A 72,089-nucleotide genomic window follows, 5' to 3' on the forward strand; every position below is an offset into this window, starting at 1 on the left:
CTTTTAAACACACAGATGTATATATATCCACACATTCACACATACCCATATACATACATTCACATGTATGTACATACAGATGCACAAATGTTTCATGGTCAGTGATTTTGTGTGGCCCATTTATGCCCATTATTATGTGTCTCTCCATCATAATTCTTGGATGACCTACCATTTGGATGCCTTAAAGATTATGGTATTTAATGATCATTCATCCTATAGAGACTAACCCATGGTTTCATTGGTCCAAGGATGTCTGAGGGAAAAGCACTCCCTTTCTCAATGCTTCTTGGTTACTTCTCTGGAACTTGAATTACCTTTTACATGGAGTGGTTCAATAATCATACAGAATTATACAGCCAGTGTAGGTTAGACACCGAACTAAAAGGTATCCTTGTCTTACAGCCTGGATCTCTATCTGCTCATACCCATGCTTCCTTTGAATGGAAGCACATGGGGATTAAAGAAAATGTTCATTGTTTTTGAAAGTGCTTTGTAATTTTGCCATTCTTTTACTAAATATGGAGAAATTTGGGGAAAATTTTCAGTAAATATCCTCTAGGCCAAGAGTTTGAAACTTGAGGTCATTGCAAACATTTGTATGAGGCAAGATGCTAAAAATGGAAGTTATTCTACACTCTTGTACTTTGCTTATAGGCTTTTATAATCTATACATTAGTCTCTAAATGAGATAACACTTTATTAAATTTCTTTCTCTTTCCTTAGTCAAAATACAGTGATGGAAGCTTCAAAGGGACTAATTGAAAATATATCAAAAGGGTGTTTCTTTGCTAAATTTTGGTCCATTCTTTCCAATGTATTCATCATAGAATCTAGAGAAATCAGTTAGATATGAATAAAAATATACACGCACTCTGGATAATTCCCAAAGGAAGAGATCTCTAGTTGTGGGCAATAGACAGAAAAAAGAAACAGGGTCACTTCTCAATGACAAAATTTTACAATTCTATGAAAAGGATTAAAAGTATAAGAATATCCATTCTCAGATTAAAATACATATAGACTCATACATATATTCATACATATGTGTATACATGTAAACTAACAAAGAATTTGGAAATCCAGCTGGCTTCATCCCAGGTTCTTCTATTGGGAATGTAAGAATAATGTGAACTATTTCCATACAAGATCAAGTTTGTTTGTGTTTTTTTTTTTTTGTCAATCAGTACATTCTTCCCATTAGTTTAATATCTTTCCTTTGAGAAGCTCAAATACTTCTGTATCATTTGATCTTTTCCCTCACTTCTGTATTGCAGCTAAGCCCAGCATCATTAGCTATTATTCACCGAGGGCAGGTAGTTAACAAAAGCAAATTTTATTAGGACTTCAGGTTGCAAAGACTCCCCAAAACTTTTTCAAGTACTCAGAGAATCTGCAAAACAAAGCAGTTTTGCCAGTAATAAAGATCTCTATTGACAGAGATGTCTTTCTTGCTATCTCCAAACAGATTGGGTAAAGAATTTGTTTTTAATGGTATTCCACCCGGCATTCTCATATGGCAGTTATTGATGGATAGAGCTTTCCTCTGGAGTGCAGTGGTCAAAGTAAATGACATTAACCCCGGGAACTCTGCGTGGAGGGACGGGGTCGGCCTCCAATTATTTCATCATGGTAAAAATGTTTGAATTGTTCCCCTCACTTTGACTTCAGGAAGTCTCCCTTCACTCTTCCTTGACCACAAGAACCTCTGCTCCCCTTCTCCTCTCCTCTGACTATATCCCACAGAGGTTTATGGAGGTAAAGTTTAGTTAGTAAAGTTGTTTTTCCTCTGGGCACTGTGGATCAGCTTATTTTGGGAAATCATGGCTTTTGTTGTTGTTGTTGTTAGCAACTATCTTTTAGTATAGCACATGCTTGTACCTTACTTCCTACTTCAGATGATTAAAACACAGTAACACATATGACTGCTTTAATAATGTATGTATGTACATAAGCGTACATTACATCTGTATTTGTACATCTGTATATGTATATTTAAACTTGCATTTTGTGCATAAATGTATATATAATTATTATATATGTTGTAATTATATATTTATGTAAAATATATAATTATACATACATGCATATAGACATTTTACTTTTAAAAAAGTAATATGATTTGAATTGCCTTGAAAATAAGGTTTGATTTAGAACAGAGAGCAGGAAAAAGAAGGAAACTGATGGTACAAAATGTCACGTTAAAAAGTGGCCTTCAGTGTTCAACAAATCTCTTATTGAGAAGGAAGGAAGGAAGAAGGAAGGAAGGAAGGAAGGAAGGAAGGAAGGAAGGAAGGAAGGAAGGAAGGAAGGAAGGAGAGAAGGAAGGAGGGAAGGAAGGAGGGAAGGAGGGAAGAGAGAAAGAGAGAGAGAAGAGAGAAAGAAAGAGATAAAGAAAGAAAGAAAAAGAGAAAGAATGAGAGAGAGAAAGAAAGAGATAAAGAAAGAAAGAAAAAGAGAAATAATGAGAGAGAGAGAAAGAAAGAAAGAAAGAAAGAAAGAAAGAAAGAAAGAAAGAAAGAAAGAAAGAAAGAAAGAAAGAAAGAAAGAAAGAAAGAAAGAAAGAAAGAAAGAAAGAAAAAGATTCACCCTGTTACTTCTCAATAAGAGATTTGCTCCCCTTTGCTCCCTTAGGAGTCTTAATTTTATCCTCCATGTCCTTACAATTCTCAGATACAATTTCACTTTTCCCCAGATTCCCACCATTGCCATCTCAGCATGTACCTCTTCCATTTGGATCAGAATTAAGTAACCAGACTTTCTAAAAGCCATTAGAGGCACCTTGATATTTTCCTAGCTGTAACAAGCATAATATCCTTGTCCCCTCTACCACTTCTACCCCTACTCCTATCCCTTAATTTTTTTTTCTGCTTAAGTAATAATAATCAGATCATTAACATGCTGCTCACTGCATTGCCATCCCAGCACTGCTCCTGGGGAAACATGACAATCTTAAGCCTTCACTGTGGCTTCATCCAGAATTTAGGATTTGGTGCTAAAAGCTCCCCATTACCTTCAAAACAAAATTAAAATGAATTTATTTGACATTTAGAAGTTGGGCCTTTCCAAGTCTGGACCCTACATTATCTTTCCTGGCTGATTACACTTTGACTTCCATTCCCATGCTCCCATGGTATGCTGGCCTCCAGACCGAACTGGCCCATTGAGCATTCATACAACTTTCATCTCCTTGACATTGTACAGGCTGCCGTCAATGCCCAAATGTTCTTATCCTCACGTAGGCCTCTTGGCAGCTGGACTTCCCTCAGGGCTCAGTTCAAGGGCCAACTCTTCCAAGGGGTCTTTCCTGATGTTCCATGACCTTGCCTAACCATCTTATATTGGCTTATATAGATTATATACATTTTATATTATAATACACATGCACACACACATATATGCATATATATATGCATATATACATATATATATATGTATATATTATACACATTATATACATTTACTTCCTGTGATCTCTTTTATCCTCATAATAGAATGTGTGTGGATAGGAGGTCAGGGAAGAAAAGCTCAAGTTGCTAAATAGAGGAGATAATAGAGATAATGAATAATTAATGTGTTAATAAAGTAGTAAACCTTGTGATCTAGATTTATAATGTGAACACTTTTCTCTGCTGGAATTAAAGAAAGCAAAAAAAAATCAAACCTTAAAAAGTTAAGTCTTGGGTCAGTTTGGATGGAAGGAAAAGAAAAGGAAACTTCTTTTATCACTGTAGCAAATTATCACATTTAACGATGTTCAGGAGGCATCATACACACATATCAGGCAGATAGGGAAGTAGAGAGGCAGTTTTTCAAAGGAGGAAGCAGCTACCAGGAGTGAGGTCTCTAGCAGCAGATAAGAAAGCCTTCATGAGAACTTGAGAACACGTTTTTATTTTTAGGTCACTTCATTTGGACTCCTTGGGACTCCATTTGGGGTTTTCTTGGCAACGATACTAACGTAGTTTGTCATTTGCTTCTCCAGATATTGAGGGAAATAGGGTTAAGTGACTTGCCCAGGTTGTCTGAGGCAATATTTGAATTTAGGTCTTCCTGACTCCAGGTCCAGTGCTTTTCTACTACTTTACCTAGTTTTCCCTAAAAGAATACTAGCTGAGGCAATCAAGTTGTTGGTCTATAAAGAAGAACAATTGTGTTCAGAGGTGAGTTTTGCCAGTATTCCACTAGGAGAGAGAAAAATCTGTTGTCTTTAGAGTGCCAAAGAAATTCCATGGTCACTATATCTATCTATAGGTATGGCTCATTATTAAAAAAATTATTATAACTTTTTATCTACAAGAAATATGCATAGGTAATTTTTCAGCATTGACAATTGTAAAACCTTTTGTTCCAACTTTTCCCCTCCTTCCCTCCACCTCTTCCCCCAGATGGCAGGTTGACCAATACATGTTAAATATGTTCAAGTATAAAGTTAAATACAATATATGTATATATGTCCAAACAGTTATTTTGCTGTACAAAAAGAATCGGAGTTTGAAACAGTGTACCATTAGCCTGTGAAGGAAATCAAAAATGCAGGCAGACAAAAATAGAGGGATTGGGAATTCTATATAGTGGTTCATAGTCATCTCCCAGAATTCTTTCACTGGGTGTATCTGATTCAGTTCATTACTGTTCTGTTGGAACTGATTTAGTTCATCTCATTGTTGAAGAGAGCCACGTCCATCAGATTGATCGTCATAGAGTATTGTTTTTGAAGTATACAATGATCTCCTGGTCCTGCTTATTTCACTCAGCATCAGTTCATATCAGTCTCTTCAGGCCTTTCTGAAATCCTTCTGCTGGTCATTTCATACAGAGCAATAATATTCCATAACATTCATATACCACAATTTATTCAGCCATTCTCCAATTGATGGGCATCCACTCAGTTTCCAGTTTCTGGCCACTACAAAGAGGGCTGCCACAAACATTTTGGCACATACAGGTCCCTTTCCCTTCTTTAAAATCTCTTTAGGATATAAGCCCAGTAGTAATGCTGCTGGATCAAAGGGTACACACAGTTTGATAACTTTTGTCTCATTATATTTGTTCTCCAAATCTGTACCCATTAATTCTAAAGATGTTAAATTTATGACTGGGAGAGAATGACTTAGATTTGTGGTAGTGTTGATAGGGAATATTTGAAGCTACTATTCTGTCTTAGCTAACACCTTTTTGAAGAATAAATTGTGCCCTAGTCAGAACTTGAAATTTATAGCTTTAGGAATAATTTCCCTGAAATTGGAAATAACAGCCCACTCTAATCTAAGTAGAGGTTGTGTTATAAAGTACTTAGCACAATGTCTTGTACATAGCAGACACTTAATCAATGCTTATTTCCTTTCCTTCCCTAGAGAAAGCTCCACCAGATTCCAACAATATTGAAGTCTCCTATTACTCTCACACTTCAATGCTAGATTTGTGATCTGTTTTCCAATTCCTCATAAGTTTTCTCTTTATGTCCAGGTAATATCTAATAGACTTCTATGGCAAAACTGTGTTTTCATCTCTCTTTTATCTAAATAGTTGCTACCATGTCAACTTTTTTTTTTTCAGATCCAGAGTTTCATCACAATCCAATATCTTCATAAAAATCCAAGCTTTTTCATCACCTTCTTTTTCAGAAGTGTGCCTTTATAATATCGATATATTTATTACTGGAGTCAATTTCTATGAATGAATCTAATCCCATGAAATCTCAGTAACATTTAGAAGGTCACATTTGTCTCCTACATAAGGTCCAACCATTGATTTTATTCTCATGAAAGACTGGTACCAATGTATTGTGGAACCTGATCAGTGATTTCCAGTGTTTTAGTGAATTACATATTGATTCTGTGCCTTGTCTGGGCATGAAGAGAATAAACACTTGTAAAGTACTTCCTATGTGCCAAGTTAAGAAATATTAACCAATTTGGTCCTCACAACAATTTTGGGTGATTGGTACTATTATTATCTCCATTTACAATTAAGGAAACTGAGGCATAAGGAGCTCAAGCCACTTGCTTGGGATCACACAGCGAGGAAGAGTCTGAGTCTCAGATCTCCTTGACTCCAGGGCCAACAAGTAGCCTCTAAGGATCAACTAAATCTTGTCTGATCTGCTCAGGATTGCACATTCCGTGTTAGAAATAAGATTTCCTAAGTTTTTTTGATTGCAAGAGAAGCTCTCTGTTCTCTATAGGGTACTGATTTTTTTTTATTTATTACAATCTCTTGTTCATTTTTATTTATCCTTACATTGCTAATTTGCATATAAACATTTTAGACCATAGCTTTTACTGCTGACTATTTTTGGTTATTGGGCCTTATGAATCAATAATCTTGTATATTCTTATCTTTCCTCTCTGGAGGACTAGGCTTTTGAAATCTATGTGGATGTCATTTTTCTTTCCCACAATTTCTGCTTTAAAGCCATCTTGATCAGATTTACAAAAGGACAACATATATTTACACCTTCTCTCATTATGCTTTTCAGTCTTGTCCAAAAGCCCATCATCCCTGTATTATAAATTTAAATTATAGAAATCATTTTAAAATGAGCTATTCATTCAACAACTTCCCTCCCACTACAGCAATAGAGTTCCTTTTTTGAAAACCCGACTACATTGGAGTAGCAGTGGTTCTATATTTTTCAATTTCTCATCCAAGATTTGTAATACTTAACATTCTTCCTAATACATTATTTCTCCTTCTGTGAATCACTAGGGTAGATAGTAATTATCCAATTTGATGTATTTCAAGAACTCTGTGTCACATGTTCTATACATGTCTTGGTATGATAGCAGACCTCTTTATTGTTCATGGTAGGTCAACATATGAATGCCTCATTCCCCCCTGAAAAGAGAGTAACCAATCATCAGTACTCTTTTCTGACCATTCTTCTGACCATTAATTCACAAGCTCTCTCCAAGCAGATTATATATCTATATCTATATCTATATCTATATCTATATCTATATCTATATCTATATCTATATCTATATCTATATCTATATCTATATCTATCTATTTATATCTATATCTATCCATCTGTTTATCTATATATCTATATATATATAGATATATATCCTCATTCCTTGAAATGCAAGAATATAGTTCCTTTTCATCTCTATTCTCTGTTGGAAAAATCTGTTACTTATTCCAAAGCCTTAAGTATTCTGTTGACTTTATTCTTTTCTTCCTTCTCTATGGCACATTCTTCCATTCTTCAACCTTCTGACCCTGATTAAGAGTTTCCTATGGATTTCCAGATTACTCTGCTTCTTGCTGTTCCATTTGAAGAACTTTTTGTGCTTTTATAAAGAAGAGTTCATTCTTTTTGATAACAAGAGAGCCAAGAACTCTCCCTTTCATTTTCATTTGTAGTTGAAAATTCTGTGCAGATGTGTATATCTATGGCTCCTATATATCAATGGCCAAAAAAAAAAATCACCTTTATAGATCACTCTAAAATCTCCTTTGCCTTACTTATTTAGGGGTAGTAAGATCTTCTTTCATACCCTTATTATAAAGCATCAACTTATAATATATAGTAAATATATTATAAAGCAATCAATTATTATCAACAATAAAAATTATTATAAAACTCATGTTTGTCTCACTTCTTTATGGCACTGAGTATTAATAAGGAAAATAAATTTATTTGTGGCAATCTTAGATTGCTTTGACTGGAATAATGCCTTTGGTTAGAGATTTAGAGACTGTTCCCCAAGTCACAATGCCAGTGGAAGTTGCTTCAGCTGTTGTCCGCAGAAGAGTCTCAAACAGAAATCCATCTACTGATACTCCACAGCTCTTTTTGTTTCTTTCTTTTTCTGTTTATCAGACTTCAGAAAACTCCCCTTCCCAATCTTGCTATTCCTCTTCTTTATCATGTGCTGGATTCCTTGACCCTTGAATAAGGTTTTTAAAAAACAATTTTAATAAGTTTTTTTTTTATCTTTTCTCATGGTCAGTAACTATTTGAATGAATGTTTTTTATAATAAACTAAATTGCCATCCCACAAAACTCATTGATGAAAAAGATAGAAAAATATCAGTTCTAAAAACTAACAAAACTTGACTCTGAATGACTTTTGCATATCTCCCCAAATAAAGTATCCTAATAAGGGCAATTAAACGTGTTTGTATATATTTTATTTTAATTGTATTCTACAATTGACCATTTAATGTTGGATATGATAAATTATATAATAAACTATATAATATACATATTATATATATTATATAAATCATATTATATATTATTATATATGTTTATATATAATATATGAATTATATAATAAATAAATGTAATATAAGGGATATATAGGGATATACAATAAAGTTCCAAATGATGAATTTTCCAAACAATTTGAATTCTGGCCACCTTGTTGAAATAAGTATAGGACTCATAAATATGACTACTCTGAAGCAGATGACCCCAAATTTTAACTACTTTTGGTACATTTCTCACAATTATTGAAAGAAAATTGAAATTTTAGAAGCATAGGCATACTAATACACTGTTGCTGGAGTTGAGATTTGCACCAACCTTTCTGGACAGAAATTTGTAATTATAATCCATTAAAAAGTCATTAATCTGTATACTCTCTGAACTGGCAAAACCAATACTACTCTCAAAAGTAAAAAGAGCAGAGGGAAAGGACCCATAAAAATATTTATAATCGCATTTTTTACTTGAATAAAGAATTGGCAAAAAAGAGGATATCTATTAACTGGGAGATGAGGACAAATTATGGTATATAAAAGTAATATAATATTATTGCTCCACAAGAAATGATGATGTTTATGCATTCAGAAAAATAGGGAAAGAGCATGAACTGATATCAAATAAAGTGAGCAGAACAAGGCGAACAATGTAAATATTTACTGCAACATTAGGAAAAACAATATTGAAAGACTTAAAAACCCTGATCTAAGTAATGACTAAATACAATTTCAGAGGGTTTATGTTAGAGAGAAAAGAGATAAAGAGAACAAAAAGAAAAGAGTGAAAAAAGTAAAGAAGGAAGAGAAAAGAAAGAGTATTAATAAAACATTTTAAAATAAACAAAGGAGATCGGAAGAAAGTTTAGAAAGGGATACAGACTAGTCAGGCAATCATCATGTTAAAGATCGCAATGTCCAAACTAGCTTTCTGGAGGTCTTCTGAGTGGGCCTTGGTCTCAGCAAGATAGTCACCATGAGGATGGTCAGGAATAGAGTTTAATGTTTTTATTGTCTCCTTCACAGTCTGTTCACTCTGACTCACTGTGTCCCCAGTTCTCTAAGCCCTTAAATACCCTATTACAATTACATCATTATAGTATACTGAATTTGTGTGAACTAGAGAACCATTACATAAACATTACATTACATAAACCATACTAAGTACTAAGTATATGTAAACTAGAGAACCAAAATCTCATCAATTCCATTGAGTTAACACCTTGTTGTAAGTATCCTTGTTTCAAGTATATTGCTCCAGATTTCTGGCCCTCTACAAAAGATAACCAAATATGTGTTTTGTAAATAAACTGTATGCAATAATCATTTCATATCCAAATGTTTTCTAGTCTTCTTTATATATAGAAATGTTCATGCATGATGATTTTCTAGTCTATAATAATGATCATTACAATAACAAAAATTTATTTTAAATCAGTGGCTCTTTTTTTTTTAACCTATTCATCATCTTGATGAGTGAGTATAAAAGGTATTCACACAATCTAAAAGAGAATGAATTCCAAGTGATCGTGTTAGAATCAGTAAAATGCAAAAAAAATATATGTCTTTCAATTTGAAATAAACAAAACATTCTAAAAGAAATTTTCTCTAATAATTAATAATTTATGACAGTGTATTGCTGCCAAAAATTATATGATTTTTTTCTTGACTTAGAATTGGCTCATTTCAGCAACTGCAGAAATATGATAGCTAAAGTGAAAAGACATTGGGACATAAAACACTCTCTTTGTGCAATTCAATCACCCATATTAACAGAACTGAAAATGTGCCATAAAAGGAAACAAATTGGAGAAATTGTACCTTTTATTTTTATTCAATTCTGGAAGATGTTGGCTTAGAAAATGCACCATGGGCAATTTGTTTTCTGAAATGCCAAAGTAGCTCTCTGGCAGACTAAGATAATACATCTTCTCAGTATAATATTTTATTTGAATGCACCGAATCTCTGTTGCATTTAAACTTAGTAATGCTCCATGTTCCCACCTCAGCTGGTGGTATGTACTTTGAGATATATGACTGAAGAATCCAATTATACACCTCAGGGAAAGAGTATAATGAACAACACAAAAATTGGCTTTATTTAGAAATACAGTGCACACTATTTTTGCCTCTGAAAAACCGGCCCACAGTTGTGGATTAATGAGCCATATGCAAAACTTAGTGAATCATTTATTTGGGAAAAAAAATAGAGGGAGCACTTGGAAAAGGCATGTGAAAAATTCTCTCTGTCACATTTCCTTATTGCTTAACGCCTGCAGAAAAGTTGCTATACAAAGGGTGCTTTAGGGTTTGGTGAGATGGACAATAGGATCAGTGGAAAGTAATGAGCCAAAGAACTTGATAGGGTTTTGATAATGTTAGGTAGACTGTCAAGGATGCACTCAAGTTTATGGCATATTAAGAATCCCGCTGGAAAGAATATTAATTTGCCACAGTCAAATGAAGTAATATATAACATATGCATATATATGAATATATGACATACACAACATATGTATTATCATGTGCACATGCACATACATTATATATACAACCTACAATAACACATAACATTTGGAGATATTGATAGAGTTTAGAGATGTCAATTATTTTATAATCTCTTTTTATTTAATATTATTATTGTTTCATATTATTTGTTTAAACTTTGAGTTCCGGATTCTCTCTCCTCCTCCCACTGAAAAGGCCCATGTGAAATTATGCAAATCATTTAAATAATAATCATGTTGCAAAAAAAAAAAAATAGGCCCTTCCCTCCAAAAAAAAAAAACTCACAAGAAAAATAAAGTTTAAAAAGTATGCTTCATTTTGTACTCAGACACACTCTGGGTATGGATAGCATTTTTTCTTCATAAATCCTTCTGAGTAGTCCTAGATTATTAGATTGCTGAGAATAGCAAAGTCATATAATATAGAATCTTTTTTTAAGTTTAATTATTTTTTAATCTATCAGGAATACTATATGATAAGGTGTTAGGATTACTAAGTGAGAACTGAGGTTTTCTGGACAATTACAAGGTGAGAACTCAGGTTGACTTGATAGAGGGGGAAAGCTCATTGGCTGGGGTGGTTCTTCCCAGAAGCCCTTGCATTATCCCACGCCCATTCTCTGGGAGAATAAAAGAGAGGACTCTCAGAGAAAGAGGAAGACTCTGAATTGCATCAGGCTTGACGGGGCTCTCTGCAGGAAGGGAAGTCACTTCTTTGGACAAGAGTTAACAGCAACTGCCTGGAGACAACGGTTCGTTACAGGAAGAAGAATCTGTCGGAGAGATTTGAGTAGACACAGCAGATCTCTTCCCAGAGAGTGATCCGGCAGCTTCTGGAGACGACAGCTCGCTACAATTTGGCGCCCAACGTGGGGCAAGGACTTTTGCTTATCCTGACAAGAGGAGCTAGACCAGACCTTTGCAATTTGGCGCCCGAACAGGGACAGACACAGTCCTGATTCCAGTGGAAAAGCTTCCCATCCAGATCTCAGTCTCTCTGACCCAGAACCGTGAGTAACGAGGAAACTTTGTTAAAGATTAAGTGAGCGTGCTAATAGATAAATAAGGAACTTAACTTGTTAAGGGCTAAACCAGGAATCTCTTATAGTGAAATGGGGCAAACACCTTCTGTTCAAGGAAAATGTTTAGAGAGCATCATCAAGATTATGAAAAGCCAAGGATTGATTATAATTTTAGAGGAGATTACTGAACTTTTAGGAACTGTGAAGGTCATATGTCCTTCTTTTTCTCTGGAAAAAGAATTGGATCCAGATGAGTGGAAATTAGTAGGAGAGCAATTAGGTGAACACTACAATTGCCTTTGTGACATTTTGCCCTTTGGTTCCAGACCAAACTCAGTTTCCAAAGATACAATTCATACCTACAATTTAATCCAAATGGCTTTAAAAAATGTTATTCTAAAGGAAGAGATGAAGGAGCAAAATGGGGAGGTGTCAACTAAACTAGGTGAAAAGGATGAATCAGATAACAATGAAGTTAAGTACAATTCTGAGCAACAGGAGCACCTCCCATCTCCTCCCTCAATTAACCCTTCATGGGTGAAGCAAGAAGGAGGAGAGGAAGAGGCAGAAACACAAACAGAATTGCCTGTGAAGCAGCCTAAGCCTATGACAAGATTAGAAAAAGCATTGGTTAAAGCTAAGAGAGAAGGACAGGATATAAGTGATTTTATACATGCATATCCTGTGATTGAAGAGATTGACTCTGTAGGTCAAAAAAGGAGAAGATATGCACCTTTAGATTTGAATACAATTAAGGATTTGAAAAAAGGTTGTACCCTTTATGGGGCTACATCAGCTTATGTCAAAATGTTACTAGATGGTTTGTCTTATGAAGTCCTAACCCCGAATGATTGGAAATCCATAGCAAGGACATGTCTGGAACCTGGAGAAAATTTATTATGGCTTGCGGAATTTCATGAATTATGTAAAATTCAAGTCAGATGCAATTTGGAAATAGGAGTTAACACACAATTCACTTTTGAGCACTTAGCTGGTGAAGGTCAGTATGGAGAGAATTCGGAACAGATTCATTATACCATGACAATATATGAACAAATTGCTAAGGCTGCAATAAAAGCTTGGGGTGTCCTTCCTGGACAGAAAGATCGTGGAGAGGCTTTCACTAAAATACAGCAAGGTCCCAATGAACCTTTTGCAGATTTTGTGGGACGTTTGCAAACTGCTGTCAAAAGAACTATTGGAGAAAATTCAGCTACAGAAATAATGACCAGACATCTGGCTAAGGAAAATGCCAATGAAATTTGCAAAAGAATTATATGGGGATTAGACAAAGATGCTCCTTTAGAGGAGATCATAAGACGCTGTGCTACAGTGGGAACAAATGCTTTTTACACCCAGACGATGATGAACGTGGAAAGACAGGGTCCCTCCTGGCAAGGGACTTCTAGAGAAACTCGGCGATGTTTTCAATGTGGAAAAATTGGGCATCTAAGAGCTCAGTGTAGGTATGGAGATACAGTGAGAAGACAGGGTGAAAGAAGACCTAAAACCCCATGTCCAAAATGCAACAGAGGACTCCATTGGGCATCAGAGTGTAGAATAATTCAGGGAAATAGGATGAGGGGCCCAGGTCCAGGGCCCCAGGCAAAAAAGACTTGGGGCATGATGGCAGCTGATGTTACACCCAAAGAACCTTTAGAAGGCCAGGACTCTGATTTGATCAACCAGCAGAAAAGCAATCACATGGCAGAAAGGGATTACCTGATAAGTGAGCCAAAAGGCAATCAGATTGCAAAAATGGATTACACTTGGGGAGAATACAGGCCTTTTAAACCAACAGGGCTGTGCCCAGTGCAAACAATTCCAATGTAATTGCCAGATGATGAGAAGAGATTTAGAAAGTGGTAAATAGAAGGTAATTAGATAGGTTAACTGCCTGGGAGAGAGGGTTTGCTTGTATTTCTTCAGCAGGAGAAGGAATCAGATGGGTGCCAACAAGTCATATTCGCCTTGTCCATCAGAGAGAGACAGAAAAAGAGAAAGACCTCAAAATAAAGGAGAAGATCTAAGAAACATCTGACACTGAAAGAGCATGGATAATAAGAAGACTGTTAAAGAACTTTAAAAACCAGCAGGAATCATTGGACTTCCTCACACAAGATGAGACTAATGGACAATGGACTTATGGACATTTATAAATTTTCAATTTATGATTATGTTATATACTTCTAGCATGTGTTATGTTACTATGTTACTATGTGCTTATGTAATTTATGTAATTATCTGTAATACTTCCCATATTGATGGATTTATGTTTCAAGGTCATGACTGTCCTATGTTCTAAATCAAAAGAAAGGGGGAGATGTTAGGATTACTAAGTGAGAACTGAGGTTTTCTGGACAATTACAAGGTGAGAACTCAGGTTGACTTGATAGAGGGGGAAAGCTCATTGGCTGGGGTGGTTCTTCCCAGAAGCCCTTGCATTATCCCACGCCCATTCTCTGGGAGAATAAAAGAGAGGACTCTCAGAGAAAGAGGAAGACTCTGAATTGCATCAGGCTTGACGGGGCTCTCTGCAGGAAGGGAAGTCACTTCTTTGGACAAGAGTTAACAGCAACTGCCTGGAGACAACGGTTCGTTACAGGAAGAAGAATCTGTCGGAGAGATTTGAGTAGACACAGCAGATCTCTTCCCAGAGAGTGATCCGGCAGCTTCTGGAGACGACAGCTCGCTACAATTTGGCGCCCAACGTGGGGCAAGGACTTTTGCTTATCCTGACAAGAGGAGCTAGACCAGACCTTTGCAATAAGGTTTATATGTACTCTCAGTTTCTTCTCTTCTTCTTCTTCTTTTCTCCTCCTCCTCCTCCTCCTCCTCCTCCTCCTCCTCCTCCTCCTCCTCCTCCTCCTCCTCCTCTCCTTTTCTCCTCCTCCTCCTCCTCCTCCTCCTCCTCCTCCTCCTCCTCCTCCTCCTCCTCCTCCTCCTCCTCCTCCTCCTCTTCTTCTTCTTCTTCTTCTTCTTCTTCTTCTTCTTCTTCTTCTTCTTCTTCTTCTTCTTCTTCTTCTTCTTCTTCTTCTTCTTCTTCCTGTATTTTTGTCTCTCTTTGACTCTTTCTGTCTCTGTATCTGTGTCTCTGTCTCTCTTTGTCTCCCTCTTTCTCTCTGTCTTTGACTCTGTCTCTGTCTTCCAGAATTGAATAAAAACAAAAGGTACAATTTCTACAATATAATTCCCCTCTTAGCTTTCCTGCCTCTGGCTTATCTTGTCTTGATATGCAATCTTACTATCACCAGCAGTCTTTCTAATGATTCAGCTACTCCCAATGTCTCTCACCAATCTTTTCCTGATCCCAATATGCTAATCAACTCTGGATAATTCCCATCATGTAATTTTCCCACTAAATCCTATATTGTTGAGTAAAGCAGTAAATAGAGCACCAGACCTGGAATCAGAAAGACCTGAATTTAAATTTTGTCTCAGACACGTGCTAATTATGCAACTCTAGGCATGTCCGCTCATCCTCTTTGCCTCAGTTTCCTCATCTGTAAAATGATCTGGAGAAGGAAATGGTAAAACACTAGCATCTTTGCCAAGAAGCCTCCAAAATGGTTCCTCAGAGTCAGATATGACTGACAAAATGACTAAGTAAGCAATTTCATCCACTCTTTATTGTTATGTTATTTCAAATGTATCATCTCTACTGCTTGAAAGTTCTACTAAATTATCCTTGATTCCTAATCTCAACTTTTAAAGCCGTTTTTGTAATTTTTCAAACTTTTTCTTCTTTCTTCAAGACTTTATACTTCCTGGACCAGCCATATAACTTGATTGAGACATAGCTGATCCATGAGTCCATGGATCTTTTGGCATGCATCTAATGTCAAATGATGTCTAAAGAAAAGTATATTCATGGGGTCTTGTAATAGATACTAAAAAGGATATAGACAAATTTGGAATAAGATGCACAGGGTTGATTGGGTTTCTATAATGGAAGTTGTGCTGAAATTGGACTTAAATCTTGGGTCTGATATACTTCAAATGTTGCCTGTTGACACTTGGCAAGTCGATTATGACATCCCCATTCTTCAGTTTTGTGATCTGTAAAATGAGGGATTAGGTGACCTATGTCATCGCTTCTAGCCCCAGATAGCTAATGATCACTAGGTCATTTATATTTCAAGTATCTTTGACTTAACAAAGTGAACTGTTTTTCAACAGTTATAGAATTCAAATCCTCTCTCAGTTAATGGTCACTTAAATGTGTATTTGACCAGGAAAACATTAAAAAACAAAACAAAAACAAAAACAAAAACAAAAACAAAAAAAAAAACATGTCCAGAGAGTTGAAGTGATAATGGAATCTCTAGCACTTTTGACTCTCCAAAAAGTGTTCTTAGTAATTCAGCACATTGTAAGTGGGTGGTAAACAAGAGAAAAGGCTCCCAGGTCAACCCTACTCTTTTCTTCTTCTATTTATTAGTTATATTATCTCTAAGGAGCCATTCAGAATCCTTAAAAGAAGCTTCCTACACTTCTCATACTACTTAAGAATGCTTGACTTACCCTAACTTGACTTTGGTGGAGGTTTCAAAGACATTTGGATTCTTTTTAAATTCATAAAATGGAAAACAATTACAAAGAAAACAAATTATAGTGAAAATGAAGATGTGGTTTTCCCCCTCATTTAAATTCATGGACACCTTGAAATCTCTCCTCAGACCTTTGGAGGCCCATGGACCTCCAGTTAAGAACATCTATCTTAGCAGATTAACATACTGTGGGACAGAAGACTCCTGGGAGTTTTCAGAAATTTATATATGACCAAAACCCTTTTAAAAATATATGTTCTGTATAAGTAACATTCAGGGAGTTTCTTTCAGCAGAGACTTTTGTTCTAATGTTTGTGAACTTTGTTGTAATGAATCATAGGAACATAAACTCACAGATTCAGAGGTGGAAGGGACCTCAAAAGTCCTATACATGTACCCATGATCACACAATTTTTTTATATTTTATTAATTTTATAATTATACATTTTGACAGTATACATGCATGTATATATGAGTAATTTTTAAAATAACATTATCCCTTGTATTCATTTTTCCAGATTTTCCCCTCCCTCCCTCTACTCCCTCCCCTAGTTGACAGGCAATCCCATACATTTTACATGTGTTACAGTATAACCTAGATACAATATATGTGTGTAAATCCAATTACACAATATAATAAGCAACAGGCAGGATTTGAAAACCATTTCTCTAACTCCAGCATCCTTGCTTTTTCTACTCATGCCAAAGGCCTAATACATATGGGCTTGAGGTTTTGAAGATAAAGTAACAGTCTTTTTAATGAAAATCTCCAGGTTACCATGGGGGGAGCATCAGAAAACAGAACCTGCTACTAATTTTGCTATGAATGGAAACAAAAGGAAATGTGAGAGATCCAGAAGACTAGTGCTCCAAAGCTGTTTCTCTAAAACAAACCTGTTTGGAAAGAATATTTCTCTTCCATTCAAACAAACAAACAAACAAAAAAACACAACGCAAATAAAAGCAAGTGTATGGAACATGCAACAGTTACCATAAGGGTAACTACAATCATTACAATAACCACAACCCACTTCAGAAGTCATTTTGAAAGACTTTCTATGATCTACTACTAGATGTAAGACTTTTGTGAGTTAATATACTCATTCACAAAGAATAACGTTATTATTTTGTCCATGAAGATTTGGACAAGAGTTTTATTTATTTACCTATCATTTCTTTTTTTAAATTTTTTTATTAATTTTTATAATTATAACATTTTCTTTGACAATACATATTCATAGGTAATTTTTTTTACAACATTATCCATTGTACTCCCTTCTGTTCCAAATTTTTCCCCTCCTTCCCTCCACCCCTTCCCCTAGATGGCAGGCATTCCCATACATATTAAATATTTTTACCTATCATTTCTTTTCAGATTTCTGAAAATTTTCTACACCCTATTCCAGAAATGACAATCAAAAGAAATTCTTGCTTCAGAGGCATAAGCTTATGATTAACCTCTAGCTTAGCTAATAAAATGCTGAATATAGAGTCAACAAGCATTTATTAAGTATTTACTATATGTGAGGCTTGGTGTAAAATACTGACCGTTCATGTAACTACTCATTATAACCTTTGAATCTTAATTTTCTCATCTATAAAATGGAGATGATAATATATGATAATGATGATAATATAGAAAATAATATATATTGTAACCATAAAATTCTCTTAATATCAGTTGTTAGGTTTGATAAGCTAATATAGTGATAATACATCCATATTTTCATGAATATTGTGACCTGATTATTTTAACAAACCCTGTCCTAATCTATTATACTTCCAATCTCCCTTACTCTATTCTACTTCCAGATATGTTTTATATTTGAAATTCCTGCTTTTCTTTTAGATTTATGATGTTTTATACCTGTGCATTGTCAAAATATCATTTGAAAAAGAAAGATGCACTAAAGAAAAAGAAAAAAAGATGCACTAAGAAGATAGTAAGTATGAGAGATGGACAACCAAAAGATCAAGCTAACTTAAGCTAGACTCTTACTCAGCATTAGTTAAAGATGTACTTCCTATCATGGATTAGGAAAGACATGGGTGAAAGCAAAGAAAGCTTATGATCTGTAGAGTTGGAGGAGATACATTGACAAGATTCCAGCTCCATGGGATTATTAATATATGAAATTTTAGGGAAATAATTCATTTCCCCCCCAGTTTTATAGCATGGTAATCCTGGATTTTGACACAAGAAGACCATTAGAGGTTACCTAGTCCATTCCTATTATGTCCTTAGATGAGAAAATTGTTTTTTATGTACTGGCTGCACCAGTAGCAGGTTGGCTCAGATTTCTTTCATCACTCCAGCATGCTTTCTGTTACATCAACATTCATGAAGTTTTATATATGTATGTATATATATATATATATATATATATATAAAATTTTTGGGATGAGGAATAAGATAATTATTAGATTAAGTATTGATGATTATAAAGCAAGTTGCAAAAATTTTTGTCACTCTTCAATCATTTTGGTCATGTCTGATTCTTCATAATCCCATTTGGGATTTTCTTGGCAGAAATACCTGAGCGCTTTGCCACTTTCTTCTTCAGTTCATTTTACAAATAAAAAAAAAACTGAAGCAAATAAGTATAAGTGACTTATTCAGTATCACAAAGCTAATAAGTATCTGGGTTCAGATTTGAACTCAGGAAGATGAGACTTCCTGATTATACACCTTAGCTCTCTGTCCACTGTACTATCTAGCTGTTCTACAAGTTCCTAAATTTCATGCTAGAACAGGATGGCTTTGGCTTTGGTTTATTCGATTTCACTGCCTAGATGGGATTTAAAAAGTTAATACTTACCTGACCAGGAAATTATTATTTTTGCATCTATATTATTTCACTCTTGTCTGTTCTCTGGAGTTGTTAGTATTAATGAGTAATTCAAAAACCTTGGTGAATGCTCAAAATAATCCTATTTATTGAAAGTAAGAGAAATCATGCGTAACAACAGTTAACCACTTTGACCTAGCTTTCAGCATCTCTTTCTTGGGGAATTTTTCTCCTTTATAGAATTTCCATCTTCTCTGTTCACAGTGTCAGTCATGTGAGAGCAATCAATTCCCATAATCCTTCCTTCATACTCTGTTTTAACCATAAATTAGGAATGAAAGATATAGGGGAAAGATTTTAAGAAACAATCTTAAATATAAAAATAATATTTTTAGTAAAGAAAGGGAAGATATCAAAAAATCATTCAACAAAAAAAGAAAATGAAACTATAGGGATGATAGGATGATGACCACTCCAATCCATAGCATAGTGAGAACTGATTAAAGGGATGGGTAAATTAATATGAAAACATAAGTTAGGGTAAGAGTAATCTTTATGTATTTGAAAGAGTGCCATAAGGAAGAGCAATTCAATTTATTCATTTTGACTAAGGGCAAAACGAAGAGTAAATGGATAGCATTTTCATTGAGGACAATTGAGCCTTAAAGTAAAGTAGAAATTTCTTAAAAATTGTAGAGAATGGGTGACCTTGGGAAACAGTGGGGATATTGCCATTCTTTGAGGTAAAACTGGATGGGCAACTGGAAGACATGTGGTTGAAGCAATTTCTTTTTGAATATAGCTTGGAATGCATAGATGATAAGATTTCTGCCCACTTAGAATCTGTAACTATGTGATTGTTTTTAAAAAATAATTCTCATAAGACTTTGAGGAAGGAAGGAAGGAAGCAAGGAAGGAAGGAAGGAAGGAAGGAAGGAAGGAAGGAAGGAAGGAAGGAAGGAAGGAAGGAAGGAAGGAAGGAAGGAAAGAAGAAAGAAAGAAAGAAAGAAAGAAAGAAAGAAAGAAAGAAAGAAAGAAAGAAAGAAAGAAAGAAAGAAAGAAAGAAAGAAAGAAAGAAAGAAAGAAAGAAAGAAAGAAAGAAAGAAAGAAAGAAAGAAAGAAAGAAAGAAAGAAAGAAAGAAAGAAAGAAAGAAAGAAAGAAAGAAAGAAAGAAAGAAAAAGAGAGAGAGAAAGAAAGGGAGGAAAGGAGAAAGGGAGGGAGGGAGAAAGGGAAGGAGGGAGGGAGGCAAGAAGGAAAGAAAAAAGAAAAGAAGGAAGAATGAAAGAAAGAAAGAATGATGAAGAAAGAGAGAGAAAGATAGAGTATTCCATGTGACTTCCAAACTGCTGGTTTATTTTACAAACTGCCAATTATTGCCTTCTTTCCGTGATTCCTCAGTTTTACAATGAAAATACCTGCTGGGTGTTACATGTGTAGTCTAACATTTACTTTGTGACTTGTGGTGAAATGCTTTGCAATTTTCTGTCCTATAAAATCCAATAAAGGATCTGCCTACACAAGTCTTTCTTGCAATATTGACTGCATTTGTTATAGCCCTAACTCTCCCACTCATCTGATGACACAGTCACTGAACAAGGTTCTATCTGCAGATGTCCCTATTCAGATGTTTTAATTTATGTAGAGTTTGCTCTAAATAAAACCTCCAATCTGAATGCCCTGAATGACTGAGGGAGTAGTGGAGAAAAGAGCCTTTATTCTGGAGAGGCTAGTTCTCACCTATGTCCCCTCAATTAGTCAGGCTCATAGGGAATACTCCAATTCATGAATATAGATTTGTCCTTGAAGATAATGGCATAGCAACCCTTGCTGTTTCAAGTAAATATGATGCATCTATGAAGGGTTCATATTTTTCATCTCTCAACTCAACTGCTTAGAATGCAGCCTCAGGGCAGCAGATGGTAAGTGGGTGAACAAGACTCAAATTACAATTCCATAATTATTTCACCAAACTAAGTCTTAGACATGAGTTTTTGTAATAGTTCTCAACTTGTTCAGTCATAGAGTATTCTAACCTTGGGATATGATAAAATGTGGAAATCCCAATGAAAAAGGTGTCCCTAATATACCTAATCTGCTTTGTTCAAACAACCAAAACCAAACTCCAAGGCAGATTTCCAGAGTTAATTGCTAATTCATCCTTTTTTTTTAATTTTAGAATTGAAATTTTTGCAAGAGTCAATCACTAGAAAGTTTGTTTGAAGGTTTCAGGGTCAGACCACAAGACATGTCTTATTTATTCCAAATGAAACTTCCACCAGGTGGTACCTGATCAAGGTTGGACAAATTATAGGGTTTCATGTTCTTCTGGAATGGAGTCCTTTTCAGAATAATGTTTTTAAATGAAACACAAAGGAAACTAATTATACCAACATACCATCATCTAAATATTTTGAAAAATCAATTTTATGGCCATCCACTTAAGGAACCCTGGTTTTAAGGATTTAGAGAATTTTAAATGTTGGATTTTGATTAGAATTTAGATAGTACAAGAATAAGAACCAAAATGGATGAAGAGGAAAAACATTTCAAAAAATGTGGGAGTAACTTACAAAAATGATGTTGAGCTTGAGGAAGAACGGGCAGTTAAATGTAACTGGGAATTTGGAAAATGAATGAAATTAATAAAAATAATATAAAGCATCAGTGCTGTGCTCAGCACTGCTTTAGGGGCTGGGAAGACAAAGATAAAATAAAAAAGTATTTACTTTCAAAGAACTAATTCGGTCACTTGGTTGGCGTCATTCCATAATATTGATCTATGTTTAAAAAACAAACATTCTTTGCTGGAAGACTCCTAGAGGAACCTGCAGCAAAGCCAGCACCACCATCAACAATCTAAGTATCTCACTTTGCTTGTCCTCCAGTGTCTCTTTACCACTTTCTTTGCTTTTTTCCAACCTGAAACTTAGAAAATATGCTTTAATAATTTATTATACGATGCTAGTAGGTCATAACTGAATGGTTATCTTGGTTAGAATCCCTAGTTATAATATATTAACTTTGGTGTAAAAAAAAAAAAACTGGATTTAAATTTTTATATTGGTGGAATCACTTTATCTCTCTGGGTCAGTTTCCCGTTGGATAAAATAAAGGGTTTGCATAGAATACTTGCGAAAAACAAATTCTAAATGTATAATTCTTTGTTATCCAACATATTTCTATTTATTTTCTTTACCTATTTTACTAATCATATGTGATTACAGATGAGAAAAAAAACTTTCAAGATAATGTAAATGAATAGAAGAATTGCTGAAATGTAAGAAATATAAAAATGTAAAGAAAATTCATTTTTATCATTTTCAAGTTCATCCCAATTCTAGAGTCAAGCCAACCAATTATTATTTAGATATCATTTCAAAGATAAGCAAGAAAGATGTATAATTAGCATCTCAAAGCATCTTTGTAGGCAGATTGCATGTCCTTCACACTTCAGTGGAAGGTTTTGGGAGTCATTTTAACAGATGTTGGTATTATATCATTAGGTGGAGCATCGATCCTTCAAACTTCCCTTAGCAACTAGCTACATCAGCAGTAAAGATAGAACATTTGGTATTCTCATGCTTCTTCTGCCTAAGGCATATGGAAGTGTGAAAAAAAGAAAAAAAAAAGAAAATCCCTCATCATACTATCTCTTTTGATCATAATTCACTGGCTACCTTCTTTTCTTCTTTTTCCCCCATTTTTTTCTTTCCACAAGTTCTCCATCCATAAATTACTTTTTTTAAAATTTTTATTTCTCCCACCCTATTTTCTTTCCAGTATATTACACAAAATGGGGAAGACTTATTGAAAAGAGGGGGAGATTTTTTTTCTCTTAAAATTACCTTTGTTTTTGAAGAACTACCTTATTTTTTGTTGGAATTTTAACTATTTCTGTACCCATCCTCCATGTATCAATCAGTTGACACATCTTGTGGTTTCTATCATCACAATATTTCTTGAATTCCTTCACCTGTCTCCACAAGGCTGGAGATTACTTCAGTCATTCAATCCTTCTACTTTTGCCTATTTCAATTAGTCCTCCTGATTTTTCTCTTTCTCTACAGTCTCTTGCCTCTTCAATCAATATCTTACACAACTGATATGATATTCATGCAACACAGATTTGACCATGTTACTCATTTGCTCAAGAAGCTTCAGACTTTCCTATTATATGTTGGATAAAATACAATCTCTTCTATTTGACATTTAAAGCCCTTAACAGTTGGTCTTCACAAGTTGTTGCCAACTTATCTTTTCAAACTGATTTTATTTTCTCTACCTCATCTATTTCACTTTATTGAGAAAATGGGGTAAAGGCAGTTCCCCCATCCATGATATTCTATTTTCTACCTCCATGTGTTTGCAATACTGGGTACTGATAGTAAAAAATAATTATAAAATAAAAGGTAAAGTTAATGATAAAGAATATACAAAACTTTACAGTAAAGTTAACATAGATGTGTAATACCTTGTCTTTTGGTCAGAAACACCGAGGGTTTTCCCAGTGCTTCACGTAGTCTTTATCACAAGCAGTTTTCTTTATAACTTTTTAAAATGAATTTATCAAAAGATGCTTGGACAATGACTTTTCATTTTTTCTTATTTATCTGACCGTAACCTCAACTAACCTTTCAGGGTTCCTTATACAGACATGAATTTGTATAATGCAAATTTACATAAAGCAGGAATTTTTGATATAATAGAAAGAACATTGGATCTGGAGTTAGAGGTCTTGGGTTTGAATGATTGTGGCATTATGTGAATACATTGAATAAAGTATTTCAGTTTTATGAATCTGAATTTGTGATATGTAAAATGGAGAAGCTGGGCTTTGTAATGGCTGTGGTTCTTTGGGGCCCTAGGTCTATACTACCATGCCTTTCTACAGCTCAAACACTCTGTCCACGGAAATATGTCAGCATTTGCACAAGTATATTTGTGGCAGCTGAAGAACTATTACTTGGAAATGCAGATCTTTGGATATCTGTGCAAAGGTGTGTGGGGGAGGGCAAAATGAAAATATTATGTGTATGGAATAGTGAACACCCTTCTTTGGCTGAAACATGGAGTCTATGCTGGGGAATAATGTCTGCATACTGCAAATTGTGAAGGCATTAGATTATCATGTAGAAAAATTTTACAGAGTGGATTTGGAGTCAAGAAAACCAGAGTTATAATCCCATTAAAATACATTTATTAGCTTTGTGACCCTCACTGAACCTCAGGATACTTCCTTTTCCTTATCTATAAAGTGTATCTGACAGACTTTTTTTGTGAGGGTCAAGACATTAAAGCTTTTAAGTGCATGAAAATTTTGGTCAAAAAGTTAGCTGATAATAACAATAGCAGTAGGAATAGGAGTAGGAGTAGCAGAGCAACAGTAACAGCAGCAGCAATAGCAGCAATAGTAGTAGTAGTAGTAGCAGTAACAGTAGCAGCAGTAGTATCAGTTGTAGCAACAGTAGCAGCAGCAGCAGCAGCAGTAGTAGCAGCAATAGTAATAATAGTAGTAGCAGCAGCAGCAGTAATACTAGGAGGAGGAGGAGGAGGAGGAGGAGGAGGAAGAAGAGAAAGAGGAGGAGGAGGAGGAGGAGGAGGAAGAGGAGGAAGAGGTAGAGGAAGAGGAAGAGGAGGAGGAGGAGGAGGAAGAGGAAGAGGAAGAGGAGGAAGAGGAGAAGGAGGAAGAGGAGGAAGAGGAGGAGGAAGAGGAGGAGGAGACAATGAAACAATGCTTACTTAATGATTAAAACTAGGTAAGAAATAAGGCAAAGAATGTCCTCCTTTACCCGGTGCAAAAAATTAATCTGGGAAGACCCTCAGTGTTTCTGACCAAAACAGACACAATTACTATTTATTCTCACTGAGTCAATCAGGGAACAAACAAAGCCCAAGTGGGACTTGGCCTGGGAACTGAGTTGAAGGCACATTCTTAGTCCATAAACCCCAAGGTATCTTACAAGGTTTCAGAGATTAAAATTTCACTCCTTTGGGCGGAGCGTCTAGTGCTAAAGGGTATGATAGCCTATGTGGACTGAGGAAAGGGAATGGCAAGAAGAAAACAAAAGAAAACAAAACTGATCTGTTCCAATTGCGTACTCAGTATAGTCCTAGCTCCAGAGGGAAAATAGGGAAGGAAAGAAATATAAGATTTGAGAGAGGGGATAACCAAAGAGGTAAACTCTCAGGCAGGATGGGAAATATATATAATCTAGTGTGTGTAAGAGGGGTGACCTTGTCCAGGAAAAATGGTTATCATTTCCTCTGAGATTGGCCCAGAATAGGGGTTGAGTGAGGTTATGCAGAGGGGAATCTGAGATGTAGAATTGGGGCTCAGATAGTGCTCAGTCTGCATGTCTTTTGTTAAAGTACTAACTTAGCTAAGTTTGAAGGTCAGAGATTGGTCACCAGGCAATGAAATGTTTGGCACTAGCAAGCCCTGACGGCTGTTAAGGCACAGGGAGCTCTGATCCACAAGTGTGGGGGAAATATTCATAGGGATGAAATCACAGATCCTGAAAGCATTTCAAATATAAGAATACAGAGAATGTGTTCTCTGATATGTGGACAGCTGCATCTCAGTGACCAGTATATTTTAATATCAGAACAATAGAAGTGTTTCAGTCAGAATTATCATTTCAAATCTCCTAGTAACTTCACGTGATTTGAATTCAGATTCTTTATAATATGATCAAAATTGCCTCAAATCTTCCACTATAATTGTGCCTTTCTAACATCTTATTTGAGATAAAAAAAAAAGAAATGATCTGATTTAGGTCTTTGTTTTTCTTGCATGTTCTATTTGCATGCTTTTAAACAATGGTGCAATCATTTGTTCCGAGCATGCTAATAGCACACCACACAGAGCACATGTGCGAGAGAGAGGTCATTTTGGAGGCTGCATAAATGAAACAAATATGTAATGACCTTTAATGGAGACACAAACAAAGCCATGAGCAAAGCACACTTTGAAAGGGATGGATTTGTGTTTTCCTTCACTTAATGAGGCAATGTTTATTTTTAACGCTATTTATTGTCTAAAAGCTATATCAAAAATCTGAGGAAAATAGTTCTTTATAATGGATTATGCCACGTGTCTTATTTTCCAAGAATCATGGAATTTTAGAGTAGGAAGAAGAGACTTAATCAGCCTGTATTTACCTGAAAGGAATCTATTTCTATCCTTTTTGAATAGAGCCTTTGCTTGATGACCACCAATGGAACAAACAATTATCTCCTAAGGCTTCTTGCTTTACTTTGAGACAAATCTAAATTTCGGAAACCTTTGATTTATCTGACCTCAAGTCTAAATTGACCTTTTTTGATTCTCCCTCCCCCCCCTCATTGTTCATAGTTATGCCCTTGGGAACAAAGCAGATCAAATCTAATCCATATTTCATATCATACTTCATTAAGTCCTTGAAGTCACCTATCATGCCCTTGTCCTCTCTTCTCCAAAGTAAATAGCATGAATCTCTTGGAACAAAACTAAGTTCTTATTCCTTTGCCTCTCTGATTATTTCTCCCATGTGTACATTCCAACTTAACGATGTTTCTCCTAAACAACAGTACCCAGAACTGAGTGCAGTAATACTTGGGTGTGATTTGATCAGGACAGAATGCATTCCTGGAAGCTCCATCACTTATGGGAGAAAGTTTGGCAGAGTGGATGGAGATATGGCTTTAGAGGCAAGAGGAAGTAGGGTTCAGTCCTGTTTCTGACTCTTCCTGATTATGTGACTCTAAGCAAGTCACATTACCTCTTATTACTGTCCAGCATGCCTCATAGATTATAATATTCCCATCTGTAACAATAGAGGCAGTTCCCTCATCTTGGAGATAACTGATGAAATCACAATTCCCAAGTCACTTCCTCCATCTCTCCTAAAAAAAAATCAAGAATACTTTAATTGAAAAACGTCCCCTCGAGGCAGCTAGGTGGCATAGTGGATAGAGCACCAGCCTTGAATACAGGAGGACCTGAGTTCAAATCTGGTCTCAGACACTTAACACTTCCTAGCTGTGTGACTCTGGGCAAGTCACTTAACCCCAGCCTCAGAGAAAAAAAAAAAGAAAAAAAAAAAAAAAAAGAAAAATGTCCCCTCAATGATCTATATCAAGCTTTCAGTATATGAAAATACCCAGTTCTTTTTTTTTCAAACTGCTGTCTTATCAGGGCTCCCTAGTTTTAACTGCCTGAAGATGAGTTTTGTTTTAATTCAAACACAAGATTTTACATTGATCTCTTCTTAATTGCATCTTATACCAATCAGTCTGTGCTTGGGTCCATTAAGATCTTTTCTGGATCCTGACTCTGTCACCCAGGATATTAGATGTCCCTCTTACCTTGTGGCTCTGTACATATAATAAGTATGGCCTCTCTGCCTTTACTGGATCACTGATAAAATCTATGTTAAATTGAACATGGGACATTTCAAGTGGAAATTTACTTATTTTATTTAACCTATTTTCCAGATTTTGGGGGATATCAAGCAAAATCAGGAATTCTTTCATGACAGACAATATTACTGAGTTTCAGTTAAAGCATGGGGTCATTCTTTTCTCCATGACACCACCTACGGGGACATTGGAACAGGTGGAGCTGACCAGGGTGAAGTTGCAAGGTGGATGATAATACATATTTTCATTGGTAAAGGAATATTCACTTATAACTTTGAACCATTCTAAAGCACCAAGGATTTTGGTGGTGAGAAATTTCTTTTTGGAATCTTCATAGCTACAGACAATAGGAGGGGGGAGGAAATGTTACAACACCTGAAGAGAAATTTGCTAGGTTGAGTCTCTATAGAAATTATTCTCTTGGATTATGACTATGAGGAAAGTTGGAATCACGGGAATCAGAAGGCATTACTATTTCCCAAGTTTTTGAGCACAATATTCTGGACTGACTCCACTGCAAAGTGTGAAGAAATTGATGATTGGAGTATTGGGGATGATTTGACTTGCTTGACCAGTGTCATCTTTCCACATGGTGTTTTGATGCTCTCACTAGATTGGATCATAATTGCTATATTTCCCAGGGCCTTAATAAATAGACTTTGCTCTTTCTAATGTCCTATAATGTTGGCTAGTTCCTTTCCTTAAATTATTTATAATTTGGCTTCGGGGACTCCTCAAGTTAGTAGTATGGCTTCCTGGATACAAAAAGTCTCCAAGTACTCCAGCTCTTTCGCTGAAACTTCTGATCATGAACTAAGAGTATGTGTGCTCAACCAAATTACCTTACTGTTTTCATTGAATATCACTGTTAAATGCCCTTTCCCACTGTGTCTAAGTAAACCTCTTTTCTGCTAAAAGTTGAGAGACCTATTATTATCTTATTTAATTCCAGTACTAAATAATCAGATGCTCAAATCCAGCTCATTCCATCAAAATGTGAATTTTGATGGAATATACTATGATGTCCCAAAAGAAAGTAAACTCTTTGAGGGCAGGGACATGCAAGAACATAATATAGAACATTCACATAGTTAATGCTAATATATATTTGTTGAAAGATAGGTTATCTATGGCAAGAAAATATGAGGTATAAATTTTATAAATTTTTTCTTTGGTTAGACATATTCTCTCCTGAGAAGAAGAGTTATTGAGTTAGATACTGTGTTGGGTTGGGTTTTTCCTGTGTCTAATTCAAGCATTTTTTTGACAGTACCATGTCTGGAAATGTAACTTTATAGAGAAAAGGCTGTCCTTGAGGCATGTGTTTAGTTCACTACCTTGTAAATAGACTCTATTCATATATTTTGGAGAATCCATATTCAGTCTCCATTAGTACCCAGGTTCTTCCCAGCTTTTGGCCACTCACTCTTATAAACTCTTAGACAATGATTGAGAACAGAAGAGAGAATGGAATTTACATAGGTCGGTTTTATTATAAAGAAAACAAAGTTCTAGAAAAGAAAAGGATTTTTAAAATGGAATCTTTATATATATATATATATATATATATATATATATATATATATATATATATATATATATGTGTGTGTGTGTGTGTGTGTGTGTGTGTGTGTGTGTGTGTGTATGTACATATATATACATATATATATATATATGTAATTTATTTATATATAATTGGTAGAAATATATGACTTTTAGGTTTAATTGTGCAGAGATTCCAAAGAAGTTTTGGGAATTTTCTTTGCATTTCAATTATTTATGCAGTCCTTGTTCTCCATTAGAGAATTGGCTGTTATCATAAGCTGCCACTTTGTAGTTACTGCAATTATATCTTGGCAACCCAACTGCCTTCTGAAAGCATATTCTCCTGATTGTGATCGAGACACTTTATTGATGTCAGATGAACTCTGATACAAAAAGATGGATGTCTTCCTTGCACAGCCCGATGTACTGGATGTGAAAAGTCAGACAATTGCTTATTGACTTTGGGGAAACTGTCATGCTTTACAAGGAATCAAGATCTGATTGATTGATGATCAACATCTCCTCTTTAGGTCCCTTCTGCTTTTTGGATTCCCCAATGGTTTAGTTATATGCTATCGTCTCAAAGGAGAAACAGGGGTCTCCTTTTGGAAAATTTTGGTAAACTGGACATGGTAAATAAAGAACAGAAAAAGCTTGATGTCGTTCTGTATTACTGTTGTTTGAAAATTGATCTTTAAAAGCTTACTCCAATAAAGCAGATTCTCAAGTGGGAGATATTTGCTATGGTATTAATCATGAGGGTGGGATTCATTCCTAATTTCCTTCCTGGTTGGGATAAAGGGAAAAAAATGAGACATGTAGGTATTTCAATACTTTGCACTAAGATAAGGACTTTAGTAGAAAAAAATACAAATTATAAATGAATAAATGAATGATGGATGAAAAAAGTTACTATGCACCAAACACGGGGGCTTTAAATGGAAATTATACTTTATGGAAATATCTACCTCAGATACTAACTTACCAAATTCTCCTGCCTCTCCCAGTGGCTGGGCCTCAAGATGAATATTGTTCCCATAATTCCATCCACATTCTATCATTAATAGGAGTAGAACAAAGATTCATTTATAATTGTTTGTTTTTCAAGTACAATATCTTTATTTTATGCTTCATTGGATTCTTAGCCCATTGAGTCTTTGGCTAAAAAGCACAAGTACAACTAAACTGGATTAGATTCAATTTTATTATATCTTTGAATTATGAATAATTTTTGTGTAGATTTTATGGGGAAATTTCATTTACAAGAAAAATATTATGTATTCTAGACCAACAAAGTTCTGTGCTGGCCTTAGTTTTTGTGCCTTCTTAAAGCTTCATAACTTTCTTTTAAGATTTCCAGTAAGCAATCTTTGAATGCACTCTTTCCTCATCACCAGCATTCAGAACTCTTATCTTTCTTCAAGGCTCAACTCAGATGACAATCCTTTATGGAATCAGATCAGGAGCAAGAAGGGACCTTAGAAACCATCTAGTGCCAGCCTCTAATTTTACAGATTAAAAAGAGAGAGAGAGAGAGAGAGAGAGAGAGAGAGAGAGAGAGAGAGAGAGAGAGAGAGAGAGAGAGAGAGAGAGAGAGAGAGATTTGGTGGAAGAGACTAAGTGATTTATGCAAGGTCACTAGATAGCAGTAATCAGAGTGGGATTTGAATCCAAGTCCCATGTCTTCAAAAGCAGCTTTTTTTTTTTTGTTGTTGTTGTTGATTGGTTTGTTTTATACTATATCTTGCTTATGTAGTACCTACTATATATTTAGATATTGAACCAGAAGTTGGTGATATAAGGACAGAAGTGAAGTAGTGCTTGCCCTCCAGGAGCTTATAATCTATAAGAGGAAAGTATACATTTAAAAATATTCTCCATTTAACTTTCTCTCCTATCCACTCCATCTCATATTACTTCTTTCTTATCCCATATATTCCTAGAGCACTTTCTGAATTTTTATTGTTTCCTCCATTTGTCTATGTAGTAATGATGATTATAATTGACATTTATTTACAACTTAATATTTTATATCATTCTATTTTCATAACAATATTGTGAAGTGGGTATTACTGGAATTGTTGTTTCTATGAAATTAAGACTGGAAAAGATAAGAATATTACTCATTATCATGTAACTATATTGTATAGTTACTAGCACAGTGCCTTGTATGTATAAGGTGTTTGTTGAATTAAATTAACTTAGATTGCAACTCTTTATGGTTCGTTTTTATTTTTTAAATTAGTTTTTTTTTTTATTTTAAAACAAAGAGACTTAAAAAAAATTCCAAAAATTTTCTCTTCCCTTTTCTGCTTCCTACCCATTGAGAAGGGGGGAAAAGGGCCATTACAAAGTTGTATTGTCATAAAAATAGATTTCCACATTATCTATGCTAAAAGAAATCAAGAAAAAAAAAGAAAATATGATTTATTTAGTACTTTGTGTCTATTCTCTGGAGGATAATTTGTTTTCATCATGAACTTTTTGAAACTGTGGTGGATCATTGTATTAATAGAATTTCTATGTCTTTCACAATTGATTAACATCACAATATCGCTCCTGATTCTGCTCAGTTCCCTTTGTATCAATTATTATAAATCTTCCCAGGTTTTCCTTCCTTCCTTCCTTCTTTCTTCTTGTTTTTGCTGAGGCAATTGGGGTTAAGTGACCTGTCCAGGGTCACACAGCTAGGAAGTGCTAAGTGCCTGAGGTCACATTTGAACTCATGTCCTCCTGACTTCAGGGCTGGTGCTCTATCCACTGTGCCACCTAGCTGTCCTCCTTCATTATTTCTCATAGCACAATAGTATCATCTCACTTTCATATTTTATAACTTGTTCAGTCTTTCCCCAAATTGGTGGCATCCATTTAATTTCCAATTCTTTAACACCACACAAAGAGTTTCTATATTTAAAAAAATAAATTAAGATATTTTTCTTCTTTCTTTTATCTCTTCAAAATATACTCAGCCTTAGCAGTAGTATTGCTGCATCAAAGGGTATTTATGTGTACTTTAATCGCTTTATTGACATAATTCTAAATTGATCTCTGGAAGGGTTGGATTAGTTCACAGCTCCAGCAACAGTACATTAGCATACCTGTTTTCCTTATCCTATCCATCATTTTTTTTAAATAAGAAACAACATCCAATTTTGAACCAATTTCTCCAAAGTCTATGAATTCCAGTATAGAATTTTTCCTGGGTCGAGAATGGTTTCATTTTTACCTATATTGTACTAGCACAATATTTTGTATTTATTGAGCACTTACTAGATGGTTGTTGGATTAAATTGAGTAAGATTGCAACCCTTGTATGCTTTAGGAGATGGTTGTCCCTCATGAGTAACAGTGACAAAAGCCAATTGGACATCTGTGGGCCAATTCTTGGTTGATGAATTTCTCTCTGTTTAGCTCAGTTGACCCTCAGGTGAGAGAAATACCATATTACCAGGCTATTCCCAGAAGCCTTTCCAGTTTGATCGGTCCTGCCAATACTTTCCATCCTTCTCTGCACAATGGGGAGGCATTAGAGTGGGAGACAAATAGAATCTCTCAGTAGATAAATGAATGCTTATTGTCTGCTTGTCAGCCTGCTTGACTGTCATTCAATTGATAAAAATGTGACAGCCAGTCATAATAGGGAACATTCCATCACTGGTCAGCCCGAGGAGAGACAAGCAACTAAAGTTTTACTAGATGATTAAAAAAATCGAGAACGAAAAACATGTCAGATTCTACTTCAATGGGGTGGTAAGGGAAATATTTGAAATTACTCCTTTCACTCACCTCTGGGCAGGTTTCAACTCCAAGGAAAAAGAGTTTTCTTGGAAGGAAAAGTGATACTTAGCAGTAAAAGTTCTTGCCCCAGGTTTTTTTGTTAAAGACAATATACATATGCATTTCTGTATGTATATACACACATATACATATACATATATGTTTCTATATACATATATGTGTGTTTTATGCATAAATGTATATAAACATACATAGGTATATGTGGAGAGAGACAAAGAGAGCAATTGAGACACAGAGATGACAGAGAGACAGAGACACGCAGAGAAAGAGAGACACATAGAAAGAGACAAAGATAGAGAGAGTAATTCATTTTGTCTAAAAAAAAGCTCACTTCTCAAAGAAATTACTTCTGTCAAGAAAATGGTCCAAGTGCGAAATATAGGGCTAAAAAGGATATTCATTAATTAAGGTGGTTCTGTTTTGTGGACTCTTGTAAATGATTTGTTAGCTTTAAATTAAGATTAGCCTTAATCATAAGTGATAGCATGTGAAAATATATTTACTGAGTCAAGTTACCCTGCTACTAGGAAATGCAAATGGGAAATTTAAATTGGGGAATCATGAAGGATATGAGATCTGGGGGGGGGTCTGAGAAATTTCTCACTTTCTCCATCAGTGATTCTCAGACTCTAGTAGTTTATCACCCAGCATTCATTTTTGTGAAGGTGGTGGTAAACTGAAAGCTCAAGTTAGTGCCAAAGGTTCCCTGTCTGGCCTCCAACCCCATAACCAGAGTCTTGAGTTTTTGCTCCATTTCTTCCCCTGATTCCTTCCTTTAGTCCTCCAAGATTCAAAGCAGAGGAGGAATCTTTGCCCCTCATGCTCTCAGAAGGTGCCCAGGCCCAACGCCCAAAGTGCAGGCAGTAATCTCCAACTGGGATTTGGGCCTGGGAGCACAGGTTGGGGAAGACTTTGGCAGACACTTCTTTGGAAGCTTTCTCCAATTGGTAATGGTCATTGGTGATGACTAGACCAATACCATGCAGCTGCAATGTCAATATAATGATGAAGTTGGACCTTTATGAATTCTGTTCCTGACATTCCCTAACTCTGTAATTTTATGTAAGTCACTTCATTGCTCTGGGCCTCAGGATTCTGATTTGTGGGTATATAAACGGCACAGTAGAGAGAGCACCAGTCCTAGAGTGAAGAGGCTCTGATCTCAGACATATACTTGTATGACCCTGTGAAAATCACTTAACCCTGTTTGTCTCAGTTTTCCCATCTGAAAAATGAGGTGGTGAAGGAAAGATCAAACTACTCCAGTATCTCTGCCAAAAAATGGAGCCACAGAGAATCAGTCATGAATGAGATGACTGAACAACAAAAAAAATTCTGATTTGTAAAAATAATGTGGCTGTCTTGGATGACCTCAAAGGTTCTTGTCCGCTCAAAATCCATGATTCTTTGGCTTAAAATCAGGTATTTCCATCTCTAAATCCAGCCCAATTTATAGGCCACCACCATAAGAAGCTCATCCTGATTCATCAATATGAGCATATTCTCCCTAAAAATACTTTTGTGTATATTTTGCTTTAAAATTTCTGTCTACAAATTCTATCTCACTCTACTTTGTATCCATGGCCCTGTGTAGTTTGAACTCCAAGGAGCTTGCTATTCTGGTGTCCTCCCTCGTTTTGTGTGTTGTTTCCTTTTTAGAGTGTAAGCTTCCTGAGGACAGAGAAAGTTTTATGATTTACTTGTTTTTCTAGTGCTTAGGACAATGTCTAGCACATAGTAGGCACTTAACAAATGTTTATTAAATCGATTGGATTGGACTGTTTCCAATCAAAAGAGTGTAAGATCCTCAAGGGAAGGAATAATGTCATCTTCATCTTCACACACACACACACACACACACACACACACACACACACATTACATTACAACCACTCTTGGACCAATTCACTACAGGGATGCAGATTGAGCTCACTGGCTCCCTATTCTGATTTGACAGTGAGACAACAGAGCAGAAAACTGGCTGCTAAAAGAAAAGTTAAAAGAATAATTGAGGAGAATTGATCAGATTGTTTGGGATTAAAATGTCTTTATTCCATCTGGCTGCCATTCTGTGGCGTGGTCAGAGACCATGCAGGCCTGGCTAGGAGATGTAGCCGCTGCTCCTGCCAAGTTCCAGAGCAGGAGATAAGCAAAGCTGTATTTGTCTCTCCATGATTGCTCAACCTTTTTTCTCCTGACAAATATGCAGTCTGTGGGTCAGTGTTTTGGGGCCCAAGTCATTTGAAGACGGAAACCATAGTTCTTGGGAAACTTAAAGCATGGTGGGGAAACTGGCCACTCAGAAGGGCTGAGGATTAAAGTGAGTATCAGAGCATCCTTTGATGCTACAATCAAAGGTGAATCAGTCCCCTTTCTATTTCTGGACAAGGATGTGTGCAGAGTGTCCCAAGCATGCCAGATAAACAAATGGGCAGGGGACAAATTCTAGATGCCTTCATGCAGAAGGAGTCATGATCCTGGACTTTTTACTGCTCAGGATTTGGTCAAGAGTGTATAACAAGCTCTGTTCTATTCAACAGTTTTGTTAATTAAAAACAAAAACAAATTAAATTCTCATTTATCTTTTAGTTTGCTCAGACTAGGCACTATTCCTTCAAAGCACAAAGTGAAACTTTCAGGAAAAACAATATGATCTTCCATAAAGTGACATAGACATAGATCCTTTGGGTCACTTCGGGACTCCAAAAACAAATATCAGTGAAGGCCAGGCAGGGAGATGTGGAAGGTTTTTCACCAAAAAAAACATCCCTCAGGTGTGCACAGATGTTGGAGAAAACCGAAGTTCCTGAAAATATAAAGAAGCATAAAATGACTCAAATTCAAAAGGAACTAGGGGAAATGAGACCATGCATGCAAACGTTTCACAGTCTTTAAAGAGCTGCATAAATGTCAATGACTGGTAATAATAATGCAATAACTAAAAATTAAATAACTAATGATATAATTAAAGGCATCATCACACGTCTTCCATTCTGCGAAATGAAGAATGGTTTTCTCCATGAGAGTGATCACTGCCTGATGTATGTTTTATGTCTAGAGGCAGAGCAAATTTATACAAAATTTGGATAGAGACCTTTCTTTTTAAAGTGAAGTCTTTTCTTGACCACAAAATAGGTAGAACATTGGGAATTCTGAGGTCAAATCCCATCTTAGACATTTGCTGAGCAGGGAAATATGGTTAAGTCTCAGTTTTCTTATCTGTAAATTGGACATTAGTTATTAACTCACAGTATTATTTAGCTCAAGGGAGAGCTTGGGATAATAGCCTCATAGCGCCATAGCTGGTGCTTGAGGAAGGAAGACTCATCCTTGTGAGTTCATATCTGGCTTCAGATAGTAGTTCTGTGACTCTGGGCAAGTCACTTCACTCTGCCTCAGTTTACTCAACTGTAAAGTGAGCTAGAGAAGAAATGGCAAACTATTCCAGTGTCTTTGCCAGTAAAAACCCAAATAGAGTTGACTAAATAACAACCACAAGAGAAATATATAAAAAGCATATTGGAAACCTTCAAATGTTTAATAAATGTAAGACACCTGAATTATCACAATCATCATCACTATCATAGCTGGTACTCCTAATACCAAATTAATCAATTTGTAGTAGCCTTAGTTTCAGATATCCATTGCTGTAAAGAATAGTGTATATAATGCAGTTTTACGCTTATAGATTTAAGCAATAAAATGTATTATAAATTGTGAAATATATTTGTTTTGGTGATCTATGCTAATCAATTACCTGATTTTAATCGATAACACTGGAATTTCAAGATCTGAAGTCTTTTTAAGAGATAAAGATTTGAAATATCTCTGACATTTCATCTTGATTATGAATACAGAACTTAAACGCATCTTTCCTTTACTCCCAGATTGCTCTGATATACTACCGTCATAATTGCATTTCTAACACTTAGAAATATTTTTAAACCGTTGGCCCAAATCTTTGAATTATAAAATCTTTGAGTTAGTGGAAGTGCCCTTTGAGGCAATTTATGCAGTCTCCTGCCTATTGCAGGAACCATTTCTAGAACATCAATCTATCAACAAGTATTTATTAAGCATTTACTATATACTAAGCATTGCAAAGTGCTGAGACTTCAAAAAAAGAGGAGGTGCAAGGAACCTATATTCTAATGAGTTAGATAAAGTGTAGATAAACAGCACATTCAAAACATATATCGAGTAGTAAATAATGTTAGAGAGAAAGATTCAAGGACCTGGGGAGCCCTGGAAAGACCTGCAGAAGTGAGCTGAGTCTGGAAGGAAGCCAGAGATTGATGATTCTCCAGTTTCTGCCTGAACATTGTAAGTGACAAGGTATACACCATTACATAAGATAAACTTTTTTTTATTTCTGGATACACCGTAATTAGAAAATCCTCCTGACACTGACATGATATTCATCTTCCCTTAATTTCGTCCCATTCAGAACTATTTCTGACCTCTGAAACTACACATCTCTCTAACAAGTGATAGCTATTCTCTTTCCCTGGAAACTAATTTGAATTACTATATAGGTTTTAAAATGAGTTATGTATATTATTATTTATGTTCTATCCTTCTCCCCTACCTCTCACTGGTAAACAGTAAGGTAACCGAAAGTGGGGGATGTTATCTTGAATATGGTTTCTTATTCTCAGTGCTTTCTTTCATGCACATAGTTAGATAATACTATTAAATTATTATAACATATGAGAATGTTTATAAATAGTAATTCATACATTGAATATTAAATAATAGTAATTATGCAGTGATATTAGATGATTATGTTAATAAATTAGTATATTTGTATATAATATTCATAGAAAGTTATGAAATACTGGGAGATGACTATGAAGCACTACATAGAATTCCCAATCCCTCTATTTTTGTCCACCTGCATTTTTTGATTTCCTTCACAGGCTAATTGTACACTATTCCAAGTCCGATTCTTTTTGTACAGCAAAACAACTGTTTGGACATGTGTACATATATTGTAGTTAATTTATACTTTAACATATTTAACATGTATTGGTCAACCTGCCCTCTGGGGGAAGGGGTGGGGGGAAGGAGGGGAAAAGTTGGAGCAAAAGGTTTTGCAATTGTCAGTGCTGAAAAATCACCCATGCATATGTCTTGCAAATAAAAAGCTATAAGAAAAAAAGGGGAAAAAAGAAAGTTATCAGATAAAAAAAATGAATTGATTGCTGTCATGTCCCCTTCCTCTCTCCCACTTCTAATTTCTTCTGAATAGACAGCCTAAGTTCTTCCAGACATTCCTTGCCTAGTGTCAGAGTTTTAAGTCTCTCATTCTCCTCAAATACCATCTAGTTCCTTGTTTCTTTAAAGTTTGACCCAGAAAACTGAAGACAATTCAAATGAATAGCCATAAATTACATGCCTGTCATATGCTCTGTGCCAGGTGCTTAGGATTCACAGTAAGAACATGAGATAGGGGCAGCTAAGTGGGGCAGTGGATAGAGCACCAGGTCTGAAGTCAGAAGGACCTGAGTTCAAATCTGGTCTCAGACACTTAACACTTCCTAGCTGTGTGACCCTGGGCAAGTCACTTAACCCAAACTGTCTCAGAAAACAAACAAACAAACAAAACATGAGATAAACTGAATTTCAAGGCATTTATGATCTAATATTGAAGGTGTCAAAGAATATATACAGCAGAATATGATACATATATATTTGTGTGTGTGTATACATATATACATACACACACACATACACACACACACACACACACACACACACACACACACACACACACACACACATATATATATATATATAAAATGAAACGTAGATGCCATGAGAGACTGAAAGAAGAAAATGATTTCTGACAAAAGGGAGGGAAGTTAAGGTGATTTAGGGACCAGAGAAGATGTCATTAAGGAGGTGATTATCCTGGCAGGATGAATCAGATTTCAATGGACAGAGACATTAGGTACCATAGGCTAGGCTCAGAATAGGTGAACATAGAAAAGGTCCAAATCTGTTCAAGGAAGGATGAGTGCCCTTGATGGGCAATGCTCTAGGATGATGTTGGCCTAGTACAATACAATGGAACTTATTACCTGGCTCATCCCATACAATGCTTCTATTAGGGCAGTCTAAGATCACATCAGCTTTTCTGGCAGCCAAGTTACATTTTTGACTCTTTTTTTCAGAGGAGTTAATAATTATTCCCTTTTATCTGTGATTGTCCCTAGAAGCAGAAATAATAGAAAGAAAGGAAAGGGAAAAAAATGAATGCACTCTGTGACCCTCTCTTTCCTAAAGAGCTTGGAATGGAAAATAATGTTGTGAGTAAGAGTTGTTCCCATGACTACCCCCTAGTCTTTCTGTTCTTGCTATAATGCTCTGGTAAAAATGTCCAATTATGGAAGAAATAGATGATAGAAACAGTGAGAGGTTCCTTTGGAGATCAGCATTCAAGAGATCAGGGAGCTGATTTCCTACTTCTATTCTATCTTGATTAAAACAGCCCCCGATATGATGGAGAGGCACAGGTGTAGTGGAACAGCTGGGGTGCAGTGCTGGCTGACACGTGTTCCACCCATTCACTACCATTTTGTCCTGTCTGTTAAATGTAGGAATAAAAGAAGGCATTTGTTAAAACATTTACTATTTGCAAAGGATTACAGGTACAAAAGTAAGAAGTGTATGTCTTCAAAGAGCTTGTATTATAATGAGGGAGGAAAGATCTAGCCACTGAGAATTGTTTTGGTTTGAAAAATCAATTGTTTTCTGCAGAGGCAATGGTACTTTTGATTTGATTATAGGTCTGAGAGGGAGAGGTGGAAATGAGACTTGGTAGGGGATGCGTGTGGGGGCTGGGGTGGAATGGAGGGAGTTGGAGGGAATGGTAGACATGGAGGTCACAGAGCAGATATTGGCTAGGATAAGAAGAATGGATTCAGAGGCTGGGGTTAGAGATGAATGATTTAACCCCTTCTGGTCATGAGATCTGGAGGTGTAGATCAGAGAATAGAGCAATAACATTGGAAGACCCAAAAGGGCTAGTGTTGTTATCATTGAAATTATACATCACAGCATAAGTGAGATTGGAGAAAGTACTCAGTGGCCTTTCATTACTAGTTCAAGACACTATTTTTTTTCTTTTCCATTCATATTTCTTTTCACTTTACTTGGTGAAACCTAATCATCTGGAAAGACATGAATTCTAGTTCTGACTCTTGAACTTCACTGGCTGTATAACCATGGGCAAGTATTTATTTCTCTCACAGCTTCAGTTTTTTTCTTTTTTTAAATGCTAAATGTAGAAATATTTGAATTTTATTGAAATGAATACTCCCCTGGGTCTTCTGCACAAAAATAATTAAAATCTTAAAAAGTGCTCAGCAAAATAAGCACTGACTTGTCTCCAGAAAAATGGAAAATTAGAATGAAACTAATGATTATCAATAGCCTCAGTTTCTTAATTTGCTAAATGAATGGGGTTGGACTAGTTTATTTCCTCAATTATTTCTATTTCAAAATCTTACATTTAGGTAAATTCAGGTACTGGTTCCCAGATTGACTCTGTACCTCTGTATCTCTTGGGGGAGAGAGGGTTCAGAGTTGTTGGAAGTGGTGTATAAAGGAATATTTGCCCTAGAGGTGGAACATTGCAGATATTGATTGACAAGTTATTTCAGATGTTGCTTGGCTTTTCCAAGCTGCTCTTCCCCACCACTGATCCTTTCTTACAGGAATGGATCTCTGGTCAGAAGATGGTGAGAGGTATTCTTGGAAATGAAGTGGTGCCAAAAAACCCAAAATATTTTAATAAAATAAGAAAACTTATTAATACTTTGGCCTTTATTTAGCAAAACACCTTCTGCAGGGGAATTATATTTAACACATAAATAAGTTGCTACTTTTCAAATAAACATATAACAAATATATGTATATATACACACAGTTATAATGTTATATTTAATATTAATATATATTATTATATATTATAATACATATTATAATTCATTAAATATTAAAAATTAAATATATTTAAAACAAAATATCATGTCTTGTTAACATTATAACTGTATTATGACTGACATATACATATAATATGTAGGAATGTAATAAATACATATATAATATATACACACATATATAGGACATATATGTGTGTGCAGATGATATTCTGACTAATAAACAAATTCATTTAAAAAGCATTACTTAATTATAGTTTTGTTATTATGTGTTTTCTCAATTAACAGTGCATCAATAATACAGCTACCATCATGTTGAATTAATTCTCTGAAAAGTTTTCGACATGAAAATGGTACTCTCCTGCTTGTAAAGGATGGAGATTACTTCTCTAAAAAGGCTAGCACAAAATAGAGAATTGCTTAGATTTGGAAATAAGGCTAGATGCTCCTTAAATGACTTCTCTAGTTCCATTGTATTGATCTCCAGTGTAAGATGGGAAGATTAGTGCTGTGATTAGCAGTTGCTGTCAAAGTGAAATTAGTTCTTTTCTGTCTTTGGTTTCTTTGTTTGCATGTGTCGAATTTTGGAAAATTATAACAATACAACTGCAAATTGCAACTTCAATATTATCCCATTCCCTCCCTCCTTTGCCCCATTCTGATAAAAAGGTGGCATTCTCCTTCCCAAGATAAAACTTTCCACTTATGCTTTTTTACAATTATTCCTTGCCACCTCCTTTCTGAGTCTTCCCACTGAATAATTCTTTTTCTCTCCTTTCTTTTTTGATCCTTTCTTGTTTACAGGTATCCTTCCTTAAAAAAATATACTTGAATTGCCATCCTTTCAAAGGTCTACACTATTCCCATTGCCCCCTCCATTTCTAGGCCCAATTCCAATAAAGAAAATGAGGAAAACTGATTTACAGGTGTGAACTTCAATGACTTATCTCCCAATCAGTTTTAAAACTCTGAATATCTGAACTCTCACTTCATCAATGGATTGCTTTTTCCAAAATCATAAATATCATCTTAACAGCTAAATCCAAGGAATTTTTATTAATTTTGATCTTTTCCAACTTTATTACATCTTTTGATATCACTGACTACCCTTTCTTATTGCTTATTCCCTGATTTTTCTGACCCTAATTGCTCTTTGTTCTCCCCTTACCTGCTGAAGCCCTACTTCTCTGTCTCTGTCTTCTCTGTTTACCTTTTCTCTGAAGTATGGATGCCTTTCCCACCAAATTCTATTACTGAATTTAGCTCCTGTTCAGTAATATGTTCCACTATTGTTTTATCTATTTAAAATGTACAATTCTTGAGGGCTTATTTTTGTCTTAGTAGAATGACTTTCATATAACAGGTGTGTAATAAATAAGGTATTTAATTACTTGTTGAATAAGATTGAATGTAATACGTATAAAACTAAAAACTGGTAGATATTCATTTCATTTTATACGTTGGCTTTATTTTCATGGAATCATTCTAATGGAGATGCCTCCCATGATTGCATAAAATCAGAAAGTCTGAATAAAAGAATTAAATATACCCTGTGTGTTTTTAGCTAGACTGCTTACATAGTAAATAAAATATGAGAAAAATGTGTTTAAAAGAAGCTAATACAATGGTTTAGGAATTTTGCAGAATGATTTGTTTCCTCATGTGTAAAATAAAGATGTAGAGATAGATGATCTTTGCTTCCAGCTTTAGATATCTATAATCATTACCTGAAATCTCTTGGATTCTGCTCTGATGAGAAATCCCTCAGATCAATTTTAGGGAGGTAGATGAATTCTGGAATGCTCATCCTAGTCAGGAATATTTTAGCATTTTCCTGTTGATGAATCAAATTTCTGGCTTTCTTTAAAATTATGCATTTCTAATAAGACTATCTGACTCTTTAAAATGAAGCAAAATTGTTCTTTTAAAATGGACACAAAAACATGCTGAAAACATTTTAGAACTACCTAAATAATTATCTAGACCAATCTTCTAATTTTATAGATTAGATACATAAAGATGCCCTGGATACAAGGGAAGGATTTCAAAGACTTTCATCTCTCTTGCTTTTTCCCCAACATGTAGCATCAAATGCTAAGTGGATTGCCTTGTGGTAAAAGTTATGTTCTTGTTTCTAAAAAGTGAATGTACAGTGTGTACTTTATATATCCCGAAGCAGAATATATTGAAGAACAGCACAGCTAGTTATGTTACAAGATGATGGAGAAGGGTGCTAGAACATGAGTACTTCTGGTGAATATTGAATAAGAATCAGAGGCAGAGTACAACTGAAGGCAAAACTGTTTTTGCATATGGCAGATAGGTGGCACAGTGGGTAGGGTGCCAGCCCTAGAAGCAGAAAGTCTCTTCTTCCTGAGTTCAAATCTGACTTATTAGCTGTGTGAACCTGGGCAAATTACTTGGTCTCATTTATCTTACTTTCCCCATATGTAAAATGAGTTAGAGAAGGAAATGGCAAACCATCCTGTATCTCTGCCAAGAAATGATAAATAGGATCAAGAAGAGGTAGGCATAACTGAGCAACAGATTTTTGCATTTTTTCGGAGAGGGGACTGAGTTTTGCTCGTGATGGAACTTGCCAAAAACTTCTCTTTTTCAGTGTGACCTTGAAAGTTTGGCAAATCATTTACATGATTATATATGGTTGAACTTATATATAATACAACAATGCTGAACCAATGATTGATACTTTGGGCATCTTGGATTTTGTTCACATTCAAGACCCAAGTAGGAAACTGCTATTAGAATCCTGCACTTCTCATAATTAGGTTCGCATAATTAACCTAAATATGACACACATTCAGTCACCTAAAAGACAACTTTTATTTTATTATTTATAGCTTGCATTGTGCAATTGCTAATTGTAATGTTCTTGGATTGTGAGGGTCTGGTAGTCTGCTCAATTATAATCCTTCTCTGGGAGGAGATCTGTAAAATCTTTTCCTCTGTGCGCAGGTTTCTTGGGAGCTCTGAATCTCCTCCAGCTCTTGTCCTTTCTCAAATCAGACTGGTCTCCTTTCAGCCTGCCTGGCGTCAAAACTCTATCCCAGAGAGTCAATTTCTCTCAGACCCAATGCTGCCCTTCTTTTATCCTCCCAGAGAATGGGCATGGCATAACGCAAGGGCTTCTGGGAAACATTACTTCAACCAATGAGCTTGCTCCTCCTAGGATTCCTAAGGTGTAAACTCCCTTTAAAGGGAATATTGTCTTTATGTCCTTATCCTTCTATTATATCCATCCTTACTTTTATGTGTAGTCATTTTCTGTAGCATGCTGTCATCTCCAGAAGCTGTTGATCGCTCTCTGGGAGGAGATCTGCTGTGTCAACTCAAATCTCTTGGACAGATTCTTCTTCCTGTAGAGAACTGTTGTCTCCAGACAGTTGCCATTAACTCTTGTCCAGAGAAGTGACTTCCCTTCCTGCAGAGAGCCGTGTCAAGCCTGATGTAGAGCAGAGACTTCTATCTCTGGAGTGATGTCCTCTTGTATCCTCCCAGAGAATGGGTATGGGATAATGCAAGGGCTTCTGGGAAGAAGTACTCCAACCAATGAGCTTGCTCCTCTTAGAATTCCTAAGGTGTAAACTCCCTTTAAAGGCCCAAACCAAAGGTCTGAGCCAGAGAACTGTCAAGTCTACCTGAGTTCTCACCTTGTAATTGTCCAGACAACCTGAATTTTCACCTTGTCACTGTCCAGACAACCTGAATTCTCACCTGGTAATCCTAACAGCTAATGACTGTACTGAAACTAATCCTGAAAGAAAGTACCATTACCTTAAGAGAAAGTATGGGTTAGAGTGGAAGGGGACATTGAAGAGGGGGAGAAGAATACATTAAGATGTCTTACAAGTTAGAAAGAGAAGACTAGGAGAACTTTTACCAGGACAGTTTAGATGGTCCAAGCAGTTTTGATCTGATACAAAGAAAGCTATGTCTTTTAACATAGAAGCAAAAGGAGTTTTAACATGCTACATTTAAGAGAATGTTTCTTCCATTCAGGTAAGTGAATCTCCCCAGAGCTGCTGTCATGGTAGTTTCACTGTATATTAAGGAAGTAACAGATCCCATTCCACATAGGAACTTGGTCCATCACTGAGTCTTTCTCCTCTAGTCAGAAATTCCCACATTAGTAACACCTTGGATCATCAGGCCTGTTGTCACGCAGGACACTAGCCAATTAAAAGATCTCTCAGAACTATTTGAAACTCCAATACAGATCTGCTAGCTCTTCAGTAATAGACTTATCATCTACAGTGTGGGAGAGATCTAAGAAGGAAATGGATAGAGAGGAAGAGAAAGAGAGATGTATAGAAATAGAAAGTAGACACAGACACAGAAAGTTATTAAATTAGCAGTATGAACTTCCACAATATCTTCAGTTGTCTATTCCTCCCTAATTTGTTGTCTCAGGCATTTTTTATCCAGTTATTGCCAAGGAATTTTTTGTCCTTGTACTTTGACCTGGGGATACTTAATTTCCCTCCCAAACCCCCAGGGAAATATCTGGGATGGGAACGGATTTACATCTGGTTTGGCAACCAACCTTTCTGGATTCTTCCCCCTTGACCTCCAGGGTACTTGATCAGGTAAGCTGGATGTGATACATGACTGGGAAAGGTCTGTGAAGATGCCATTACTCATCTCTGGATTTGTAATAAAATCCTACCACTTTGTCTTTGGTGGGGATTTAGCAAAATGCTACAGCAAGAGACAAAAGCAGGCAGTAAAGAGAAACACAACTTTGTCACGAGAAAAGACTTGTTATAATGTTAACAAGACATGTTATTTTGTTTTAAATATATTTAATTTTTTCTGGAGTCTAATTCCTATATAACTTTCTAGCCTCTTACATGTTTTCTCCTTGGCCACTCCCATGGATATTTCTATTAACTGGATCATTCCATTACCTTCCAGCTGCAGTATGTAGGAGGTGTGGATCACATTTTCATATTAGTACAAGGACTAGTTACTTTCCTTCACCGATACATATCAAGTATAATTTTTAATCTTAATTTTAAGGTTTTGTCCCTACTTTCTATGGTTCCACTTCTGATCCAGAAGAAACATAAGATTTCTTTTAGAGAGGATTAGAATATGTATTGGAAGCACTCAGAGTATTTTCAAACTTTGCCAGTAGTATTAACTCTTTCTCACTTTCTTTTTTCAAAAATAATAAGAATAAATCTTGATGGTAAAAGAAAATTATCAGGCTACTTTTTTTAAGGGAAAATGGCTTGAATATCCCTGATAGTCATAAGTATTTTTAAATAATTAATATTTTCATAGCATATTAAAACTTTCAGAACGCTTCAAATTTATTATATTATCTGACCTTGCTATAAATGATTATTCTGTAGGATGGGAGTTCGAAAGAATGAAGCCAATTAAGAACTGGTGCACAGAGAGTGCTATCACAGTTCATCAAATTGAAATCAACTCCCATCATTCCCAAGTGTTCTTAGAGATATCAAATCAATCAAAATCCAATGAGAAGGAAAACATTTCTTACCGTTAATCAAAGTATAACAACAGTGACAGGTGTGTGTTTCTAAAATAAAAACACACATATTAATGGGAAAACAAGCCAACTAGATGCCAAACTGTAGAATTATTCAGACAATTAATGTGCCAGATAATAAACAACATCTCTTCAGCATACATAATTTTGTATTTTGATTATCACATAATTGCCTGATTATATGTATTTTTCCCCTTTAATGTTTGGACCAAATAGAATCACGTATGCAACAATGATTCTCATTCTTGAATATGGATCTCTAACCCAGGGAGCTCATTATCCACTCGTATTATGTTTTCTAATCTTGTGCAATTCTCATACATATCATTTTATAAATCCTCCATGAAAGAACTATTCAATGAGCTTTTAACCTTTTCATTTTATAATATAGCATGCATATGCTGATAGCAATTAGATTTCAGTTTCTCTCATGCAACTGTTCCTTAGCCTACTGCAATCAAATATGTCCTTAGTGATGTCTTTTGCAATTTTGACCCAAGATATAGAGCTGAAAGATACCTCATAGAACATTTAGACTAGTAGAAGAAAAAACAGAGGGCTAAAGGGGTTGTCATCTGACTCTAAAGCCACACAAGCAGGAAGCATCACAGACAGGATTTTATTTTATTTTATTTTATTATTTACAAAACATATGCACGTGTAATTTTTCAACTTTGACTAGCAAAACCTTTTGTTCCAAATTTTCCCCTCCTTCCCCACACCCATTCCCCTAGTTGACAGCTAGTCCCATACATGTTAAATATGTTAAAGTACATGTTAAATCCAAAATATGTATAGATATTTATACAATTATCTTGCTGCACAAGAAAAATCAAAGAAGGAAGAAAAAGAAAAACTGAGAAAGAAAACAAAATGCAAGCAAATAACAACAGAGAGAGTGAGACTGCTATGTTGTGGTCCACACTGTCCCCATGGTTCTCTCTCTGGGTGTAGACGGCTCTCTTTATCACTGCACAAGTGAAACTTGTTTGAATCATCTCATTGTTGAAGACAGCCATGCCCATCAGAATTGATCATCATATAGTATTGTTGTTGAGGTATATAATGATCTGGTTCTGCTCATTTCACTCAGCATTAGTTCATGTAAGTCTCTCCAGGCTTCTCTTAAATCATCCTGCTGGTCATTAATACTCCATAACATACAATAACAATCCATAATAATCATATACCATAATTTATTCAGCCATTCTCCATTTGATGGGCATCCACTCAGTTTCCAGTTTCTTGCCAGTATAAAAAGGGCTGCCGCAAACATGTGGGTCTCTTTCCCTCCTTTAAGATCTCTTTGGGATACAGGCCCAGGAGAAACACTACTGGGTCAAAGGGTATGCACAGTATGAGAACTTTTTGAGCATAATTCCAAATTGCTCTCCAGAATGGTTGGATCTGGTCACAGTTCCATCAACAAATATACCAGTGTCCCAGTTTTCCTACATCCCCTCCAACATTGGTCATTATCATTTCCTGTCATCTTAGCCAATCCAACAGGTTGAATTGATATCTCAGAGTTGTCTTAATTTGCATTTCTCTGATCAATAGTGATTTGGAACACTCTTTCATATGAGTGGAAATAGTTTCAATTTCATCATCTGAAAATTGCACAGACAGGATTTTAATCTAGACCCTCTGCTTCCAGAGCTTATGCTATTTCATAAACTTTAGATTACTTACATTAACCATATGATTTTTCTGTTGTCTTTGGGATTTTATTCTATTCAATTCAAAATGCATTTGTTAGGTACCTAAGAGAGGCAATTCATTAAATGCTTGGATGGTATGAAGACAAAATTGAAATGATCCTTTCCCTCTAAGAGTTTACATTCCACTAATCTGAATGGAGACAGAGTGGATATAATATGCATCCAAATGAGTAAGCTCAATATAATATGGGAAAGACCAATAACAACAAAGGAACAACAAAGGGATGAGAGAAGGTTTCAGAGAGTAGACAGTACATAAGCTGAATCTTGAGGGAAAGCAAAGATTCAGGAAGGCTTTTTCATCTGCATAGATGTGATAGCTTGCCAAGTTTGTGTAATGATTCATGATGTGATTTAACTGGAAATTAGAATATGTAAAGGAAGAATATGAAATGACACCATAAAGATAGGGTGAACCAGATTGTGAAGGGCTTTAGATAAGACATAAAGGAATTTTTATTTCTCTTTTACCTAGTAGGAAGTCACTGAAAGTTTTTAATAGAATGTTGGTATGGATAGACCTGTGTATTACAAAAATTATTATTATCATCATTATTTTAGCTAAACGAAGGAAAAATTATGGAAGCAAAGGACTAGGTTGGACAGTCAATAAAGTGTTATAATTTTCCTGGCAAGAAGTTGTAAGTGTTGAAAAAATAGTAATAGTGGGAAACAAAAAAAGGAAGGATGAATGCAAAAACTGTATTGGTATAATCGACAAGAATTGACAACTGATAGAAATGGAGGATGAAAGAGATGGAAAGACTAGAGATGACTTGTAAATTTCAAGTCTGGTTATCTTGGAAGATAGCACTGACAAAATAGAGATGTTGGGCAAAGAAGAACATTTTTTTATTATAGCTTTTTATTTACAAGATATATGCATGGGTAATTTTTCAGCATTGAAACCTTTTGTTCCAATTTTTCCCCTCCCTTCCCCTACCTCTTTGCCCAGATGGCAGGTTGACCAATACATATTAAATATGCTAAAGCACATGGCAAATACAATATATGTATACATGTCCACACAGTTATCTTGCTGTACAAAAAGAATCAGACTTTGAAATAATGTACAATTAACCTGTGAAGGAAATAAAAAATGCAGGTGGACAAAAATAGAGGGATTAGGAATTCCATAGTCATGTCCCAGAGTTCTTTCACTGGGTGTAGCTCGTTCAGTTCATTACTGCTCTCTTGGAACTGATTTGGTTCATCTCATTGTTGAAGAGGGCCATGCCCATCACAATTGATCATCATATAGCATTGTTGTTGAAGTATATAATGATTTCCTGGTCCTGCTCATTTTACTCAGCATCAGTTCATGTAAGTCTCTCCAGACCTTTCTGAAATCATCCTGCTGGTCATTTCTTATAGAACAATAATATTCCATAATATTCATATACCACAATTTATTCAGCCACTCTCCAATTGATGGGCATCCACTCAGTTCCCAGTTTTTGGCCTGCCACAAACTTTCTTGCACATACAGGTCCCTTTCCCTTCTTTAAAATCTCTTTGGGATATAAGCCCAATAGTAACACTGCTGGATCAAAGAGTTTGATAACTTTTTGAATATAGTTCCAAATTGCTCTCCAGAATGGCTGGAAATATTCACAATTCCACCAACAATATATCAGTGTCTCAGTTTTCTCACATCCCCTCCAACATTCTGCATTATCAAAGAACATTGAAGGAGTAGGGGTTCAGGGGAAATTTTAGAGCTCAGCATATAAATGTAATTATCTGCCTTAACATGCTGAACCTATGGAAATGGATGAAATCACCAGGAGAGAGAATGCATATATAGAAGTCCTAGATCAAAGAACTAGGTGACATTGATTGATGCTAAAGTTAAGGGATAAGTGGCTCACAAAGGAGACAGAGAAGTTGTCAGACAGGCAAGAAAACCAAGAGAAAAAAGTGTATGGAAAGCCCCATATTTGGGGATGCCCTATTGTTTCAAAACAAGCAGAAAATTCAAGGATAAGGACAAAAAAGGCAATTGTTTGATCTCTATGATATGTTCCGATTCTTAAATTAAAACAATTAAGAGCAGTGGAAAGATTATCCAGTAAGAGGAGTCAGTTGAGGGTAATAAACCAGCTCTATAAAACTATGTTAGTAGAGGAATTCAATGTACTCTTGTCAAAGGCAAGACAAATCTAAACAAAGAAGAAAGAAAAAGAAAGAATTTAAGTACTTGAATATAATTTTAGGGATTTTAGATATAATAGACTTCAGGCAACTAATGAATAAGAATAGAAGTATACTTATTATTGGATGTTTATGATACTTTAATGAAAGTTAAGGATGACTTATTACATATAAACATATATATATAACACGTATAAATATATAAATTAACTACAAAAATTACCATTAAATTTGTATTTTTCTGACCAAATGTTCTAAAATATGTGCTCAATAAAGAACCTTTGGGAAAAAATGTCAATTAGGAATTATATACTTGAATGCTTAAGAATTGATTAAAACAAAGCAGAAAAAATAATAGAAACATATTTAAACATAATAACAATGAGACAACCAGGCAAAATTTGAGGAACGTAGCTGAGACAGCTATAGGGGAAAATTTATGTCTAAACACTTTCTCCAACAAAGAAGATAGAGAATAGATCAACAAATTGGACATATATCTTAAAAAGTCATAAAAAATCAATGAATTGTAAAAATCTTAGTTAATCATAGTATTATACAATATATAAAAATTTCAATTAATCACCAAAGTAGAAATACTGAAAAATAAGGATCGACAAAATTGAAATAATAAACGAATTAATAAATAAAATTATGAATTCAGAAACATAAAAAGAATAATAAAAAAAGAATAAAAATAAAATAAAATAGCCAGTCCGATTTTTAAAAAGTAGTCAAGCAAAATACCAATATTAAAAATGAAAAAGAATTCACAACAAATGAATATTATTAGAAATAATTTTTACTAACTCTATGTCAATAAAACTAATGGCACATGGAATATATGAATATTTTTAAAATAGAAAATATCCAGATTAACAACATATAAAATAGAAAATTTAAACAACAATAAGTAAACAACCACTCCATTTGGCATCAGCATCAGTGACTCTGTTGAGGTTCCACTCTATAAGCAAAAATGCTTTTTTTAATATTAAGCTTATACTCTAATCTCATTATCATGCTGTTGATTCAAGTCTTTTTGATATCATCTTCTTCAGTCTTTAATTAGGAAACTAAGGGATAGAGTACCAAACTCTTCTCAAGGCCTTTCTTTATTGCGGGCAGAAAATGAACTTCTCTGCTCTGCATCTGTTTCTCTGCCTGGTTTTTCTAGTTATCCTCTGGTATCTCCTCCCCTTCTACCAGTTTTTCTGCCTCATTGTTTTGGGTCTTTATATTAATTGTATCCCTAGAGCTTAGCACCATATCTGGTATTTATTAGACACTTAATAAATGGTTATTGAATTGGGTCAGATGAATTAATATCTCCTCTCTTTGACCCCTGAAAGAACAATCAGATGAATTTAGGAGTCCAATTAATTCCAATATTAAACTGAAAAACAATAAATAAAAAGGATCTTACAAAATTCCTTCTCTGATTTAAAATTTTAAAATAATATATTAACAAAGAACCCAAATTAACATATAAAAAGATTATTTAACCTAGTTGGATTTATATTTATATAAAATGCAGCATTCATTAATATTAGGAAACTATAAACATAATTGAACTTTTTAAAAACAGAGCATATGACTATATAGTAGATGTGAAAAATGTTTGTAATAAAATTAAACACTAATTTCTAATTTAAAAAATAGAAAACATAGCATAAGTGGACTTTAAAACAAATAGCTAAAACCAAATATTTTATATAATGTGGATAAATTAGAATAATTTCTACTAAGACTAGGGGCAAGAAAAAGATGGTCATTATGATTGCTATTAGTTTATATAGCCTTAGAATTGGTTGCTACAGGAATAGTACACAAACAAATTTTGAATAATGGTAGGAAAAGAAAGAAAATTCTCAATTTTTCAGTAGATACAATTATATGGCGAATTCTAGAAAGTCAATTAAACTCACTTAAAAATTAAAATCGGTAACAGAGTTGCATAATACAAAAAAGCCCTTATAACTTACCAACATTTTTTTTTTACCAATAAAGCTCTACAGAAAGAACTACATGGTTAAACAAATTAAAGAGCAGCTCACAGAATATAAAATGAAGAAATACATAATATAAATTGTTAACATTTTTGCATAGAATAGATGAAAGTAAGTATCTAGGTAAGGGATTTTCACAGCAAGTTTCTCTTGTAAAGATCTCCTTTCCAAGATATTTAATGAGCTAATATAAATTTATAAGAATAAGAGAAATTTGTCCATTGATAAATGGCCCCCAAAATAAGCAGATATTTTTTCCAGGGAAGTATTCTAATCTGTCTCTGGGTATAGAGGACAAAAAGGCTAATAATAATACAGAAAGAACTAGAGAAATCCCATATAAAATAATGACTCAATATATAAAATACTTGGAGCTTTCCTCCTAAAATATACATAAGAAATTACATGAATACAACTACAAAACACTGCTTATACAAATATGGAACCAAATAATTGGAGAAATAAGAGTTGTTCATTGCTTATGGGAAATCAAAACCAATATAATAAAATACCATTATCACCTAAATTAATTTATTCAGTGTCATAGCAATCAAATTGCTAAAGGCTCACTTTATAGAACTAAAAAAAAAAAAGGTAAAAGGGAAATTTGTCTGTTCAAAGAAAAAGTCAAAAGTTGTAAGAAAAGCTATATGTGCATATATGTGTATATGTGTGTACATATACATATCCACATATATCTCATGTAATGTTTACATATATGTACATACATATATAATATGCATATATACAGAGAGTCATACATTCACACACATAACAACTTGGGAAAGCCGGAATCTATCAGACTAACTCTTAAGCTCTATTTAAATCATCAAAACAATCTGGGACTGGTTAAGAAATAGAGAGGATGAAATATAAAACAGATTAGGCAATTAATATACAAAAACAAGTATACTTAGTAACCCTATATTTGATCAATCCAAAGACTCCAGGAAGTTTTAGTAAGAATTCACTATTTGATCAAAAATTTCTGAAAAAAATTGGACAACAGCCTACCATAAATTTGGTTTAGAAAGATGCTTCTTACTAGATACCAAAATGAGCTCCAAAAAGTACAGAACCTAGATTTAGAAGATCATATCACAAATGAATTAATGGGTCAAAGAAATTACCAGATCCATGGATAAGTACATGGTTAAACAAATCAAAGAGCAGCTCACAGAATATAAAATGAAGAAATACTATAATATAAATTGTTAACATTTTGCATAGAATAGATGAAAGTAAGTATCTAGGGAAGAGATTTTCACATCAGGTTTCTCTTGTAAAGATCTCCTTTCCAAGATATTTAATGAACTAATATAAATTTATTAGAATAAGAGAAATTTGTCCATTGATAAATGGCCCCCAAAATAAGCAGATATTTTTTCCAGTGAAGTATTCTAATCTGTCTCTGGGTATAGAGGACAAAAAGGCTAATAATTAAATACAAATTAAAGCAATTTGAAGGTCCTACTATATGTTCATTAGATTGACACTATTGAGCACAAAAGGAAAATGACAAATGATTGAGTAATAATGAAAAAGCAGGTATATTAATTCACTATTAGTGAGCTGTAAATTGGTATAGCCATTCTAGAAAACAGTTTAGAACTATTCCCACAGTTATTAAACTTTCATGCACTTTGACACTTTAACACAGCTAAACTACTATCAAACCTCTAGCACAGGGAAATCCAATAAAGAAAGGAGGGTCTCCTATTGAAAATGTAAAACAAATCAATGTATATGAATGTAAAGAAATGTCACTATGCTATATTAGATGATGGAGATAGTTTCAGAGAAACCTGAGGAGACTTGAATGAATTGATAGACGACAGTGAGGGAAAAATTTAATTTTAGCCATGTTGAGATGAAGATACCCAAGAGAATTCTGACCTGTCCAATAGGCAGTTAAAGATCCAAGAGTATAGAACAAGATAGAAGTTAGGATTGGATAAATAAATTTGAGAATTCTTTTGCCTAGAGATGAAAATTTAATCCATGATTCTAATAGCTTGGGGCTTTTAAACTAATAGTTTTGACCTCTTTTCTTGCTTTGCCTTTTTCAGGAAGCCTTCCTTATTCTCTTCTTTTTGTAATAATGTCCTCCCAATTTGTATCTCCCATAGCAATTTTTTCCTGAATCCTTTTCATGTACTTACTTGGTATAATTTTACATGATAGCAATTTGAATTTGTCAATTAGTCAATAAATATGTATTAATTGCCTAATACATGTCAGGTTGCTAATCACGGGAGAGACCAAAAAAAAAAAGACAAAATGCATCCCCTGACCTCAAGGACTTCAGAATCTAGGAGGTATTAAGGGACAGGTAAATGCACTGAGAGCCTCCACAGCTGTGGATCATAACATCTGAAGGAGTTGCAGGGCAGCCTTTGCTGACACAGGTGTTGCAGACTGGGAATGAAATAAATTGGAGGCAGAGGGAAGATGGGAGAGATCAGAGAACAGCAATGGCCTCTCAGTCTCCTTGTATCATCCTCTCCCAAGAGGAGATCCATTCTAGATTAGATACCCAGCAGCCACTGTCAGCTGACTCCTGTGTATTCCAACAAGGAGGGGAGACAACATACAATTATTTACAAGCAGGCTCTTGTGAACTTAAGTGGCACAGTGGATAGAGCACCAGACTGGAGTCAGGAGGATTTGAATTGAAATCTGATCTCAGACACTTACTGGGCAAGGCATTTTACCCAGTTTGCTTGTAAAACAAAACAAATAAAATCAGAGAATTAATGAAAAATTATATATAATTAACAAAGGGAAGCAACGTTCAATAATGCCTGTTAAAGGGATTATTGAATCTGGTATTACATGTGAGTTATTTTATTTTATTTTAAAATCAAAAATATAAATTGAACAGCATTGAAAAGGAGCTTTTACAACTTGCTAAATGCCATATTTCAGAATAGAAAAGAAATCAGAGTGAGACTGGCTGCCAAAAATATGGCTTCATTTAAGTCACTGTTGAGAAGATACTGTCAAGCTGTAAAATAACATGCTTGATCAATAAGAAGCAAAAGGTGTCCATCCACATTGCTAGCAATCAATTGGACCTTTAAGCAAAACAGAAACTGTTCGATAGAAGCAGTTCCCAAGAGAGTGGAGGGGAAAACAAATGCTGTTATTTGGTTGCTGATTTCTAAAAGTGTGATTGAATATTCATCTGTAGCCAATAAAACAAAATTGTAATATGAAGACTGCCATCATATCATAGCACAGTAAAAAAAAAATCAGCATAGGACTCATTGGCCAAGCCCCTCCAAAGTCATCAGTGCCTCCTCTGTACTTTTGAGTGCTATGATTAAAATTGGATGAATTTTTAGAGAAGATAATTTGGTAAGTAATTTTGTTTTATACTTAGTTATAGTCATCATCTTCTCACGTCAGCTGTTAAATTGTCCTTGTGGACAAGGAGTGTGTTTTACTCATTGTTGCATCCTTTAAATGAGAGTTTAGGCCAGAAACCCCAAGGGTCTTCCCCTTCTGGATTGATTTTTTTAATAGTTCAAAGGCCATTCTTTGCCTCAATCATTACCTAATTCTATCACTGAATGGGCACTGCTTCTGTCACAGTGAGAACTTTTAAATGTGTTAGCTTAAAAAGCCCAAGGTTTCCCATGGCATTCAGGAACATCTTCAGTTTTTCTGATCCATATCTTGCCACTGGACCCAGATACTCTGGAGGAGAAAGTGAGGCTGGTGACTTTGTACAGCCCTCCTTCACTTAAATCCAATTCACTTGCATGTCACAATATCATATTCCCAATGATCATGGTCCTCTTCCAGAATGAAGGACAAATAACAACAACCAGTAGGGTATTGTATACAATGCATACATAATAAAGGAATAATAACTTGTAATTAAATTTAGAATCTCATTAAATTATTCATAGAATTTTCTTTTAAAATTCTTTTGTCATCAGAAAGGATATGATGGTAAAAAGAAAAAAATCCAAATGTAATCTAATTAGTAAACCAGCCACAAAAAAGTATAATAATATAGCAATTGCTTTGCTGGGAAACATTAATTTTCATACTTTTCTAGCTCCTTCTAGGTAGATCATTTGCATTTTGTGATTTAGTTAGGTAAAATACTATGAAGTAGAGGGAATTTTTCATCTTCATTATGATAGTCATGAAATATAGATTAAGTATGAAAGAAATGCAACTTTATCTTAATCTAGTGAGAAATGTGCTCCCTTGTTTGTTGTCTTTTTTGTGAAGAGGGAACATCTTATTTTCATTCATTTAGTGCTGCTGGCATTTTCCCTGGTGTTTATTTAGAATCTTTTGTCTAAGATGTTGAGGCTTATTCCTTGGGATTTAACTACTATCTCACTTATGTCATTGTCAGCAAAAAAGAACATAGGATGGAAAGGTTAGTAAATGTTATATTTATATGTAATCAAAATGTATCCCTTCAGCTTACTGATTCAAATTTGGTTTCCTGTCACAGTAGCATGCCCTTTAATTTTTTCAACTGGTCTTTTTAACCAAAAACAATAAAAAAATATAATTAGAAGGGAATGGTTTGATAAAGACTATGTGTACTATCTAATTTGGTTGAAAACAATCCTGAGATTCTGCACATATATATTGTACCTAGGTTATACTATAAGATATTTAATATGTATGGGAATGCCTGCCATCTAGGGGAGGGGGTGGAGGGAAGGAGAGGAAAAATTAGGAACAGAAGGGAGTACAACGGATAATGTTGTTAAAAAAAAATTACCTATGCATATGTACTGTCAAAGAAAATGTTATAATTATAAAAATTAATAAAAAATCACAAAAAAAGAAAACAATCCTGAGAGTAATAATAATTAGAAATAGAGCCACTGATAATTAGGAGTTCATAATGATTTACTGAATTCAAATCTTGCGATTCATTTCTGAGGAACCAATAAATCAACCAATGTACATTTATTGGGCAGCGATCACGTGCAAGATGTGAGCCAAAGGCATATTTTCAATATTGGGGAGCTTTAATGTTCCATATCTTGCCACTGGACCCAGATGCTCTGGAGGAGAAAGTGAGTATGTGTTCATATATCTGAGTTGAGAGATACCCGTATGATTTGATATATGAGTATCGGAAGCACAGATTATTCATTTGAATTAAGTGTGTTCAGAAAAGAAAGTGGAAGACCTAAATTAGAATTACCTGGTTTTTAGCTCAGATACCTTCCTTCTCCAAACAACTCACTAAGAGAATGAGAATCTTGACTGGATAGGGAAGGGAAAAGGTCATTTAGGGATTTGAAAAGTCTAAACAGGGTATCATGGTAAAGGGCTGCTTCTAGTTCCTATGATTCAAGTTTCTGCTATTAGTGCCATATTGCAATGATTTTGGAGTCTTCCAAAATTTAACCACCCTATGAATATGCTTTACATGGAACTATGTTGCAAGTTTCAAATAACCCACAAATGAGCTTTAGAGCAAAGCTTAAACTCAAAATGAGGATTTCTTGAGCATACGAAGAAGTGGCCAACACAACAAGGAGTGAAAATGCTAAGAAGCCAAAGAGTCATTCAGATGGTGTTAGTAGAGTGCAAAGGAGAAAAAAGCAAATATCTAGGTAGATTGGTCTAGTAATCAATAAAAAAGGCAGAGATCATTTGCCTTTCTGCCTGCCATCTTGATTTTTCCCCTTTCCACTGATTTCTGCTCCTTTGCTCCAGACAATACTCCGATCTATTTTGTCTTAAATGAAATAACACTTTCCATTAACACACTACCCTTTCAGATTTACCTTACATCCTTTCTTCCCTTTAGGGAGCCAATATTGCACACTGAAAAGAGAACTGGATATCTAGAATCAGGAAATCTGGCTTCCAATTCCTTCAATACCACTTGTTTAGTTGTTTACCTGTGTGATCTTGAGCAAGCCAATGGTTTCTTTGCTTCTTTATCTGTAAAATGAGGGGTCTGGTCTACTTAGCCTCAGAAGTTTCTTCTACTTCTGAATGAACTTATGAGCTGTTAAGACTACCTAATAAGATCTCATGTTTCTCTTTCCCTTCCTTTATTTCCAGTTTTATGTTGTATTTTATAATGAAACTAGTCTCCTCAATCCAGTGGATGCAGCTGACTTATACTGATTGATCACCACCTCTGATAACACAAGGATGCTGCTCAGTCCTGAAATGTCCTCCTTTCCCTCTTCTGGTTGAATTCTTGTTTTAAAATCCAAACCAAATGCTGCTTTTCTTGATCTTCTCTATTGAGCTTTCTTGCCTGAATCTGTCAAATCTCTCAAAACAGTGTAATAGCTTACATTTTTTTCAAGTCATCTGTATGTGTCAAATGCCCTTCCTAGACAATAATGACCATGATGACCATTGTCTTCTTCAGGAAATGGGCCACAAAGTCCAGTGATCAGACTCCTTCTAACAATGTAAGATCAACACCTTCTCTGTAACTTATACTCTTGTAGAGTTGCTGAAATCATGAAAACATGATCAATCAGTTAAGTATTTATTAAGTGTCTACTCTGATCTAGATACTGTGTTAAGGGTGGGAAAACAGAAAGAAACACAAAAGAAATCACTGCCCTCAACAAGAAACTCACTTCTAAATTAGGGAATCAACATGCAAAAATTATATGCAAAAAAGCAATACATAGGGTAAGTTGAAAATAATCAACAGAGGGAAGGGATTCGAATAAATGGGGATTGAGAAAATTTTCCTGAAAAATATAGGATTTTATCTGGGTCTTAAAAAACCCAAGGAGATAGGAACACTGAGGATTTAAATGAGCAGATCACAGAATTAGTAAGTGAAAAGGCAGAGCTTGAACCCACATCAGCCTGACTCATAAGTCCAGCTCTCTCAAGAGTTATACTACAACATACTGAGAATTGTGTATAAAGGTTCCCAAAGTGGAATCTTTTAGAATGCAGGAGAGGATAAAGTGAGTAACCAAATCTATCCCCAAGGACTTAAATTCAATTAGTTCAAGTCTAATAATTCTATAGAACCAATAATTATCCCAGAGAATAAATTATGAAACTGAGTTCCTTCCAGCAGGCAGAGAGGCCAGGGTCTCTTAGAGAAGAATGTCAGAGACGGTCATTGTATGGTTTATTTTGGTTTAATTCTTTGCCTTTGCTGCAAAGATTCTTTTCTGGGCAGCACTAGGCCTTACCTAAAAGGAGCTATGATGTTTACACAAAAGGTATCAATAAACTTACATTGAAAAAGCCAGTCAATAATTCAGTGCCACAAATGCTTAGTAAGTACATATCCTAAGTTAGATGCTTAGGGACATAGGGGAGAAAAGTTAAATAGAAGTTGGTTTTTCATATGGAAAATAGAATTGATTATGCAATGAAAAATATAAGTAACTATAATCCAAAATATTTCATGATGAATATTTGAGAGTTGTGAATTGTGATGTGAGCTCCAAGGAGGACAGGAGGCAATCAAGGGACACTTCCTGTTAAGATTAAAGAATAAGAAAGAACTCAAATTGGGGAGACATACGGGACAAGAAAAAGAATGCATGAGTAAAGGTGTAAAGGGTAGAGAGGGTAATGGTATGAAAGGAGGAAACCAAAGCACCCATATTTGTCAGTTCCAATTAAGGTGAGAAAAATAGAAAGATTATGGGAAGGGGAAAGGGAATAAGCATATACAAAACACCTACTGGGCAAATAGTATCTCATTTAATTTTCATGCAATAATAATGAAAGTTAGGTGCTAATACTAGCTCTATTTTATAGATGAGAAAACTGAGGCAAACAGGCTTCCATGACTTGCGCAGGATCACATAGTTAGTAAAATATCTGATTGCAGATTTGAACTAAAGTCCTCCTGGTTCAGGTCTAGTGATTCCTTTGTGCACAATGGAAACTTGTGAAATAAAGACTTCATGAATGAATCTATGTTCTCAAAGAAAGTGGTTATTCCATTAGTGGAACATGGCATTTCAAGAACAGCTAGGTGCCACCATAATGTATAGGGTATTAGGTCAGGACTCAGGCCAACTCATCTTCAAGAGTTCAAACCTAGCCTCAGACACAAGATGTACTATTCTGGGAAAGAGACTGAATTCTGTTTGCCTCAACTCCTCATCTGTAAAATGAACTAGAGAAGAAAATGGCAAAAATGGTGAAATGAGATCCTGGGTCTATGGAAAAAAATATGCCTTCTGATTCTTTAACTGGTTATTATAGAGCTAAGGATCCAGAATTTGACTTAGTTCAATAAGGAGCCATCAATGATCCTTGAATAGAAGAGGAAAATTGTTAGGATTACTAGGTGAGAACTCAGGTTGTCTGGACAGTGACAAGGTGAGAATTCAGGTTGTCTGGACAATTACAAAGTGAGAACTCAGGTTGACTTGACTCTTTGTTCTCTGTTCTTTGTTCTTTGTTCTCTGGCTCAGACCTTTGGTTTGGGCCTTTAAAGGGAGTTTACACCTTAGGAATTCTAAGAGGAGCAAGCTCATTGGTTGGAGTACTTCTTCCCAGAAGCCCTTGCATTATCCCACGCCCATTCTCTGGGAGGATAAAAGAGGACATCACTCCAGAGATAGGAGAAGTCTCTGCTCTACATCAGGCTTGACGCGGCTCTCTGCAGGAAGGGAAGTCACTTCTCTGGACAAGAGTTAATGGCAACTGTCTGGAGACAACAGTTCTCTACAGGAAGAAGAATCTGTCCAAGAGATTTGAGTTGACACAGCAGATCTGCTCCCAGAGAGCGATCAACAGCTTCTGGAGATGACAGCACACTACAGAAAATGACTACACATAAAAGTAAGGATGGATATAATAGAAGGATAAGGACATAAAGACAATAGAGATAGGTGCTATAGAATGAATCGGAGAGAGAATAATGATGGTCAGATAGCAACAGTGGATGAGATGCTTCAAATGACTAGAATGAACAGCCCACTATGATCCTAATGTACTGCTCACTATCCAGTGAGGTAGAGAATAGAGATAAGAGGACAGTAAATACACAGAATTAACTTGAGAGCTGCATGGAGAAATGAAAGGAAAGAAATTGTTTCCATGCCAACATTTCATACATGTGTCCTGCCAGGAGACTGATTAACATCAAGTCCTCTCAACCTGATTACCTGGTTTTAAAATTTCAAGTATTTGTTTAAAATGATTGGTCTAATGTATTGGTTAACCTGCCATCTGGGGGGGAAGAAGGAGAAAAGTTGAAACAAAAGATTTTGCAATTGTCAATGCTAGAAAATTACCTATGCATAAAAATTTTTGTAAAAATAACAGAAAAGAAAAGAAAGGAAAAAAATAATTGGTCTATTACCCTTTTCAAGTCCCAACATCATCTTCAAAATATGTCCTCCTCTTCTTCTGTGTCTTTTCCAAAATTATAAAGAATTTATCATTAAAAAGAAATACATAGTTTCTCACCTTAATAAGTTTTCTTCTATTATTGGAGCTGTCTGATTTAAGTAAGGTGTACCTAGTTCCTCATGTTTATTTACCTAACATTCAAGGAAGATATAGGGTAATATCCTAAAAGCTAACATCTCCCATTGGTTCACAAGGGAAACCCACGTCACCTCTGTTATAGTGAGCTGTAGCATATAATTAAGCACTTCTAAGGCAGGGCCAGATAAAATTACCTAGACAGGTATTGAAATTCTATAACAACTTGTCCATTACTTATGCTATACTTTCCATAGCAAATGGAGAGGTAATATTTAAATAATACTTTTTATTAAATACTTTAAATACATTAACAATTTAATAAATAATAAATAATTTAAATAATAAATAAATGGCTATTACCTGTTGCTGGAGATTGGTGGGGGGTGGAAATCTTAGTTATGGTAGATAAGGTGTATGATTCTTGAACTATATAAAGGACCACAGCATAAAGATCACCTCTTTTCAGTGTACTTGATATTTCTGGCTCCTCTCAAGCAGTACAAGGTTTGATGGAATACCTGATACCTCTTTGTCCATCTTAATCTAATACATTGCTCAAAGAGTGAGAAGTCAGACCCATAGATATCTGCATCAGGGAAGGTGGATGAGGAAAACTCTAGGTGACTACAGCTGGATTGTTGAAACTTTTCATCATCTAACCTGCCTACTAACTTTTTCATTTACTTAATCACTTACTCAAAGGCTAAATCTGCCCAAGCAAGGTATACCAGCACTGAAAACGGCTCAAAGCTGTCTTAGACAATGGCTCTTGATCTTCCAGATCTGGATGGATCCCCTGATGTTCATTTTTGTCAAACTAAGCTTCACTTTTCATGTTTGCTACTAAGTCAGAACCAAGCAGGAAAGCAAACGAATACACCAGGCATGATGATTACACTAGTTGAACTAGAGGATTACATCTGCACGAAAGATTTGGGTCAAATGGGAAAGAGCTTTGAGGGCCAGACTGAGGAATTCTCGGGATTTTGTTTATATTTGATAAAACTGGATTTCAATGCACAGATCATATCTGAGATGCCAACAACTTGACAAATAAAAATATAGGTGATGAATTATGAATTAAAATATAAATGGAATAATCATCAGACTATATGTTTATTAATACAATAAAATGTATTGAAAAGATTATTTTCTACTTCACAAAGTCAAAGCATTTTCTATACACTAGTGGTGTCCAAATTAAAGAGAAATTGATATTTGAAGGCCCCACAGCGACTTGGAAAACTACAAATTCTCTCTCTCTCTCTTTGTCTTTCTCTCTCTCTCTCTCTCTCTCTCTCTCTCTCTCTCTCTCTCTCTATCTGTATATATATGTAGATAAATAGTCATAGATAGACACATAGATAAGTATAGATGTATGTATGAGTGCCCACATGTGTATGTGTTTCTACATTTTTCGCTTTGCTAAACATTACACAATTACATCTTTATCTTGTTCCTGGCACTCAAGATTTTTGCTTGTAGCAAGTTTGATACTTCTACAATGTACTATTTCTTAGATTAGGAAAATCAACAATTCAATGGTATCTTTTGAAACCATAAGATATATAGCAGTTTTATTACATAGTTAATTGGTTTTAAAATTTCTCAAATTATTTCATGTTTCAAATTTTCAAAAATTTAAGTATAATTGAATCCTAAAGCCAATTAGTCAGAGCAATGATGAGCTAGCTCCAAATAAAGGCTAGGAGATGTAGAAGAAACAGTGTTTGATTTTTCAAGTAGAGAAGTGGGACTGCAATCTTGATCAACCAATTTCTCCTGTGTCAAACTTGGCTCAATACTCAATCCATGAAGGACTTCATGTTTCCTTTCTGGGAAATGAGGACATTGGATTCATTGACTTCAAGGTCATGGAGCCTAGAACTAAAAGTTTTCAGTCCAATTTAAAATCCTATGAGCAATAAAAAGCTTAAAGTTCAACACTTCATAAAAAAGGAATTGTTCAAGAAAATGAGGATGTGTATTTTATGGATCCCTATTTTTACATTTGCCTTTAAAAGCATAGCCTACCAATTTAAGAATTCAAACATTTGATTCTTCAATTGTTCTGTTTAGCACATACATAATCTCAATTCAAAGCCAGAAGGAACCAGTTTGTGAATCATATTAATTTTGTTTTTAAAAAAATCTTTGCAGAAGCCAAATTGTGAGTGGGATGAATTAAACTCATATATATCCAAGTTTTGTGAGATGACTCTTTAAACCATGCAAAACTCATTTTCATCTGTGGTACGGGCATGCTTTAAAAACTGTCAAGGTTTTCTTTCATGAATCTTCAAGAGAAGCAAGAAACAAACAATTTTAAGCTCAGCTAAATTCTAAATCAACTTCTCTTTCTTTCAATTGAAAAGATGACTTTCTGGAAGCTCTCATTTAAATTTAAGGAAGAGAACTTTAGATATTAGAAAATAGACATTCATCTTGAAGCTAAAAAGGCATAAGATACTGTATATGGAAGAAAGTTTGAAAATGCCATTATGAGCCTTAAAAGAGACATGCAAATTTATAAGAATTTCTGAGTACTGAGAAATAAATAGAATGAGTAATTGGTGCTTTGTTTGAAAAAGACCCAAAATTTTAGCTACATACAATATAAGGAAGTATAAGGATCCTAACTTTTTAAAAAAGGTTATTGATTTGTCCAGGGTTTCCTTTCATATGCATGAAGGATTGGAATAGGCAATATTAGCACTTTTGAAGACTACATTAATACCTTTTCACTTTCTTTTTTTTATTAAAACTTTTTATTTACAAAACATACACATGGGTCATTTTTCAAAACTGACCCTTGCAAAGCCTTCTGTTCCAAATTATCTCCTCCTTCCCTCTATTTCCTTCCCTAGATGGCAGGTAGTCTAATACATGGTAAATATGTTAAAATATATGTTAAATCCAATATATATATATATATATGTATATATATATATATACATATATATATATATACACACATATTTATACAGTTATCTTGCTGCATAAGAAAAATCAGATCAAGAAGGAAAAGAAAAACTGGGAAAGAAAACAAAATGCAAGCAAACAATAACAGAAAGAGTAAGAATGTTATGTTGTGGTCCACACTCAGCTCCCACAGTCCTCTCTTTGGGTATAAATAGCTCTCTTCATCACTGAACAATTGGAATTGGTTTGAATCCTCTCATTGTTGAAGAGAGCATGCTATTCAGAATTGATCATCATATAGTTTTGTTGTTGCCATGTATAATGATCTACTGGTTCTGCTCATTTCCCTCAGCATTAATTCATTTAAGTCTCTGCAGGCTACTTTGAAATCATCTTGCTGATCAGTTCTTATAGAACAATTCTATTCCGCTACTTTCATATACCATAATTTATTAATTTTCCAATTGATGGGCTCCAATCAGTTTCCAGTTTCTTGCCACTACAAAAAGGGCTGCCACAAACATTTTTGCATATACAGGTCTCTTTCCCTCCTTTAAGAGCTCTTTGGGAAATAAGCCCAGTAAAAACACTGCTGGATCAGAGATATACACTGTTTGATAACTTTTTGAGCATAGTTCCAAAGTGCTCTACAAAATGGTTGGATCCATTCACAGTTCCACCAACAATGTATCAGTGTCCTAGTTTTCCCACATCCTTTCTGACATTTGTCATTATCTTTTTCTATCATCTTAGCCAGTCTGAGAGGTGTGTAGTGGTATTTCAGAGTTGTCTTAATTTGCATTTTTTGATAAATAGTGATTTGGAGCACATTTTCATATGACTAGAAGTAGTTTCAATTTCTTCAACTGAAAATTATCCATTTATATTCTTTGACAACTTGTAAATTGGAGAATGGCTTGAATTCTTATACATTTGAGTCAGTTCTCTATATATTTTAGAAATGAGGCCTTTATCAGAAACTTTGAATGTAAAAATGTTTTCCCACTTTATTGCTTCCCTTTTAATCTTATCTGCATTAGTTTTGTTTGTATAAAAACTTTTTACTTAATATAATCAAAAGTATCTATTTTGGGATCAATAATGATCTCTAGTTCTTCTTTGGTTACAAATTCCTACTTCTCCACAGATCTCAGAAGTAAACTACACTATGTTCTTCTAATTTGTTTATTATATCATTCTTTATGTCTAGATCATGAACCCATTTTGACCTTATCTTGGTCAAAATTTTGTGTAAGTCAATGCCTAGTTTCTGCCATACTAGTTTCCAATTTTCCCAGTGGTTTTTGTAAAGCAGTGAATTCTTATCCCAAAAGCTAGGGTCTTTGGCTTTGTCAAACACTATATTGCTATAGTCATTGACTATTTTCTTCTGTGAACCTAACCTATTCCATTGATCAACTGCTCTGTTTCCTATCCAGTACCAATTGGTTTTGATGACCACAACTTTATAATATAGCTCTAGATCTGCTATAGCTAGGCCACCTTCATTTGCTTTTTTCCATTAATTCTCTTGACATTCATGACCTTTTGTTCTTCCAGATGAATTTTGTTGTTATTTCTAAGTCAGTAAAATAATTTCTTGGGAGTTTAATCAATATAGCACTAAGTAAGTAATTAATTTAGGTAGCATTGTTATCTATATTATTTTCACTCCACCTATCAAGAGCACTTGATATTTTTACAATTGTATAGATCTGACTTTATCTGTATGAAAAGTGTTTTGTAATTTTGCTTGTATATTTCCTGACTTTCCCTTGGCAGATAGATTCCCAAATATTTTATCCTATTGACAGTTATTTTAAATGGAATTTCTCTTTGTATCTCTTGCTGGTGCGTTTTGTTAGTGAATTATAAAAATGTTGATTATTTATATGGATTTATTTTGTATCCTGCAACTTTGTTAATGTTGTGGATTATTTCTAATAGTTTTTAGGTGATTTTCTAGGGTTCTCTAAGTATACCATCAAATCATCTGCAAAGAATGACAATCTGATTTCCTTATTACCTACTCTAATTTCTTTAATCTCTTTTTCTTTTCTTATTGCCAAATCTAGCATTTCTAATACAATATTGAATATAATGGTGATACTGGACAACCTTGTTCCACCCCTGATCTTATTGGGTATGGTTTCAGGTTATCCCCATTACATATGATGCTTGCTGATGATTTAAAAAAATTTTTTATTATAGCTTTTTATTTACAAGATATATGCATGGGTAATTTTTCATCATTTCCAGTTCTTGCTGATGATTTTAAATATATGTTACTGACTATTTTAAGGAAAAGTCCATTTATTCCTATCTATACTTTCTAGTGTTTTTAATAGGAATGGATGTTAGATTTTATCAAATACTTTTTATACAACTATTAAGATAATCATATGGCTTTTGTTAATTTGGTTATTGATAAAGTCAATTACACTAATAGTTTTGCCAATATTGAATCAGCTTTGCATTCCTGGCATAAATTCTTCTTGGCCATGGTGTATTATCCTGGGGATAATCTTCTGTAATCTCTGCTAATATTTTATCTAAGATTTTTGCATCTTTTGCAAGATATTTTGCATTTTTGCATTTGATGGTACTTTTCAAATAAAGGCCTGTTACATTGAACTAAATGCCTTAGTCTTTTATGATCAAACACAAATGCTAAATAAAAATGAAATAAATAAAAAAGACTCAATAAAAATGGAATAATTTTATACTTTTTAGATCTTTTTAAACCTTCCTTCATGGTTTTGTCCACATAACAATAAGTGTGGATTATAGAAGGAAAGGATAGGGACTAGTGAGGCTGGTCTACTTACTGAACACCCTTACATGTCTATTTATGATGCTTCTCGGTATATCAGGCCATGAGACTGATTATGAAGGCTACCTAAGTTATATTTATCATGAAAATGTTCTATTTTGTATTGGTCTGTAGCTCTGAAATATCTGGAACAGGACATCTGCAGGCTTGCCCTTGGAGTCAGAAAACCTGTGAAATGTTCTTCTGTCTTCCAGATAGCCATTAATTCTCAGAACTGCTAATCTTGTCACTTCTAACTTGTTTCTGGTAGGTGACAGTGAATAGCAACTGCCTGATGAGTTGTACTTGAATTAAGGAAATTCACACTTGCAGATACTATATTTGTTTTCTTAGACTAATTATCTCATGTTCTGGTCCTGAAGACTCTTACTAATTAGTATCTCAGTGATTATGTGTTCCAAATCAATTCTACCTTCTATCATAAATTCAAAGCAGCATTTGAATGGTTCTCCCAAATTATGACTAGCTTAGATCCATTATTCATTCTGTTGACTTGAGTTAGTTGGATATTACTTTTGGTCCAAGAATTGGGAAGTCATAGAATGATCTGTCTAGCTAGAATTGCAGGAAACCTCACAAACAATCTGTTCCAGCTTCTTAATTTTGCTAATGAGGAAAATGGAATTCATTGTTCAAGATCACACAATAAAAAGAACAGAAGTAAAATAAGAACTCAAGTCATCTGAGTCAAAACTTAGAATTCCTTTTCCAGATAGAATGTCAGGCCTGGAGTCAGGAAGACCAGAATTCCAATTAGGCCTCAGATATTTAGTAGCTGCATGATCTAGTTAAGTCACTTAACCCTATTTGTCTCAGTTTCCTTTCTGTAAAATGAGAATAATGTGGCACTTACCTTATAGGGTTATCGTACGAATCAAATGAGATGATTGCAAAGTGCTGAGAATAATTCTGACACATAGTAGACATTATGTAAAAGTTGTCTATGATGATCATGATAGGTTTACTCATTTTATTTCATTGTAAATTAAATAATCTTTGATGGGAGGAGACATAGAATACAACTCATAAGTGATAATTTGTTTCCAATTCATTTATCGTATTTGCTTAAAAGAAAGCAAACTTATATTCTAAAGTTTGGAGAAAGGGCCAAAGGGAAGTAGCATTTTTTTTTTGCATTAAAACAACAGATTTTAGTGTGAGAGTAAGAGAATCCAAATCTTTTAATGCCTGTCCAGATTTTAGGGTGATGAACTAGAACAGTATGAGAGTGAACCTGACACAGTTAAGATTTTGGCCCTTTGAATTTGTCTCTAAAAGCACCATGAAGTTTGAAACCTATAGAAGCCAATTTACTTTAATACTAATGTGTTTCCTTTTGTCTGAAGAAGTTTTAATTGGCTGTCAATGGAGGTAATTTTTTTTACATATTATAATGAATATTATGGTACTTTTTTGTCTACAATTTATGTTGCCTAATCCTTTAGGTTATTACTTGATAAATTCATTATCTTGTCAAGTGATAACTTTGCTGATGACAATAAAACAATCTCTGTAGTTGAGCCTCAGGTTTTGACAAGAACATTGTCACATCTAGTAATGAGGATGGCTTGAGAACATAATTTCTGTTGAGACCAGTTAAATATTTAATCTTATAGTTTATTGTTACATGCCATGAATTATCCTTTCTTTATCTCCTAGACTTCACTTCTTGAAGATGGAAACTGAAACAAAAATCCCTTGGTCTGAGCAATAGCTTCATATCATTTTCTTTCTTTGCCTGCCTGGGCTTTAGGGCAAAATAATGTATCACCTATTTTTCACTGCCTCATAGTTAGAATATTTCCACTAGACAGTGGATTACATTTCAGAGTTTAGCTACAGTCATTAAAGTGTCTGGGGAGTGGGAAAGAATAGGCTCAATTATTGTTAGGAGGAAATTCCTTTATAAACTTTTGTAGTCTGTTTTTTAAATAAAGGACGTTTTAATTTTTGTCATTGTAATTTGGCTACCGAAAGATTTCTCCCTACCCCCATTTTTGCCTTTCTACTGCTTTCCTGCAGTCATAGAGGGAAAGTCAAAAGATTTGTGTGTGTGTCCAGCAGTTACCACAATGCTGGGACCATAACAAATGCTTATATAATGTGTATTGATTGATCACCTTCTACCTTAATCTTTGAATTTGGTATTCATAATGAAGATTGGCTTTACCCAAAAGAGTCTCTATTAATTTCTCTCTTTTCCAGAGGGGAAAAAGCTTTTGCCAAAACCACTATCAAAGAGACTGATGAAATGAGAGGGATAAAAGGGATAATTAATTGCCTTTCCTTACATATCAGTACACTCCTTATGCTTATTGCCAAGAAGCAGGAATTCAACTATGTACTCTAGTGTCTACCTCAAACAAACTATGTCCCTTTTATAATTCAGATAACAGGTGAATTCCTTATACTTCCTCATTTTGTAAACTTGATACCTGGGAACTTGGATGAATACTCATAAGATACCATTTGAGAGCTGACCTACAAAAAACAGCTACATTTTGAAGAATATTTCCAGGAACTTGGGTACCATATGATCCATAAGTGAATATAATGAGCTGCTGTGCCTTTTGGCAGTGGAAAGCACATTTCATATCCTTTCACACTAGACAGAGGACTTTTGGGGATTCTTGATTCAATAGAAATTCTTCATTGAACTAGAAAAATCAGGGATTTAAAGGGAATCAATGATTACCTACAAAAACATATTAAATATTTTGTTAAAACATATCAATCATATTAAATGTTATTAAAACATATCAAATTTTTAAAATCGAGAGCTAAATCTTAGACAGTAAAGTAAAATATTTTACAATTAAATTGTCAAAGAAAAATAATTCCTGGTACACAAGGATTTATATGAATCCTTTCAAAAATTTAAAGATAATGAATTTTTAAAAAAAATTCTCAATAATTAGGAAAGTAGCTACTAGATGCTTTCAGTAGCAAATATAAGAATAATAACTAAAGAAGGGAGGGATAAATCAGTAAAAGAGAACCATAAAAACACAGTATTTTAAATTGCATTTCATATATTGAAAGAAATTCTCTACTATGTATAACACATTTAATAAGTATGTGCTTTTCAAATGCCATTAATGAAAAATTGTTTCATAAGGCAATTGATTTCAATATTGGAAAGCTCTAATTCTTAATATTTCTCTGTTGTTCCCTAATGCTTGACTCTTCATGATCTTGTGGACTATACTGTCTGTGGGGTTTTCTTGGCAAAGATACTACTAGCACGGTTTGCAAGTTCCTTTTCCAATGGAAAATCACTTTTCTGAAGTCACACAGCTAGTGTCTGAAACCTTATTTGAGCTCAACTCTTCCAGACTGTAGAACCAGCATTCTCTCTCAGCCACCTAGCAGCCTCTGCTCTAATTCCTGTTTGTTTGTTTTTTTTTTAACCAAAACCAACTTTTCTTTTTTATGTCTTCTACAAATTATTCTTGGTTCTACCCTTTGGAGTCAAATAGAACAATTTCAATCTCTCTGGATAGGATTTCAAGTAATATTAATAACAATTATAACTAATATTTATGTAGTCCTTTATACCCAGAGCTGTTTATATATATGATCTCATTTTTGAATATAGTTTTCATATGTGCCAAATCCTCTCATCTCAATGGTTAAATCTCACAATTCCTTCATATGACATTCACATGAAATAGATTCAAGATCCTCCATCATCTCAAATTCATTTCTTTGGAACTTTAGGCTTCTCAATGATCTTCCTAAACAAAGTTCCAGAAATAGACACAATACTCCAGATATGCACTCCCCTCAGCACTAATGAAAATGGACACAAAACAAATAAAATACTATCCCCCAAAGATTCCAATTAAAGAATAATCCTAAAATAATTCCCCAATTACCAAGGTTGAATTTATACCAGGGAGAGGAGAATAGCAAATCATTTATAGGGCAATTACAAAAATTAATTACATACATAACAAAAGCATATAATTTTGTAAATAGATTTGGAAAATTATCTGATACAATCCACTCAAAAACAATATCAAGAAGCATATTATAAAGAACCCTTTTTATCCGATAAAATTCTCTATCTAAAACACAAATCTCATCTTATTTGTAAAGAATACGTTAGAAGATGTTTTTATGATTTATAGTTATAGAGAGTCAATGTTGATTAAAAATAGATTAAAAAAAACTAAAGGTGTAAGCACTACCAAAAAGGATACAAAAATTGTTTGTATTTGCAAATGATTTAATCATATAGAAATCCCAAGAACTTGGCTTTTTTCAGCAATGAGGTGATTTGGCTCAGTTCCAATACACTTGTGATGGAGAGAGCCATCTGCATTCAGAAAGAGGGTGATTGTCTGAAAGTGGATCACAACATAGTATTTTTAACTTTTTTTTGTTGTTGTTTGCTTGACTTTTTCTTTCTCACTTTTCTTTTTTTTTTTTGTCTGAATTTTCTTGTGCTGCACAATAAACATATATAAATTCAATGAAGGAAATATTTTCTACTCAACATATATGCAGACAAGTTTAAGGAAATGAAGGTGTTGAACCTAAAGGAGAGAAAACTAGAGGGATGGGAGAGCTGCCTTCAAACATTTGTCATGTGGAAGAACTAGAACTGTTTTTCTTGATTCCAAAAGTCGGAATTCAGAGCAGTGGAGGAGTTCACCTTTTTGTAGAGCATGAACCTCTTTGGCAATCTGGTGAGCAGGAGTT

Source organism: Sminthopsis crassicaudata, chromosome 3 (genome assembly GCF_048593235.1).
Source record: "Sminthopsis crassicaudata isolate SCR6 chromosome 3, ASM4859323v1, whole genome shotgun sequence".
In the NCBI taxonomy this organism is placed as follows: domain Eukaryota; kingdom Metazoa; phylum Chordata; class Mammalia; order Dasyuromorphia; family Dasyuridae; genus Sminthopsis; species Sminthopsis crassicaudata.